At 42.5% G+C, this 68,031-nt stretch overlaps 1 protein-coding gene across 1 annotated transcript; it reads right to left on the bottom strand.

The window, feature by feature from the left end:
• Nucleotides 1–39,692: 39,692 nt before the first annotated feature.
• On the bottom strand, nt 39,693–64,054 carry LOC145402308 (U6 snRNA-associated Sm-like protein LSm8). The gene is made up of 4 exons (XM_080274447.1): nt 63,936–64,054; nt 59,038–59,078; nt 41,938–42,065; nt 39,693–40,409 (listed from the first exon to the last, which is right to left on the bottom strand). Exons 1-4 carry the CDS (start codon nt 63,964–63,966, stop codon nt 40,319–40,321), a joined length of 291 nt encoding a protein of 96 aa, XP_080130573.1. The 5' UTR covers nt 63,967–64,054; the 3' UTR covers nt 39,693–40,318.
• Between the last annotated feature and the right edge of the window lie 3,977 nt (nt 64,055–68,031).

Here is a 68,031-nt window from a genome sequence, read left to right as displayed (position 1 = left end):
GACTGGTTGCTCCCCCCTACCCGTAAACACCACTCACTGGCATGTGACTGGTTGCTCCCCCCCCCACCCTTAAACACCACTCACTGACATGTGACTGGTTACTCCCCCCCACCCTTAAACACCACTCACTGACATGTGACTGGTTGCTCCCCCCCACCCTTAAACACCACTCACTGACATGTGACTGGTTACTCCCCCCCACCCTTAAACACCACTCACTGACATGTGACTGGTTGCTCCCCCCTACCCTTAAACACCACTCACTGACATGTGACTGGTTACTCCCCCCACCCTTAAACACCACTCACTGACATGTGACTGGTTACTCCCCCCTACCCTTAAACACCACTCACTGACATGTGACTGGTTACTCCCCCCACCCTTAAACACCACTCACTGACATGTGACTGGTTACTCCCCCCACCCTTAAACACCACTCACTGACATGTGACTGGTTACTCCCCCCTCCCCGATCCTTAAATAATACAGGTATCAGATGTACTCGTATTACTGCAGGAACAAAAGACATGGAAAAGTGTCTACTCACTGTGTCAGTCCTGAAATGACACACACACACACACACACACACACACACACACACACACACACACACACACACACACACACACACACACACACACACACACACACCGCTCACTGGTGCAGTGGTAACGCTCTCGCTTGCCAACTGGTGGACGGGAGTTCGCGCCTCGCTCAGGTTGCGAAAAGTTTCACTGACGAAGTGGGTGGTTACTGTCCCCCTTGAGCAAGGGGACGGGTGTGTGCGTGTGTGAAGGTCACAGCCTTGCCCTTAGACCGGACTATGAGCTCTCAGCTCCCTTCCGGGAGGGTAAAAGCTGACGATCACGACCATCAAGTGATCCTGACCGACCCGGTGAATTACACACACACACACACACACACACATCACTATGTCAGTCCTGAAATGAGACACGCACACACACACGCACACATCACTATGTCAGTCCTGAAATGAGACACACACACACACACACACACACACACACATATATATATATATATATATATATATATATATATATATATATATTTAAGTACATACAGTATATACTGTTGGAGAGAGACACATTACACGCGTGTGTGCAAATATGATTTTAAAATTATATTTGTACACACGCGTGTAATGTCTCTCCAGCATATAAAGACTCTCGTGTTGTGTCTGGGATAGATTAAAACTGCGCTGTCACTTGCCGAGGTGGAGTGGTATCAGTGCCTGACTTCTATCTAAGAGGTCTAGGGTTCGATTCCCAGTCAGAAGCGTAGTATACTATATATATATATACCAGAGATTTGTTGGAAAAAGAACAAAGAACATGGACAATGTTTCCCTTTCCTTGTTATTCCAGCGAAAACAAGTTATAGTTGTGAGAAGGAATCCATCACAAATGTTTCAGAATCCAACCCCAGGTCTAGATGATGGTGGATAGACTTTTTTTTTGTTTGTATGTGTTCGATTCTGGGCATAGACTTGATAAACCGTTCCCTAAAACCCAGGAGTCCACGCCACACACCTTCACAACTCACCACTTCAGCACCAACACCCACCGTCAATACTGAATACATGTTAGTGCTGTCTCCTTCAGGACTGGTGCGGTGGTATAAGCGTAGGTGGGAGTGGGATCCAACTCTACCGCTGCGGGTGGTGCTGTTTGGTATTTTATTCTAACAAAAACAAAATGATTTTGTTCACCAGCGAAAAATGCTAGTAATCAATGGCTTCCTCAGTCTTTAGCATTGCTCTGCCATTTTTTTTTTTTTTTTTTTTTTTTAATAACAGAACGGAGGAAGGAAAAACAAATGGAGAAAAAAAAATAATAATTGGTTCATCTACGAATTATTTTACGCTAACACCAGACGGTTTTGCTCAGTTGAGGGGAAATATAAGCAGTTAAAAAGGGTAAAAGCTGAGAATGGAATTTCGAATTTCTTGCGAGTCTTAAATATTATAAGTAGTATTTGTAAATTGAAAGTGTGATTTAAAGATTAGAAGTACAGTAGAATTTAAAGGCTGTGAGTGGGATTTCGTGACAGAGAGGATTTTAAAGACTATACAGGATTTAGAGATTGTGAGAGATAATTAAAGACAAAGTGAGATTTTGAGATTGAGTGAAATTTAATTATCATGAGAGATTCAAAGACTGAGTTGGATTTAAAGACTCGGATTTAAATCGTGACTGGGATTCAAAGATTGTGAATGGTTTTTAAAGTCTGAGTGGGATATAGAGACGAAATGGGATTTAAAGACTGAGTGGGATTTAAAGTCTGAGAGTGAAATTTAATTACTAATTTAAAGACGAAGTGAGATCTAAGACTGGGAGGGGGACTGAAATATTAGTAGTGGGATTTTAGGATTTAAAGACGAAGTTTGACTTTGGAGATTTAAGTGAGATTGATAGATCAGAAGATTTTATGCAGAGTGGGAAGGATCTTTATTACTGAAGAGGTGTATTATGAATATATCTAACTCCTCCAGTTCAAGGTGTTCCCTGACCTGAATATAATCGTCTGGCGGCAGCAGCAATAAAATAAAACTAAAGAGGTCATCGGCTGGAAAGGGTTGAGTCGAATCTTAGACCTATGAGTGTGTGTGGGCTTAACTCCTTTCCATGACGTAAATTTCCGATTTGCTCCTGCTTCCTCCTGAAGGTTTTTCTTTATGCTTGGGAATGACCTCTCGCTCTGAAAGGGTTAATGAAGTCTACATCTTACCCCTGAAGTTTTAAAAGGTCACTTTCTTAAGCTCTTCACCCAGATGGCTTTTTTTTTCTCTCTCTCTCAAGACATGTATTAGTTAGGAAAGATCTCGTATGGTGGAAGTTAATGGGCGATATACCTAACTCCTCTGTTTTTCGTATCTCCTAAGATATACGTCTCCTAAATAAAACCTTCAAGCGTTAGCAATAAAACAGAATAAAATAATCGAAATTAAGTAATAATGGTCAAAAGAATAAATAAAAAGTACTTCATAGCAGTGGTGGAATGAAAGATTAAGAATGGGAAACAGTACATGAGGGAGGACGGTTTGGAGGAGCGAGATGGGGGGAGGAGGAGAGGAACATCGAGAAGGAGGCGCAAGAAGTAACTCCTTGACTATGATGATTTTGGTTTTCCTTGCAACCTTCAGATGATCTTCACTTTGAATTGAGGTGTACTGTGGCTGTGAAGAGGTTAATGAAGGCTGTATCTAACCCCAAGAGTCACGCCTACAAATAACACTGCCTGGTGATAGCAAGAATTAAATGCAATATGCGTCATCTGACTGAAGAGGCTAAGGAAGGGGAATATGAGGGAGGACGGCTTGAATTAATCCTTCACTGTGGCTGATGTACTTCCGTATTCTAGTCAGCCTAAGGCCAGCAGATTCTGTGTGTGTGTGTGTGTGTGTGTGTGTGTGTGTGTTCGGGAAAATTTTATCAGTCTTTACAAAGTACGGAGAGTAACGATAAATCCTTCCCTGCTGGTGTACACTGAGACATTTGGGCTGACACTAGACGATTTTGTTCAGCTGAGAAAGTGGCCTGAGAGCGTGGGATATGGGACAGACAGGCAGACAGACAGACACATATAGAAATACAGATGGGCAGGAAGGGATATAAACAGACAAGCAGACGAACAACGAATAAATTGAGGGGAGAGAGACAGAAATAGAGGAGACAAACAGTGGGAAATGGACAAACACAGGCAGAGGGACAAGGAAGGCACAAACGATTAAACAAATATATATAGACAGCCAGACAGACATAAATGAACGAGAGAGAGAGAGAGAGAGAGAGAGAGAGAGAGAGAGACAGAGAGAGACAGAGAGAGAGCAGAATGATAATGGAATTAAAATTTAATTCGTGATACATGAACGAATTTTTGAGAGAGAGAGAGGGGGGGGGGAGCGGTGAGGTAATGTTAGGTAAAGGTGTCCATATGTTACAGTTAAACCTATTAGTTAACTTTTACACTTCTATCTTCTTTGATATGCCTTTCCTCGTCACACTTTCCTTTTGTTTAGCCAACTTCTCAAAAAAAAATTACATATTTGGTGACAATTTCAATGCAGCATTATATATTATCAAAATTTCCAGGTCCTAATGTACTATCGATAATTTGGCGGGTATAATTTTGGCGGGTCGTTCATGTGTGCATATTAGCGACGCCGCGTGGGAAATTTGGCGAAGTTTAATATTTAGCGTTTCTCACAAGCATCAGGTGGGTGTGTCCGCTCCTTCCGGTTCTTCACGTACCTGTTGGATGTGGCGCGGTGAGCAGGTGAGGCAGGTGAGAGGGAGAGAGGTAGGTAGGTAGGAGGGACAGGGGGAGGCAACCGTATCACTCAGCCTTATGCAAAGGGAAGGCGGCGCACAACCACCCTCACCCAAGTCTACAGGGACACTGAGGCTCACTGGATCGATCACACCTCCTCACTGGGTGTGAGCATGCGCGGGAAGCTAACCTGATCTAACCTTACCTAGCCAACTAATCTGATCTTATCTGACTTCACCGTGCTGAACGCAAGCAAATCTCCCCTCAGTTAAGCTTATCTGACGGTAACTTAGTCTTGCTTCTCTAAATTAAAAAAAAAACAAAAAAACAAAATCTGATTTCATGTAATTTGACATGTCGACATAAGTAAAACTAACCTAGTCTAACTTAGCTTAACATTATTTAACCTGGTTTAATCAAACTTCCAACACATGAAGATCTGACAATCTAACTTAACATAATAATGTAATCTAATGTTGCCTTTCCTAACTTAGTCCTAACCTGATCTAACCTTGTCCAAGTAACTAAGCTACTATTCTCTTATCTAACTTTTCCGCACAGAGCATAGGCAAATCTGTCTACAGTTAATCTTGACTCATCTATTCTAACCCAGTCTTACGTCTCTAAACTTAACAGATCTACCCAAACTTAAGCCAAACCAACCTAGCCATATCCAATCTCAACTTACTGCAGCCTTAGGTAACTTAACCTAAGTTCACCTAAACCAGTCTAACCAAACCTAAAACTCTAATCTTACAAACCAAACCAATCATGACTTTAACCTAACAACCTAATCCAGCCCACCTAATCCAGCCATAGTGAGGTCAACCCACATCAAATTACCCAACCCAACAGAACCCAATCTGACCCAACCTAGCCTGAGCCTAACCTAAACTACCTTAACCTCAGCTAACCTAGATTATTCTAACCATTTCTACCCAAAGTTAACCCAATTCCCATGGAACCAAACTAACCAAACCTTGCCCATACCTGCCCAAAACTACTTTAAACTAACCTAGGCAAATCTGAAGTCTAATAATCTCAAATTAATCACAGACAAACTATGGACATTCATTGTAACAGAAGTAAATTAGACTCGATTCGTTTGCCGAAAGTCGAGCAGTTTTGTATGCCCGGTGGTCATTTAATTGTATGGCATATCATGCTGAACCCTGCTACTCTGGGCCTTTTCCACAGGCCTATACTGCGTATGATATGTTGCACAACGAAAGTAGCTCAGTTACTGAGATGTGCAGCACAGGTGTAGGAGGAAGAGATCTGAGTTTCTGATAATCTATAAGCTGAACCTTTATGAAGGCATAATGTGTGTATAATGTTGCACACCGAAAGGTGACCCAGTTCCTGAGATACAGCGTCCACAACCAGTGAAGTGCTGGAGAGGGTTCATGTATACAACTGGCAAGTACATTTGTTCTCAACACTCACACAGGCACGCGCTCTGCCAGGGATATGGCGTGACATTTTACAGGACCACTGAAGTGGCAAAAACATGCCCTAGGAGGATATAAGTCTATTCTCTTTCTCATAGACACATGCACACACAGACTAACAAAATGCAAAATTCTGTGCACCTGCCACCCGCATTTCACAACCTAAGCAGGAACATGTCCAAAACGCTGCAGGAGCATGTTCAAAATGCTGCAAGAGCATGTCCACAACGCTTCCTCAGAGGACATTCATATGAACCATCTTGGAATGCCAGCAGTTGCACTCCCTATTGTTGCGTTAGCAAAGTTCATTTAAGAACGCTTTGTCGTGGTTTTGAGATTTACTATACATACATACACACACTCAAAAAAGTATCGTTACACCTTCTGCGCGATACAAGCTGACACCACAAATGAAACGTTTGATAACAGCCTTCCTCCAACCCTACCGAGACAGCTGGATTGTACAGTCTGGAACTCATCGGATCCCCCTGTAATGATACTTTTTTGAGTGTGTGTACATACATACATATACAGTATATACATGCATACAAATTTAATGTCGATATCATAGTTGACGCAACCTGGCTCTGGGCAATACAGTTTATATGGGAGTTAACTTTCACCCGTTGTCTTCTCCAACGCAACGTCTTTGAGATAATATCCATCTGTAATTTTAGAAGGTCAATAAACTGGGATATCCAAGCTTCACATCACACGGTGATTTAAATATCACAATCTGTGATACCCGAATGAGGTGGGGAATGAGGGGGACCTAGAACATTTAGCTATCAATTACTAAGCTTTAATCGTTGGCCACTTGTTTGTGTAAAATTTCACAACCACCAGAACCGTAGCATCCTCCTCTTTCACATGCGATGCTATAATAGTAAAATTATATCAGTCGATCCTATTTTAACCCCTTCAGGGTTTAGGGGCCCGAGGCTAGGCTACTGTCATCCAATACATTTAAGGGGACATAACCAGTCTATTTCCCTGGGTGGCATTACATGATGAAAAGACCTCTCGTAATCTCTAAGGGATCAAACGCATGGAAGGTCGTCACTCCCAGTGGGGCGTTCTGGCCACTAAACCACCAGACTAAAACTGCAGTATGGGACTTACTACTTGACTGATACCATAGTTTATGGTTAAGTAGGAACGCTGAATTACTGGGAGAACTTGACTGAATGCTTGACTGACAGACGAAGTAACTAACTGACTGATTGACCGACTAACTGACGAATTAACTGAGTGACTGACCCACTAACTAGCTTACGTATAAACTTACTGGCCGAATGAATGACTGAATAACTAATGATTTTACTAACTAACGAATTATTACTTTGAATAAGTGATAGAGTAACAAACTATTTAACTGGCCCGTTTGCGTGCAAGCAAATGATCATCATTAACATCAGCAACTGCATCATCATCATCATCACAGTCACTGTAGTAGCAGTAGTAGTAGTAGTAGTAGTAGTAGTAGTAGTAGTAGTAGTAGTAGCAGCAGTAGTAGTAGTAGTAGCGGTGGTAATAGTAGTAGTAGAAGTAGTAGCGGTGGTGTTGGTAGTAGTAGGAGTGGGAGGAGGAGGAGTAATAGTAGTAGTAGTAGCAGTAGTAGTAGTAGTAATAATACTAATACTAATACTAATACTAATAATAATAATAATAATAAGCTGAGCAAGATTAGCGCTGGCTGACTGGCTACATAATTAAATTGTTTAATGAGGCAGAGCAGTTAGTGGATTAGACGAGAGAGAGAGAGAGAGAGAGCACAAAAACATAGGAAAGGAGAGAACTGCAATAGGTCGGTATGTTCCTGTCACTAACGATAAAACTGCGTACCTAATTGTCCTCCACCCATTTTAAAGATCTGTAATTGCCTCGTCTTCTTGAATGCTTAGCCATAATGAGAGATTTACACTAGAATATGGCGTTAGTCATGAAGACGTGCTATGGGAAGGATGTACAGACTCAGCACTGTCTTGTTCTCCCGTTGAGGTACGAGAAATGAATATAAAAGAACGAAAATCTCCGTTAAACAGTCTCCTTCGTGGTCCGAGCAACTCTGGTACTCTCTTCTATTTGCCGTTGATTTGATTTCATTTATCATATTAGCCTGACGGTGTTAAAACTGTCAGCATAGAATCAACTCCAGTGCCCAGTCTCAGATGATGCCAGACGATTTTATTTCACTGATGGGGAATCATGAAACCAGAGAGCGTTAAATCTGTCACCATTAACCTTCTCATGGTCGGGACAACTCTGGTGTTGTACTCCAGCTAGCACCAGACGATGTTACTCATCTGCGTGACAAAATTAAGTTAATGAGAACCTACAGGATATCAGAAATATCTCCCTTGCCCTTGATACCCGAAGAAGACAAATGAAAAGAAAGAAAAAAGAAAAAAGAAACATCATGCTAGGCGAAAGCTGACGTGGAAACATTAGAGCCGCGTTATTAAGAATCCAAAGCGTAAACAAGCCCACAGTTTTTCTTTTCTTTTTTTTTCGATAATTTCTGAAGCATCTTACATGACAGAATATGCCATATCTTCCTGTACCGTTGCTGGATGCGTACTGTGATATGGGATGCAGCTGAACACATATGACAAGTGTTCCTTAAATGATTCTCAAAAAATGAGTGGCCGTCTTTCATCTTCATGCATCCAGTCTTAACAGCGCGGCCATGATGAGCAAGAGAGAAACGAAATATGTGTTTTACTGGACTACATCTTGTTGGGGAAATAAGTGGAAGTCATGTGCACTCTGGTTTGGTTTGGTTTTTATCCGACTCCAGACTTAAACTCTGTCTATTACAAGGAAAATGCAAATGAACGAACTGCGTTATAAAAAAAAAAAATCATTATTTTTTTTGTATGCGGATTAACTATACCTGCCCTCACGAATCAACAGCAGGTGTTATGTTCTGATGTGTGTGTGTGTGTGTGTGTGTGTGTGTGTGTGTGTGTAAAGAATAACTGAATCAGTTTTATCCAATTTTAACCAAACTTGATGGAAGGGTGGAGGCCTGAGGGTCAGCGAATTAGTATACTTACCGGTATTCTTTTTTAGCACAATTGGTTAAAAGTCAAGGTCACAGGGCAAGGTCTAAGCCTGACCTATAAAGTCAGCCTTAAAAGATTTTATCCACTTTAGACCAAATTTGGGGAAAGGTTGAGGTGAAGGCAAGCATGAAGCTTTTCAGTTTAGGGAACAGTCACAGGAAAAGCTCGAGAACCAAGGTCTCAGGGTAAAGTCAACTTACATTATTATGATGCGATTTTAACCAAACTTGGTGGAAGGTATAAGGGTCAGGCAAAAACGAAGGACTCCACTTTTGAGAACAGTCAAAGGCCAAGGTCACAGGGAAAGGTCAGGGTTCGCCCTATGTGTCTGTGTGAACAAAAGAACCAAACAGTTTTTGTCTGATTTGGATCAGACTTGTCGGATGAGCTGAAGATCACGCAAGGAGTTTTCATTTGATGTAAACTAACTTTGTGGAAGGGTTCAAGTGAAAACAAGGACCAAGAATTTCAGTTTGGAGAACAATCAGACATAGCTCAGGGTGACAGGGAAAAGTCAAATGTAAAGGTTTGGGGGCAAAGTCAGCTCAGACAGTCATGATCAGACAAGAACCAAAGTTGGTGGAATGGTTATGGTTTGGCAATAATTAAGTACAGTAATTAGATATTGAGAGTAATCTAACGAAGGGCAAGGTCACAGGGTAAAGTCATATATTAGGCTCTTTGACTATAGTAGCCGCAGCGAGAAATGAACGCTGTGGTGGGGCAGCCGGTCATCCGGGGATTCCCCCACTGTAGCCATATCCACGTGTCACCGACCATAGAGGTAGGATGTCACCGACCATCGGCCACCGCTGCAGCCCCGCTCCATGATCCTCACCCTGTGTCTCTGGCTTTCTCTTTCTCTCTCGGTTTCTATATAAACTGGTGTATTTCCGAAACTAATTATGAAATTATTATGACTTTTGTTCCACACCACCACTGAGGTAAAAATCAAGGAGAGTTTTCTGTATAAAGGTTTCCCCCCCCCTTGTCTGAGGGCAGGTCAGTTCTGGCGAGTGTATAATTATAGGTCAGGCGGAGGTATCGGCAAGGCCGCACTCCCCCGCTCATATGCCACACTTAGGAGGGGGGGGGAAACCTTTATACAGAAAACTCTCCTTGATTTTTACCTCAGTGGTGGTGTGGAACAAAAGTCATAATAATTTCATAATTAGTTTCGGAAATACACCAGTTTATATAGAAACTGAGAGAGAAAGAGAAAGCCAGAGACACAGGGTAAGGATCATGGAGCGGGGCTGCAGCGGTGGCCGATGGTCGGTGACATGTAGATATGGCTACAGTGGGGGAATCCCCGGTCATCCTGGCTGCCCCACCACAGCGTTCATTTCTCGCTGCGGCTACTATAGTTAGTGGGCACGGGTGTTGCACTCTGTGAGTGCTTCTTATATATAGCTACATATATAAAAGAGCCGCGTTATTTGTTTGTTTGTTCGTTTGTCCTTCAATCACGGCCAAATCAAGGGCCAGAGACACTCAGATCCACATATATTCTGAATCAGGGTGACCAAAGGATGGTTTTAGGCTGGTCAAAATTCAGATCTGGGTCATCTGATGTGACTTGCAGTGTTCATCTTTCTGACCCGGGCAACAACGGTTACCCCTGCAACCCAAATTTTGGCATGGAGACTCACATGACCTCCACTTCGGACATAGGCTATGTGAGGTTGACCTCTGAGGTAATTTGAGGTCGCTGGTCGGAGGTCATTTGAGGTCACCAGTATTACACGCTCGAACGACTGGACCCAACTACCCAATTTTTGGCATGGAGACTCACATGACCTCCAGTTCGGACACAGGCATTGTGAGGTTGACCGAGGTCATTTGAGGTCACCAGTAATAATAACAAGTGCGCACAAATACTGTGCGTTAGTGTGCGAAAACTGAAATATAAAGTTCGTGGACCTCTTATAATTCCTCTTCAAAAGCATAAGAGGTACATGGTCATTCTGGAGTAGAAAGGAAGACTGAACTAGAACAAATAGGATTAGAGTGTTCGCCTTTTTGGCCCGGCAACGCCGGGTACCCCTGCTAGTATACAGTATATATATATATATATATATATAGATAGAGAGAGAGAGAGAGAGAGAGAGAGAGAGAGAGAGAGAGATAAAATCTGCAACCATAATATTCTACTGCAGGACATATGCCTCTCCCACACATTTCCACATGGTTTTGTGTGGGAGGAAAACAGCCAGTATTGCCCATTCTGGCTGGCTTATGACTCAGGATGGGGGAGCGCTTTTAGGCTGACTGTTGCTTGTAGTGTGACCGATACTAGGTCGAAGCAGCACTTAGTCCTGCTCACCATCATAAGGTAGTACTCCACGACCAGACTTGTCTCCACCCCGGAAGAACCACCACCAATTCTTCGTCTGGCGCTGGGGATAGAGGGTCTCAGGAGAGGTGGGGGTTGGGGTACTCTACTGTCCTCCTCAGCTCCCATTTCTATCTGTCTGCATAAATAGACAGATAGATATAGGTATGTATGTAGATATGTAGGTATGTGTATATGTATATCTAAATAATAAGATCAAATTGTTTTTGTGTCTGTCTGTCTGCGTTTGTTCGTTTCTTTCAAGGAAGGGTAATAGATATCCACAAATCTTTTTACATTGGTTGGGGTGATGCCCGGGAATATCAAAAAAATACAAAAGAAAATGGCGATCGTGCTCTATGCGACGGCGCGAAAGAGTCGGAAATCGCGACGCCTGAATATACGCGAAAATAATTTTGTCGATTTTTGGCCAAAATTGGTCATTGTGGGCTTTATTACGGTACTATCAAGATTCTGTTGCATGCCACAATTTAATCACTTGCTGTAATTTCAATCATGAGGCGCAGCAGAGCTGTTTCAGAATCTCACAAACTTTTGCACTGTCATTGATAGTTGGGTGTAGGTGATGGCACTCATGATCGATATAAAAAATTCCAATTGCAACATCTTCATCAGCAGCAAGGCGAGACTCCAGCAAATTTGGGAGACCTTCACTAGTGTGTGTGTGTGTGTGTGTGTGTGTGTAGATAGATAGAAATATAGATAGACTGATGTAGATATAGATATAGAAGTAGATATAGATATATATAGATGTAGATATACTGTAGGTGTATAGATATAGATGTTTATATATATATATATATATATATATATATATATATATATATATATATATATATATATATATATATATATATATATATATATATACAGATGTAGATATACTGTAGGTGTATAGATATAGATGTTTATATATATATATATATATATATATATATATATATATATACATACAGTGAGGCGTTTCTGATAGGTGGGGGGCACAGGTGACTCTTCTCTGGGTGACTAGTCATGTGCTTTCCTGTAACCCGGGATAGCATTTACGTTGCATGATAACCATACAATAAACGATGTCGAGTGATCTGGTGGGTTAAAACACTCCAACCGGATGGGGGTTTATGGTCGAGCAGTTAATGAGGTTTATTGCTCTCTATGTGGCTCACTAGCGGGAACGAAATTAGTCACCCTCGTTTTATATGTCGGAACTGAGTATCTTAGCCCCGTGCCAGATGGTTTCTTGTGGCCAAACAAGGAAATACTTTTGGGTGATACCTACAAAGTGAGGTGTTAAAGACAAATGATGCTTCTTTCGCTTCTATCACCTTTGTCATTCTGTGCGAGAAAGTTAACTAGATCTTCCGAGTCATACAGCAGAGTGTTGCTACAATAAATACGCATGTCCTAAATTCCCGAGGTTGCGCTCGACATGAAAGGAGCAAGGGGAAATGGGAATCTTGGACAGAGCTCTTTGCCCTCAGACTTACCTCGGGCTTCAGTGACATTCTGCCATCGGGCCAGGAACAGTCTCAAAATTCTTCCAGATATTAGGCTATACTATACTCTCCTTTATCTTGGTTCAGACACTTGACCATACCACTGTCGTTTTTTGTCTCTACCGTCGCCCTGGCATTTTCTAGAATCTCATGTCGCGGAGGCATACTCCTATGCCCAATGTCTATACGGCGCGTGCGTGTTGCCTTGTAGCGAGTCGGGAAAAAGATATCATGAGAAACTTTAATAAAATCACATCGTTTCACATGAAATTTTCAAAAAAATGCACATCTACTAAAGGTAAACTCGAAACCCACACATCTTACACAAACCCAGTACATTAGCGATGGACATTCCATCACCCACTTTACGACCCCATGGTTTTTTGTACGTAATATATATATATATATACAGTATATATATATATATATATATATATATATATATATATATATATATATATATATATATACAGTATATATATATATATATATATATATATATATATATAATATGTGTGTGTGTGTGTGTGTGTGTCCAGGGAGGAAAGGGCATAGCTTTAGGAAATAATAAATGAGCGAACTGTAAGTAAATAAGGCTATATCAACATGGGTACAAATCTTGAACTTTACGGAGCTACAGTTACGTCCTCATGGATGAATTACGAGGGACACCATTTTAACCTGTAAGACCATCAGTTACTGTAGCTGCGTAGCGAGTGACTGTGGACCCGTGTTCACTTAGCATTTTTTACTTAGAATATCCTCATCTATTATTTCCTAAAGGATATTCCGAGTGTACGTAGATAGATAAATAGATATAGATAAATATAGATATTAACATTGCTGCAATCGATACACTTTGCTGAACAGATACATCGCCAATATTTGCATTTTTTCGATACCGAACGGATACCGATTTTTACTGTCGATATCGGGATTTCGGATTCTGATAGAAGAAGCATTATAATGTCCTTTATTGAAAATTCCGTTAATTATTTAGCCTGATTCTACCTGAGCGGTGTTCGAGACACTAGTTTGCACCATATTAAAAAGTGGGTAGTGGGACAGGAGAAAAAAAAAAAATGATGGTCTAAAGCAGTCAGTTGAGAGTGAGGTACACTGTATAACTCGCGGTGTGTAAGTGTGGTGGCCATGTGGGTTCGTGTACTGTACGTAAATGATGTACACACGCTGTAGATATAAACGCGAACTGCCTGCAGCTATTAGTTCTTACATTCTTTATTTAATCGTAATACTTATTTTCACCGTAATCGAAATAAAGAAGTGATTTGCTGCATAATAATAATAAGAAAGAAGGCAGTAGATGGGTGAAATAAGAGGATCGTAACGCTGAGTTGAAGGGATGAACGACATTCGGCAGGATCTTTTAAGCTCAGCGTCTGCAACGAAACAACCATTTAGTTAATAGAAAAACAGAAAAACGTTACATATACAGTAGGTCTTGCCTATGCTTCTTCGTTACTGCACTATACAAGGGTTGCACTTTGATATTCTCTCTCTCTCTCTCTCTCTCTCTCTCATAATATAAATATATATATATATATATATATATATATATATATATATATATATATATATATGTAAAGGAAAAACTCGTCCTATCACATCCACACCACAACGCTCCTTTACTTCCTCATTTGTCAGTCTGTCTCTCCATGTGACTCCACAGGCTCCTCTCAAATAACTCATTTCCACTGCTCTCACTCTTGACTTGTGTCCCTCCAGCAAGGTGGTTTGGCCATGTGGAGAGGATGGAGAGCGAGAAACTGACCAGGAAAGTGTATGTGAGTGAGGTGGAGCGGGGGGGGGGGGGGAAGAGGGAGGCCAAGGATGAGATGGAGGGATGGAGTGGAGAGATATATGAGAGAGGGGGGGGGGTGAGCTGGGAGCAGGGCAGTGGAATGGCGGGGAACAGGGCAACATGGAGGTGATTTGTTTGTGGCCACTCCTTGCGGACTAAGGCATCTGGCAATAGATAGACAGATAGATAGTAAAGAAAAGACGGTAAATCGAAGAGAGTGTGAACATCTTCTGATCGTGTGCAAGTATGGGTGATAGTGAGTAATTTACAAGTGCTTCTGTGCATAAATGATGCGCTGCCTCGAGTGTAACTTCAAAACGAATATTTAGCACGGCAGGGGTCAGTGACCAAAGAGCGTTGCTTTCTTCAAACATAGAACCTTTAACGCTAAGCTGTTTGAAGTAAATAATACATTCTTGACTGAAAACAGTCTTAAAACCTAGGTAAGCATGACATTTGTGTGTACAGTATATGTGAGCCATTACAGTACAGTAAACTACTAGTGAATTAAATTCAATCTCAGGGATTAAAGCAGGTGTAATTTTACCACTATGCAGTAATTTTGTTGGCTGTGTCTGGTATGTAGTTGGCTAATGATCAGAATGTTAATTACTTTTAGGCATAAATGTTGTTTCATTTCATGGCTAGTAACCGGTCGACCATGCTTTCACGTACGGTACTTTCATGAATAAATGTTGTTATTTTGGTGACGACCAATGGACATATGTTATGTGTTTCATATATCGTTACAAAGTAAACAGAATTAGATTTGCTAATTTACATTAAATTCCTTATTTAAGTCGGAGAAACGAAGCGACAATTAAGCTGTGTATAATTTTAATTTATATGCATTTTACTGAAGAATGACGGTTAAAAGAAAAAATGAAAATAAACTGAATTTCTGCTCACAGCTCTTGCACCCTCGAAGGCGGTACCATTGATGGAACATCGAGAATGTTCGCTGCGCGTTTATGTGCAATGATCTGATCACTGTACCGTCTGACCTGCAGGTTGCTACCTGTACAGCACAGCTTCTAGACTGAAGGCTACTTATTGTTTTGGTATTCTTTTTGTATCGAGTTCCATTCCAACCACATTGCTATAGTATTATGATGTAAGTACTCTGTATGTTTTAGTTCAGGAATTTTATCATTAGAGACAGTGAATAAGATTTGAGATACGACCGTATTTTGGGAAAATAATAATTTCCACAGCCTTAGTTCGCACCTTTAAATGTGGAGAAATAAGTGCTACAAGACTTATATAAAACTAGGATCACTGAGCAGAACATTTTAATGTTTTTATCATTAGCCGATTCCGATACGAATCAGATTATCGGCTAATTTTTCCCTTCCGATACAGATACCGATACTAATATCCCATTGCTTGCCGGCTTACAGCAATATATATATATATATATATATATATATATATATATATATATATATATATATATATATATATATATATATGAGCCGCGTTGTTTGCTTGTTTCCTTGTTTGTCCTTCAATCACGCCCAAACCAAGAGCCAGACCCCCAGACCCATACATTTTCTGAATCAGGGTGACCCTAGAATTTTTTTTTTTTTCTTTTTAAGTGTCCGACTCTGGGCAAAGGCTTTACGGCATGGTTTTAGAGGGGTCAAAATTCGGATCTGGGTCATTTGAGGTCACCGGTAGACTGTTCGTCTTTCTGGCCCGGGCAATGCCGGGTACCCCTGCAGCCCAGTTTTTGGCACGGAGACTCACATGCCCTCCACTTCGGACATAGTATATGTGAGGTTGACTTCCGAGTCACTTGAGGTCACTGGTCGGAGGTCATTTGAGGTCACCGATAATACACGCTCGAACGACTGGACCCAACAGCCCAATTTTTGGCATGGAGACTCACATGACCTCCAGTTCGGACATAGGCTATGTGAGGTTGACCGAGGTCATTTGAGGTCACCGGTCGGAGGTCATTTGAGGTCACCGGTAATAGTAACAAGTGCGCACAAATCCTGTGCGTTAGTGTGCGAAAACTGAAATATAAAGTTCGTGGACCTCTTATAATTCCTCTTCAAAAGCATAAGAGGTACATGGTCATTCTGGAGTAGAAAAGAAGACTGAACTAGAACAAATAGGATTAGAGTGTTCGCGTTTATGGCCCGACAACGCGGGGTACCCCTGCTAGTATGTATATATATTATATATATATATATATATATATATATATATATATATATATATATATATATATATATATATATATATATATATATATATATATATATATATATATATATATATATATATATATATATATATATATATATATATATTCCGAATTTTCTGTATGTATGTACTTTCTGTACGTTTGTGTATGCAAAACAAGATAATCATAAAAGTTACAGATGAAGAAACGAATATATTCTCTCTCTCTCTCTCTTCTCGTGTGTGTGTGTGTGTGTGTGTGTGTGTGTGTGTGTGTGTGTGTGTGTGTGTGTGTGTGTGTGTAACATGGTGAATAAACATAAAAACACATAAGCATGACTGTGCTGCTAGTCAAACAATATAAAGCTGACTTATCAGTGAATTACTCCCCCCCCCCTCCAATAAAAAATATTATATAGACAACCAGCGTATCGATGAGTGGATGTTGGAATGATCATCGCTAATGTATTGGGTTTGTGGGCAAAATGTAAGACCTATGACGTGTGCGTTTTACTTTCTTCCTTGTGTGTGTGTGTGTGTGTGTGTGTGTGTGTGTTAGAATCGATATAATCTGGTTTGAAGTTGCCTTTGAAAAAACAGAGTTTCATTTTCCTGATGCATACAGTATAGAGATAGACGTCGAGAAAATGGGCTCGGTTTCTCTCTCTCTCTCAGCAACGTGAGGAAAACTCCACTGGATGGAGCTACATTAGGTCTGGAATCATGACCGAGGACCAGCAGAGGAACAAATGATTGAATTTTGAGCGGAAAATATATATATATATATATATATATATATATATATATATATATATATATATATATATATATATATATATATATATATATTAGTGGTCAAGGATAAAATGAGAGATGGTGTTCCCCTGGCAGAGGTATGCTGTCCCTTTAATTGCTCCTGTGTGTTCCTGTTCCCTCCTGGCGATTTTACCAAGCTTAAAATGAAATTACTCCTGGTGGATATGTAAAACTGGCCTGTCTAATAATTTACCAGGAGAGAGAGAGAGAGAGAAGAAAGGAAGGAAGGAAGGAGACGAAGAAACACTGAATGAAAAAAAGGGAAGAAAACATTAGGGGAGGGAGAAAAACTAGGGGGGGGGGGTTCAAAAGAAGTCGGGAGCTTGAACGGGATTTTAAAAGACATTAGTTAAGGAGGATTTATGTGGCAGCACAGGGAATCTGAGACGCTTACAGACGGACACACTGACAGACAGACACAGCTACTTAGATAATAATACCATACCGAATTTACGGTGTTAGAGGTGAATCGGCTTTGTTAGTAGTGCAGGGGGATTTACTGCTCGCAGGACCAAGAATAATTACAATTTTTTCTTTATTAATGAACCGATTTAAAAAAAACTTGGTGCTACTTTCTTCAGTTCATTACAGTTTATTCACAGTTATGTTTCATTTCGAAAGCAGTCTTCTTCAGCGATTAAACATAATTGAATCGGATGTTCCAAACTAGCAAATTTTCAGTGTAGCTTATATGCTGGGCATACTGCATAATCTTCAAGTGTGTGTGTGTGTGTGTGTGTGTGTGTGTGTGTGTGTGTGTGTGTGTGTGTGTGTGTGTGTGTGTGTGTGTGTGTTCTGGTGTCAACATCTTTTTCCATATGAAGTTGTAGTATCACACATTTTACATAATAATTTTTAAAGCTGTTTAGTCATAATTAACAGTGTGTAATGAAGCGTGAATGATGAACAACCAAATATCATTTCGCTGTTAGCTGTGGTATAGAGAAGAAGGTGGATGGCAGACCACAAGTGCCACCCTGTTTCAATTATGAAAAGAAGGTTAGGAGAAGTGAAAAGATATCTGAATAGTGCGTAAGTGTAAAGTCCTGGGGAACCATTTATTTTGTTGGCATATGTGAATGTACTTAATGCCATTTTATAGAGGTGTATAATGTGCTAGTAGAGTTGTCATTTATCTCTACTTTTTGCATAAGCCCAGAGTATATGTAAATGCTTGGCACCTCACTTTTAAGCTGACCTCAGCACCGCACCCTAGTCGGCTCGGTGAGTGTACAGCGTCAGAGGCCGTTTTACAGTTTTAAAGGGAGGTGGTGTCGCTCCTACATATCTCTCGGGTCGCAGTTATATTATTCTGTACCCAATAAAGAGAGATTAATCTGCTCATTTCTGTCACCTTACGCTACCACTTAATAACAGACCAGCTTCCACCTTCTCGTGGCAGAGGACCTTGGGTGGGAAGTGTCGGGCAGTGACGGCGAGTAGCTGACGTGTACTACAGACAGTGTCGTCGATCCAACACGGTGGTCTAGTTATACTATACAGCAGAACACTTAATATGTAGTCAACTGCTACTCCATAACGGCTACATTAAATTGGTGGCCAGCAGTGCGATGATACATTTTATTGGTGCTAGCGGTGGCACGATATTTAGTGCTAGCCGTGTACCGATACATTAAATTGGTGTTCGGTGCTGGGATACGATACGTGCTAAAGGGATTTATGCTGTGAACCAGTAACCCTTGCAATTGCTCGTTCCTGAAGGTGAAACAGAAAATCTTACTCTACTGTTGTAATGGGACTAATTACCAGTGAGTTAAGTGGAGCAGATAAACTGGAGTGGTAAATATTAATTCCTCCCATTATTCTGCCAGTGCGAGATTCCTATCTTAAGCACAAACTGGCAGTTATCTCGCCCTGTGGTGTGCGAGATATCTCCATCTTCAAACGCAAACTGGCAAGAATCTCGCGCTCGTGTGTGAGAGGCGAGATAAGGGGAGTTCAAGCCAGTGCGGTGAGGAGTGGATCAACTAACGACTTCTAGCAACTCCAGAAGCGCGGACGGCCGAGGCCAGTCGAGGGGAGCGGGCGTGGGCTGTGTGGTGCGACTGTGGCATCCGCCTGGCGTGGTGCAGGGCGACCAGTCGCTTGCTAACTCCCACAGCGAGCGGGCTGCTGCGTATGGTTGGAGGAGTCTGGTGGAGTGTGGAACGTGGAATGTGGAACATCATCCTGGACTTTCATATCTAGGCAGTGTCCATGCATAGTAATCCACACACACACACACTTGAATCAACACACGTTAGTTCGTTGATGAGTGGAAATAAAGGTTTCTCAGAATTCCCTTGAAATAAATATACTTTCTATGTATTTTATATGTGTCCCGTTCTCTGTCACTTACCGTAACTATCCTTTTTTTATGTCAGTTTATCTTCCTGTAACTGGGAGGGGAATATTACTGACAAGGTTAAATGGATACAGTGAAAAAGTGGGGACGTAGAATTAGGGAAATAGAGATTAACCCCACTAGACTCAGCATTTTATGAGTGGGTTGATACATCAAATAAAAGTGCTCAGACATATTAAATGAGTGAAGGACATATTGAGGATCAAGGTGATGAGGATATTTCTGAAGGACAGGATGAGGATTTGAACGTTTTGCATTTGCGTTCTGGTCATACTTATTCAACAGTCCCAGAGTAGTCAGTTAGATCCAAAATGGCCACTAGTCTTGCTAATGAGGGTAATCCTAGTGAGGAGACTGTGGAAGTTGAGACTACAACAGTACCTTTGGTCACTCAGGATATGCAAAATCCAGTCATTACTGATAGTACTACAACCACTCACATACCTGTGTATACTTCAGATGTTTTCAGTACACCACAAGGTTTTGGACAGAATTTATTTTCTGTTCCTTATTCAAATGCATGGGGTATAAACACAGATGGTATTGGCATGCAAACCCAGAATCCTAATCAATGGGGCATGAATACTAATATTGACATGCAAACCCAGAATCCTAATCAATGGGGCATGAATACTAATATTGGCATGCAAACCCAGGGCCCTTATCCAAATACCTGGGGCATGACTAACAATATGGGCGTGCAAAGTCAGACTAACCCTCCTCCTTTGTGGCAGATACCTGTACCTAATCTGGCTACTGATATAGTACAGCAGCATCCTAACTGTACTGAAAGTCAGGCTTTGGCGAAGGCAGGCATGTGCTATGCAGAAGCTAGCAAAGCCTTGCAAACTTCAGGCTGGAGAGACACAGCTACTAGATCTCCACAGCAAAGGACCAAGGCTGTTAAGCCAGAGGTGAAAAGATGGTGTGTCATACATGGGCATTGTCCTCATGAAACGGACTGTTGCCCCTTTGTCATTGAAAAGAGGAAGAAACTAGGGAACCCAGCTAGTTCGGGGGAAGCTCAGGGCCGCGCGCAAAAGTAATTAAAATAGTACAATCCACCGATGCGTGTGTTGCAGCTATTACTAAGGTGGACTTATTATCCATTCCTTGGATCATAGGGAATGGCCAGCTGTCCCTGATCGTAGATACAGGGGCATGTACAAAATTTCTAGTAAAGCGCTGGAAAGACTTAAAAGTGAAATGCCTCTAACAAACTGGACATTATCACCACCTGATGTAATGCTGACAGGTGTGACAGGGAGTAGAATGAAGATTGTAAGCCAGGTGCCGTTGACATTGAGGGCAGATAAACAATCTCCTGTGTTACGTGCTATGTTTTATGTGGTTGAGGATTTTCCTCTGCCAGCTGATGGGCTGTTAGGCTTTGAAACCATGGAGGAGTATGATATAGTAATACACCCTCAAACCCTTTAATGGGAAAGAGTTTGTAGGCCTTAATCCCTCAGCGACACGAACTGGAACTGGCATCCAATCAAGAGCCGTCCAACCAGTTGTGACCCCGACAAGTGAAGCGTCAAGGGAGTCCCCGGATGCACACGAGCGGAGGGTATGGACTGGAAGAAAGTCAGGGCTAAGTGAGTGGTAATCACCACTTACCCAGTCGAACTGTCTGTAAAATTCCTGTCCGAGTACCTGACGTGTCGGTGGGAACTGATGTAGCATGCTTAACTGAGACTGGAAAACATAAGGCATTGTCGCTGGAATCGACTCTGACTAGCGTTGGCCAAGACCAGAAGACGCCCCTCTTCATCGCAAATATGAGTGGTGGCGCAGTTAAGCTCAGAGAAGGCGACTGATGTGCTATGGTGCCCCCATAAAGGAAGTCGACGACGTGCCGGTGATCTCTCCTGTAGTTACATCTCAAGCAACGACTCAGTCGGAACCCATAAGTCTGGCTAAGGAAAAACAGCTGGAGCAATACGTGAAGGTCACGGATAATGTAGACCGTAAAACACGACTCCTAGCCCTCCTTAGAGAATTTTCCGACGTAGTAGCACTTCCACGAGAAGCACTGGGTAGGACGGATAGGGTGAAGCATCATATTGGTTTGTGCCCTGGTACAAATCCAGTTTATGTGCCCGCATATCGTCTACCGCACAGCCAAAGGGAAGCAGTGGATGAGGAAGTTGAAAGGATGCTTCGTGATGACGTTATCCAGCCTTCCTCCTCGCCTTGGAATGCACCACTCTTTCTAGTGCCTAAGAAGGACGGTGGTGTGAGACCTGTTGTGGATTTTCGGCAAGTGAACAAGGTAACAGTACCGGATCGTTACCCGATTCCGCATCTGCGAGACTTACTTCAATCATTAGGTAAGGGAAAGTGTTTACTTGTCTGGATCTAGCGTCAGGGTATTGGCAGGTGGAGCTGACCAAAGAGTCGCGTCCTGTTACTGCTTTTAGCACTCACCATGGGCACTTTGAATTTCTCCAGATGCCTTTGGACTGAGTAATGCTCCTTTAACATTTCAGCGGATGATAAACCAATTGTTTGGCGAGATGTTAGGGCAAGACGTCTTAGCGTATCTAGATGACCTATTTTCCTACACCACAGAACAAGGATCAGATAAGATCGTTCCTAGGCCTCACTGGCTTTTATAGGAGTTTTGTCCACAGGTATGCCATCATAGCATCACCTTTAACGACGCTACTTAAGAAGGACGCTGCATGGAAATGGGGACCCTTGGAAGAGAAAAGCTTCAACGAGCTCAAATAAGCCATGTCAGAAACACCCGTATTAGCGTTTCCTGATTATACTCAACCTTTCTATCTGTGCACGGACGCCTCAGGTCTGGGTCTGGGAGCGGTGTTACAGCAGAAGGATGAGCAAGGTAAGACACATACCATAGCGTATGCTAGTAGGGCACTAAGACCCCCAGAGAAGAACTATTCGATGACACATTTGGAGACATTAGCAGTCGTGTGGGCGTTAGGACATTTCCGGGATATTATCTTTGGCTACCGGATAATTGTTTTAACTGACCATGCACCCATACGCGACTTGTTTAAAGGAAAAATCTTGCACGGTAAGGTTGCGCGTTGGTTTGGCAAGGTAATGGAGTTTGATCCAGAGGTCAGCTATTTACCAGGCCGTCAAAATGTCGTAGCCGACGCGTTGAGTAGAGACATTGCTGCTACCATAGCCGAGGATGTTGCTCTTGCTGAGTATTCCTCTGACACGGTAAAAGCGGAACAACGTAATGATGCGATGTGGTCTCAAGTCATCTATGCCTTGGAGTCTGGCTACGAGACTTGTCTACCTGAACTCCCAGTACCAATGACTCACTTCCATCTTCAACAGGGTCTTTTGTATAAGCAATCCCCAGGGAAGGACACTGCATATCAGTTGGTTGTTCCTGCTACCTTACAGCAAGCCGTGCTACAGTTAGTTCATGATGTACCTCAAGCGGGTCATCCCGGTCGCGATAGATGCATACGTGAGGCGAGAAAGAAATACTATTGGCCGACCATGAGGAAGGACATAGAAGCCCACGTCAGTCAATGCATCAAATGCGCGGAAATACGAGGAACGACGGGACTTCCGACTCCCATCTTAAGAGTATCCTCTACTGGAAAAACCCTGGGATACAGTCTCCATTGATCTCTTAGCGTTGCCGAGAAGTCGTCAAGGTTCAAGTTATGTACTGGTGGCAGTGGACCATTTCTCACGATTCACTGTTTTAGCACCTTTACAGACGAAAACTTCAGAGGAGGTGGCGCACGCTTTTGTGACTTCAGTGATTTGTCCATACTCTGCACCTAAGGTATTGCTCAGCGATAATGGCAGTGAATTTCGTAACCAGGTGTTACAAGAAATCTGTCGTATGTATGGAGTAAAGCAAGTTTTTGTAACGCCTTACAGTCCTAAGAGCAATGGCCTGGTGGAGAGAACAAACAGGAAGATACTGGAAGTCTTGAGACCAGTAATAACCTAAAATCAGGAGGATAACCGGGAAGACTGGTTACCACGTAGCGGCGACCATCAACTCCTCAGAAAATTCATCAACTGGGAAGTCTCCTCATTATATCCTTTATGGAGAAGAGAAAGTGTTACCCTACGATTTGTTGGCTGGACCTCCTACTCCAGTATACAACGAAGAAGACTACGCAAAGGTACAGTTGTTGAAATTCCAACGTATACACAGTGAAGTACGGAAAAGATTAAAAGCCTCAAGAGCGGAGATGATGGCGAAACAACACAAAGGTAGTCAAGAAAAGACGTTACAGGCAGGCCAGAAGGTCATGATCCACAACCCTGAGAGAATTTCCAAGCTCAGACCTAAGTTCCGCGGACCATATACCGTTGTGGAACGAGTACGTGGAAATACTTATAGAATAAAGGATGAAGCTAATGGAACTCAGGAGGTAGTACATGCTGATAGGATCAAACTAGTAAGTCAAGAGCTAGGCCTATCGTCTGATGTGTTGTGCCCTCTGTCTTCGTCGCAGTCTATGTCGTCATCCGTACTTGTCCCTAACCAAGAGTATCGCAGCAAGCTACGATCCCACAACAAGAGTGATTAAGGGAGTATCTTCTCTTGCAGAAAAAAAAAAATGTGGCTGTGGCTCATACTCCTCGTGCGTTGCTTGGGGTGGACCTATGGAACGACATCGGACATGGACACGACTGCGTTAATGCCAGGAGCACTGAAGAGCCCACTTGGAGAAGTCGTGGTAGTGGAAGATGCAGTATGCGTCTACTCTCCAATGGAAGGCTATCTCCAAATGCCAGATATTGTCAAGGAGGTCTCCAAAGGCTTGTCGATTCTCAGACAGCAACTGTTGGAAGTGGGAAAGATGTTTAATCGAAACCCACGATTGACGAACTCTGACACTGAAGCTTTGTGAGCTTCAGACTAGGCATATAGACAGGCTCACCGACAGGCTCACTAACTTGCATGTAGCTTTACCTAACGTACACTCTGATCTTTCCAAGCATGTCCATGCACGTACTAAGAGAGGACTTGTGGATTTTCTAGGAATCCTGTCTCAACAACTCTTTGGTACGGCATTAGATAAGGATGTAGTGCAATTGGGTAGACAGATGCATGACTTGACACTGGCCGCTAAAGCCAATAATAGATTAATCATGCATGTTTATAAACAGTTAGATGAGTTCACTAACAAAGCTAACGAGATAATTAGGACTACCAACCATCTAGTAGAGTTTGTGAACAACATCCAAATTAACCTACCAACCCTAGCTAACTTGGTGTTATTCACTGAGTACTTACATGCTCTCGACGAGTCAACCACTGCTTTGGAGAAGCATGCAGCCAATATGGTGGACGGCTTAATCGATGCAAGTTTGAACAGGGTTAATGCTTTATTGCTGCCTACTAATATATTACCAAATGCAGTTGATATAGCTATGTGGAAGCATGGACTTATGCCACTCTTTGATCTGAGTCAACTGGAATATTATTACCCATTGTTAGAGGCCCAGTTGACCCATGAAGGCATCCTGATATTGGTACCTATGAGGAATGCTGTAACATACCAGGCATGGCGGTTCATTTCCTTCCCTTTTGTTACTGCTAATAATACACTTGTTGTTATTGAAGAGGGTCCAGAGGTGCTAGTTGTCTCAGATGACAAGAAATATGTAGCAGAAACGACTGTGGATGAATTTGAGAAGTGTAAGGCCTCATTTCTTGATCTCCATGTATGTCCTGCTTTCCATTTTGTCTTCGTACCATTAAAGGTAGAGGAGTGTAAGAGGTCCTTGTTGGACACAAATACTTCCTCTGCTCTGCAACGTTGCACCTTCCAACCCATTCAGTTGAAGTCAGTTTTCCATGCTCATATTCATGCGAAACAGTACTTTTACTTTCCTGAGACAGAGGATGTAACTGTGATTTGTGCCTCACAGAATCAATTCCTTACAGTAAAGGGGTACTATATTGCACCTGATTTTTGTGAGTTACACAGTAAAGAGATAGCAGTTCTGCCTAGCAAGCATCATCTAGCTTTGTCAGTGAACTTCTCATCCCAGTTACGACCCTTTTTACCTTCATTCAGTGTTACTTCCTTGAATGTGAACAGGCTGTCTCATGTATTAAAGGAGCTTACCTTCCTCTCCCACCTGAACAGGACTGATTTAGAGCCTTATGTACTGTCCTATCTTCCTTCATACCTTTCTCCTTCCTATTTTGGTCCTGGCGTTGGTCTTCTACTTATTGTGGTCTTGTCCTGTGTTTGTGGTTTAGGCTACTATTTAAGGCGCCAATAAGGAACCCACTGATACCACGTGTCCGTACTCGCGGATTGCAAGTGGATGTTCCTGAATAGTTAGCTACCCTACACTCTGGTTAGGCTACACGGTAGTTAGGACAACAATGTCAACGAGGACGTCAATGGTGTGGCCGAGCGATGTTCTGGTGTCAACATCTTTTTCCATATGAAGTTGTAGTATCACACATTTTACATAATAATTTTTAAAGCTGTTTAGTCATAACAGTGTGTAATGAAGTGTGAATGATGAACAACCAAATATCATTTCGCTGTTAGCTGTGGTATAGAGAAGAAGGTGGATGGCAGACCACAAGTGCCACCCTGTTTCAATTATGAAAAGAAGGTTAGGAGAAGTGAAAAGATATCTGAATAGTGCGTAAGTGTAAAGTCCTGGGGAACCATTTATTTTGTTGGCATATGTGAATGTACTTTATGCCATTTTATAGAGGTGTATAATGTGCTAGTAGAGTTGTCATTTATCTCTACTTTTTGCATAAGCCCAGAGTATATGTAAATGCTTGGCACCTCACTTTTTAGCTGACCTCAGCACCGCGCCCTAGTCGGCTCGGTGAGTGTACAGCGTCAGAGGCCGTTTTACAGTTTTAAAGGGAGGTGGTGTCGCTCCTACATATCTCTCGGGTCGCAGTTATATTATTCTGTACCCAATAAAGAGAGATTAATCTGCTCATTTCTGTCACCTTACGCTACCACTTAATAACAGACCAGCTTCCACCTTCTCGTGGCAGAGGACCTTGGGTGGGAAGTGTCGGGCAGTGACGGCGAGTAGCTGACGTGTACTACAGACAGTGTCGTCGATCCAACACGGTGGTCTAGTTATACTATACAGCAGAACACTTAATATGTAGTCAACTGCTACTCCATAACGGCTACATTAAATTGGTGGCCAGCAGTGCGACGATACATTTTATTGGTGCTAGCGGTGGCACGATATTTAGTGCTAGCCGTGTACCGATACATGTGTGTGTTTTAGCTCTTCAAGTATGCAATTTTTTTTTTTTTTTTCATATTTTTCTTTTAAGGTGGCCCCAACGCCAACGAAAAAATATCGGAAAATATAGAGAATTAAAAACTGTAATTCGATTCGAGTTTGGCATAATCAGTCAGTGCGCTTTATTAACTAAAGCCTCGTACACACCAAGATACAAAGTCGCGCAACATTGTCTCTGGACTGTCTCGCATCTGTCTCAGAAAAATCTAAATTTGTCTCGCAACAGTCGCTAGACACTGTCTCTGGGTCACGTACACACCAAGATACTTTATCCAGCAAAAGTCGCGCGACAATGTCACTAGACTGTTGCGCGACTGTCTCAGGAAAATCTAAATATGTCGCTGGACAGTCGCGCGACAGTCCAGAGACAAGAGTTCGGCTGTATCTTGCCTCCCACTAGATATGGGAGACAAGATACAAGTTGCTCGGTGAGGAGGGATTTGGCAACGGATGATGGAGTTTTTTTTTTTTTTTTTCCTTTTTTTAAAGTTCGCATTTAAAAATGCACGGCTCCTGCTATGAGGCGTCAGTATTCACATATTTTAACATTATTTATGCATTACAGTTGTACATACATTGAATAATTATATGTATATGGTTCAATCCTAAATAATTACAGAGTGTATTTATGTACTCTAATTTTACACAAAAGTTATACATCATGTCATCATCGTTGAAAGATTATACAGTATGTATACGGGTCTGTCCTAATAATAATTATGGTATATTTACACGTTTTACATACATCGTTGAAAAATTATGGGTACGTACTGTATATGGTTCAGTCATGACAGTTCTTAGGTTTAGTGATTCCACTGTTGGTTTTGGTAATTATTCACACACACGCACACACACACACACACACACACACACACACACACACACACACACACACATATATATATATATATATATATATATATATATATATATATATATACGTAGTTGCGGGCGCTCACCATCCACTGAATCGATGTAGTGCTGCTCTCGGGTGTCTGCCCTTTCCTCTCCTCCATTCTTCTTTCCTTCCATCCTCTTCTGTGTTTCTTTCCTTCATTCTTTCGTCGTCCTTCTGCCTAAGGGTGACTTTACACTCCCTCTTCTGTCTTTCCTTCCTTCATTCTTTCCTCTTCCTTCTGCCTGTGGGTGACTCTACACTGAGTGACAAGACAAATGGTTTCCTGTACACCAGGAAACCATTTTCTACGCTGGGTGGTAACCATATAACCAAATTTTGGCGCCTGATGGTTTAGTGGGTAATTACGGCGCTCCAATCGGATTGAGCTGGTGAAGGTTTATATCCAAGGGATAGTTGGGGTTTATTGCTCACATAATGTCACTCAGGGATGAGTGAGGCTGGTCACTCTCATCTTAAATATCAGGACCAACTTGCCTAGCCCCGAGCTCCTACGCTCCTCATGGGGCAATGTAGGATTGGGTGATGAATGAATGAAATGAAATATATATACCGGTATATACGGTGCACACACACACACATATATATATATATATATATATATATATATATATATATATATATATATATATATATATATATATATATATATATACGAGTATATATATATATATCTTCGTCCATATATGTATATCGTCACATGTACATTTTGCCTGTAACTGGAATATCACTTCTTGAGTTTAATATGACAAATGTTGGTTGTAAACTGATATTTCAAAATTCACGTGGTGGATAATTCAATCACGGACGCGCTGCAAAGTCGCTAGACTGTCTCTGGACTATCTAGCAACAGTCAGCGAGAAAGTAACAGAAATGTCTAGCGACCGTCTCGCAACAGTCTCTAGACAATCCAGAGACAAAGTTGCCTTGTCTCCAGTGTGTCTCTGGACTGTCGCCCGTCTGTATCTGGATTGTCTCGCAACAGTCGAGATACATAGTCGCTCGACTCTCTCTAGACTTTGTATCTCGGTGTGTACAAGGCTAATAAAAGCATACTCGGCTCCGCTCAGAGAGAGAGAGAGAGAGAGAGAGAGAGAGATCGGGTGGTTGAATGGGACTTTAAAAGGATTTAGGAGAGTTAAAGAGGATTTATGGAGAAGTTAAGGGAATCTGAGGAACGGACAGACAGATAGCAAGTCAGAACTACTTGCATAATTAAGTAACGCATTTGTAAGACATTGATGAGGTCTAATTATAGGTGGGAAAAGACATCTGAATAATGATGATATATAGGTACGCTTGCTGTTAATTATGTTAGGTACTTCTCCAAATACCTTTAACCCCTTCAGGCAGCGGACGTGTTTTATATTTTCATCGTGCGATCCTCAGACGTTATTATTCTGTTTCAGCGAGGTTTTTCGAACTGAAGGGGTTAAATATAGCCCTTACCACCTTTCAGTAAGAGGAATGAACCGTATTTTCTTGCTTTTGTTTATCTTCCACTGCATTGATTAGACTACCTTTCCTGAAATACCCTCCCCTACTGTTTATCAGTAATTAAATTATTCTATAGTAAGACTCGCGTAAATTTGCGGCTGTGGTGTGGCCCGCACCTGTGTACAGTGTTGCCACGTTTTTTTTACCATTCTCTCTCTCTCTCTCTCCTGGCGGGAGATGTGAGCCACCCTGAGTACTTTTGATTCTTTTATAAGTTATTTATAATTGTGCTTTCATTTGTTAATTTGGTTTTGTTATATTTAGTGATATCATTTTTTGTATACGGCGACAGATGACCCGTTATTGCGGTACCATGATTGATTTTCATTCATTCATTCTCTTTCCCCTTCCTCCATCTCTCTCAGCCTGACAATGCCTCCACCACCACCACCCCCCGTCATGCCGACAATTCATTTAACCTTGCCCCTCTCCTGCCTGTCTCTCTCTCTCTCTCTCTCTCTCTCTCATTGCAAGAGACATTTTGGATATTTTATTTTACATCATATTGTATATATTGTAAATATGACATCATTTCCACACCACCCTTGAGGTCAAGGCCACCGACTGGGTGTGGAAGTGTTGCCGCTCGCGTTTTTTTTTTTTTTTTTTTTTTTTTTTACTTCGGTATTGGCATATGCCTACTATTTTGTCCTACATATTAGCTTATGATTATAAATGTGATTATTCCTCGCCCTTAAAATTAATGGTAAAAGCCAGTAAATGTGAGCATTTTTCCCTAGCAACACCTGTACAAGCTCTGCTTGGGTCTATGGAGGGGTACGTACTTTACCTTAGGCCAGACTGGGTGTGTCAGTGTTGCCACTCACAAGAATTATATGAATTATTTCTTTTACTGTGGATATTGGCATTTCTTTTTTTTTTTTTTCAGGCTCATAATCTTATATCCATAACTGTGATATTATTACCCACCCTAAAACTACGCTGAAAATAATTAAAAGTGACTACAATTTCCATTAGCAACACTGTATAATATGCATGCCATGTTTCTGTGTTACTGTATAAATATTTTATGCATAATAAGATTACTGTTGATTCATCCATCAAAATACACAAGTGTAAGTTTTATTCATCTGAATTTATCGTATTTGTGATGCCTTGTACATAAATAGCTTCCGTTTCACATCGCAAGTTGGGGAAACGTGGCACCATTGTACACAGGTGCGGGCCACACCACAGCCGCAAATTTACGCGAGTCCTACTATAGGAATAGCTGGGAGGGCCTCTAGGGGACACTGGGTGAACTACAGAGCCAGACAGCAAGGCGCCACCAGACTATTCCCACTCAAATGGGCGAAAATGTTCGCACGGCCATAATTTCCATCCGGATGCATTTCATCTGGATAAAATGGAAAAATGTACATATAATGGTTTAATACAGCCAGATCACAGCGCCTGAGCTCTGGATCGGTCGGATAATGGATGTCCAGATAAATGGGGGATTATTGTATACTGTACAAATCAGTTCCTGCCATGACAACACAACTGCAAGTGATTGTTTACTGACTATGGTCCATCTATTTTATGAAGAGCGTTTGGGCGTTGTCCCTCTTGGGGAGTCCCCGTCCCACAGTGTTGCCATACTTTGTACTGGGCAACTTAATCGGATTAGAAACAAAGCGCTAATGACAACTCTCCCTCCCAGCACACCACTCTCTCTCTCTCTGCATATAGAAATTACATTTTTTATAGATTTATTTCTATAAAAAGTCTATACACTTTTGAATTTTTAGAATTTGAGGAAAAGCCTCCAGACTGACTGTCTGTTTGTCTTGTTGCACTCTTATTCCCTTCCTCCATGACCTTTCCCCCTACTCCCTGTTTCTGTCTGTCTGTCTCTCTCTCTCTAACATTATTTTTTATTACGACTGTGATTTTCTCTTTAAAGTGTGAGCTTTATTTGTGGTTTATAATTTTCCACACCACCTCTAAGGTTGAGGAAAAGCCTCCTGCCTGTCTTGTTGCGCTCCTATTCAATATCCACCATATTCCCTCCCTCCCTCCCTCTGTCTTGCCTTTTCTCCCTTATCTCCGGCCTCTCCACCCTCCCTCCCTCGCTGTCTGCCTATCCCCCTTATCTCCATTCCCTTTCCCTCCTCTCTCTCTCTCTCTCTCTGTTACTGTCAACATTATATTTTTCTTATGAATGTCATACTTTCCATAAAGCATGATGTTTTATTTCTCTATAATTTCGACTTTTTTTCCACACCATCTTTGAGGTAAAAGTCAAGGCGGTTTTTTTTTTTTTTTTTTTTTCTACAGAGGTTTTCCCCAGGAGGCCTAATCAACAGTTTTTGAGGGAACAATTATAGGACCTCTGTTTGCCTTCTCTTCTAAAAAATACTTATTTACGTTGTAAATAAGTTCTTTTTCTCTACTGTGGAGCACACGCGAGCGAGTAGCAGGAGTAAGAGCATCCATCTCAGGTGGCGGCCAGAGTGGAAATGACCTGGATTAACACGGTCACTCTACCCTTACAAGCGTGGCAACGTTGGAAAGCAACGTTGCCGAGTGTTGTGGTATTTATAAAAAGTAATTGTTATTAAAAGAAAAAAGGAGGAATTTATAACACTATATAGCCTTATTAAAGAATTATATATATATATATATATATATATATATATATATATATATATATATATACTGTAAATAAACTTCATTTAGAAGTGGTAAATAGCTGACATGAGACAGAGAGGAGTACGCATTTGGCAGCGAGGCGGCCTAGGAAATTCCCAAGAGGGACAACGCCCAAACGCGCTTCATAAAATAGACGGACCATAGTGGCGATAAGTTGACTGGTGACTTGTGGAGGTATGAAGGGTGACTGAATTAGAAGAGGGAAGAGAGGGGGGAGGACAGCTGGGAAGCGAATCAACTAGGAAAATGACTGGATATGCCTTCACATCACCTGGCCCTACCTTACCCAGTCTCATGTGACACCTGACTATCCCATGCAGGGGCAGGCATAGTGGCAAATACAGTTATATTTTAATTTATATATATATATATATATATATATATATATATATATATGAGTCCGTGAATTTTCTCAGTTGTCTGATAATCCCGGTTGCCTGGATATCAGATAACTGGGACTGTACTGCATGCTGTTTCTACAGTGATCCCTTAGTGGTATGTGTTGGTGACCATCATCCACTCACATAGTGTTGCCTACTTCTTCTTTCACCTTTATCATTTTTTTCTGTGTCTGCTCTCCTCTCTTCCTACTTCTCCCTTTCCTTCTTACCACTTTGTAATACTCTTCTTTCCACTTCAGGTAGATCTACACTGAGTGAAAAGTCTACTGGTTTCCTATAGCCCAAGAAACCATTTACAACACTGGGTGGTACCCACATAACCAGATCACAGGGTGAAGTGGAACCTTCTATGGTGACCCTGTTAACTGGGTGGATAGAAGCAAATGTGGCATCTATCCAGGAACCTAACCTCCACACTTTTCTGCACATCTTGCTTTGGCAAGGCTCTGTCGACCACAAGGGAACATCAGTTTGCTGCACAGACGACCCTGAAGGGAAAGTTGCTTGCTTATGGGTGATGGGTCTGCTTTGCCAGAGCTGCTTCCTTGTGGTTGATGGGTCTGCTTAGCCAGACAGATGCTTGCTTCTGGTTGATAGGTCAGCTTGGCCAGACAGACTGGGGTATTCAACAACAACAGTAATCCCTTCACTATGAAAGGTCCTTCCTAGGATAATTAAAATAATACATTGTGTGTGTGTGTGTGTGTGTATGTGTGTGTGAGGGAGGTCTACCACGCACCACACAGTCAGTTTGAATCCGATGGTCGAACCGTGCGTGACTCGCAAATTGTTATTTGTGGCTTATTTTTCTGCCTTCCAGTGATTGCATGCCTTGTTTGCCAACATGGCGCCTAAGCGTAGTGCAAGTGGTGCATGTGGTAACACACCAAAACGGACTCGTAAAGTGATGTCGCTGACAGAGAAAGTTAAAGTGTTGGACAAACTTAGGGAAGGAATGTCGGCAACAATTTGACGTCAGGACGATTCCCCGTCATTTATTTACATACCAGTTTAGCAAGTACAGTACACTACTTTTTTACTTATGTACGTTATAAAATCCCCCTGAAAATTAGTTATTAAAGTATTAATTAATCAATAATAAATATATTTACAGAATGACGGGGAATCGTCCAGGGTGTGAATTGTCCTGACGGGGAATCGTCCATGTTTTGACAGTGAATTGACTTGATGGTGAATTGTCTTGGAAACGTATGTTTGAGGTGAATGAGTCAACTGTTCGTACAATAAAGAAGGCAGAATGTAGCATACAGGAGGCAGTTGAGGGCTGGCCCATCAGACTGCTAAAGTGTCTCCACCTACGCCTGTGTTTGTTAGCTTTCAGTGTTAAATTTCTTACATTTTTGTTGTGTTTCATATGCTTGTTTATAAGATGTAGTGCATAAACAGTATTATTCAGATGTAATACACTTAATACACATGCGTAATTACGTGCACACATGGGCAAAATGTATACGCGAATTTACCACATACACGAAGGGTCTGGGAACATAACCCTCGCGTGAATTAAGGGATTACTGTGTGTGTGTGTGTACATATATATATATATATACACTATCTGTCTATTACCAGACGTCTTAATCCCGTAAGGGGTGGCCACAAACAAATTGCCTCCATGTCGCCCTGTCCCCCGCCATTTCATTGCTCTGCTCCCAGCTAATGCCCTCCTCTCTCATATACCTCTCCACTCCATCCCTCCATCTCATCCTTGGCCTCCCCCTCCCTCTCCCCCCCTCCATCTCACTCACATTCACTATCCTCGTCAGTCTCTCGCTCTCCATCCTCTCCACATGGCCAAACCACCTCAATGTGTTTCTCCTAAAACTTCATATCACATCCACATCCACACCACAACTCTCCTTCAATTTATCATTTGTCAGTCTGTCTCTCCAAATGACTCCACAAGCTCCTCTCAAGTAACTCATTTCCACTGCTCTCACTCGACTTCTGTCCCTCCAACAAGGTCCAAGCTTCACTTCCATACGTTAGAGTTGGTATCACAATACTGTCATGTAGTAGCTTCTTCACTGCCATGCTCACTTCCCTGTTTCTTATCACTGCTTTCAAGGAACCAGCAACCTTTCTTCCCTGCTGCACCCTTTCAAGCACTTCACCCTCTAAACTTCCATCCTTACTCATCACACTACTCAAGTACTTAAATGCACTCACATATTCCATTTCCTCCTCATCCAACCTCACTGTACATTCACTGTCTTCGCTTCTCTTGAAGACCATCACTTTCCTCTTCCCTACATTCACATTTAGATTCCGTTTCTTACACACTCTCCCAAACTCATCCACCAAGCCTTGCAGCTCCCCTTCGTCTTCACTTAACAACACAGTATCATCTGCAAACAACAGTACAGGGAGTTTCCAAACACTGCCCTCTCTCCTTAGAGCTGCTCCAGCATTCACTGCCCTACCTTGTACTGTATCTCTTTTATAACCCATCCGTATACAGATTGAACAACCATGGAGACATGACACATCCTTGTTTCAATCCAACCTTCAAATAGAAAAATTCACACAATTCACTATTCACCTGTACTGCAGCCTTAGCACTCTCATACATACTCATCACAGCCTTCAACAACTCCCCATCTACTCCATATATTCTTAATACTTTCCACAATCCTTGTCTATCCACCCTGTCATATCCTCTCCAAATCAATGAAAGCCACATATAACTTTTTTCCCTTCTCTAGAAACTTTTCCACTAAAGATCTAAGAATGAATGTCTGATCTACATAACCTCTACCCTTCCTAAAACCTCCCTGTTCTTCTCCAACTAATTCCTCTGTTCTTTCCCTAACACTGTCAATAAGTATCCTGCCATATACTTTTTCCTTTTAAACTAACAAGACAAATGCCCCTATGATTACCACACACTTCTTTTTTCCTTTTTCCTTTGTATAGGGGAATAATTATACCTGACTTCCAATCCTCCAGGACTCTTACCTTCCTCCCAGGCCAATCTGCACATCTTCCACATCTATTCTTCTACTATCTCTCCTCCATGTTTCAGCATTTCACCACACTCCATCAATTCCTGGGGCTTTCCCCATTTTTAACTTCATTGCTTCCATAACTTCCATCCTACTGATTTCTTCCTCTCCTCATGTCCCTCCTTCTCCCAGCCACGTATACTTGCATTAATTTCATTCTCTACGTTCAACAATTCATTGAAGTGTTCTCTCCATCTGCTCACTTTGTCTCCCTTCTCCACTAGTAATCTACCATTTTTATCATTCACTCCCCAGCTAACTTCTTTGGCACCCTGTCTAACTTTCTTTACCTCTTTCCAGAACATTTTCTTACATTCCCTCCAATTTACACTCAAATTCCTTCCAAATTCCTCATCCACTCTCTTCTTACTCCCTCTTACTAATCTTTTCACCTCTCTCTTCCTCTCTACATATAACTCTGTCTTTCGTCTCCCAACTTCTTCCACACCTCTGTTTCTCATCCACGCACTATATGCTTTCTTCTTTTGTGCCACAGCCTGTCTCACCTCTTCATTCATTCCACCATGCTGTTCCCTGCACCCCCTTTCATCTTCTCTTCACCCCACACACCACCTCACATGCTGCACAGATATACATATATATATATATATATATATATATATATATATATATATATATATATGTATATATATATATATACATATATATATATATCTATTGCCAGACGCCTCAATCCCGTTTGGGGTGGCCACAAACAAATCGCCTCCAAGTCGCCCTGTCCCCCGCCATTTCACTCCCCTGCTCCCAACTCACACACCCCTCTCTCATATACCTCTCCACCCCATCTCTCCATCTCATCCTCGGCCTCCCCCTCCCTCTTTCCCCCTCCACCTCACTCACATACACTCTCTTCGTCAGTCTTTCACCCTCCATCCTCTCCACATGGCCAAACCACCTCAGTGTGTTCCTCATAACGCTTCCTATCACATCCACATCAACACCACAACGCTCCTTTATATCCTCATTCGTCAGCCTGTCTCTCCATGTGACTCCACAGGCTCCTCTTAAATAACTCATTTCCACGGCTCTCACTCTTGACTTGTGTCCTTCCAACAACGTCCAAGCTTCACTTCCGTACATTAGAGTTGGTATCACAATACTGTCATGTAGTAACTTTTTCACTTCCATGCTCACTTCCCTGTTTCTTATCACTGCTTTCAAAGAACCAGCAACCTTTCTTCCCTGCTGTACCCTTTCAAGCACTTCACCCTCCAAACCTCCATCCTTACTCATCACACTACCCAAGTACTTAAACGTACTCACATTTTCCAATTCCTCACCATCCAACCTCGCTGTACATTCACTGACTTCACCTCTCTCAAAGACCATCACTTTACTCTTTCCTACATTCACCTTTAGATTCCGTTTCTTACACACTCTCTCAAACTCATCCACCAAGCCTTGCAGCTCCCCTTCGTTTTCACTCAACAACACAGTATCATCTGCAAACAACAGTACAGGGAGTTTCCAAACACTATCCTCTCTCACCAGGGCCACTCCAACATCCACTACCCTACCTTGTACCTCTTTTATTACCCCATCCATGTACAGATTGAACAACCATGGAGACATGACACATCCCTGTTTCAACCCAACTTTCAAAGAGAAAAATTCACTTAGTTCACCATCCACACGCACTGCAGCCTTCGCACCATCGTACATACTCTTCACAGCATTCAACAACTTCCCATCTACTCCATATATTCTTAACACTTTCCACAATCCTAGTCTATCCACCCTGTCATATGCTTTCTCCAAATCCATGAAAGCCGCATACAGCTTCTTTCCCTTCTCTAGAAACTTTTCCACTAAAGATCTGAGAATGAATATCTGATCTACACAACCTCTTCCCTTCCTAAAGACTCCATGCTCTTCTCCAACTAATTTCTCTGTTCTTTCTCTAACTCTGTCAATAAGTATCCTACCATACACTTTTCCTATTATACTAAGAAGACATCGTCCACATCCATTCTACTACTATCTCTCCCCCATGCTTCAGCATTTCACCACACACTCCATCAATTCCTGGGGCTTTCCCTGATTTAACTTTCTTCATTGCTTCCACAACTTCTATCCTACTGATTTCTTCCTGTCTTCTCACCTCCCTCCTTCTCCCAGCCATTCCCCAGCCACTTATATTCGCATTACTTCCATCCTCCACGTTCAACAATTCCTTAAAGTGTTCTCTCCATCTGCTCACTTTTTCTCCCTTCTCCACTAGTAATCTACCATTTTTATCTTTCACTCCCCTGCTAACTTCACTTCCACCCTGTCTTACTCTTTTCACCTCTTTCCAGAATATTTTCTTACAGTCCCTCCACTTTACACTCAAATTCCTTACAAATTCCTCATCCACTCTCTTCTTACTCTCTCTTACTACTCTTTTCACCTCTCTCTTTCTTTCTACATATAACTCTCTCTTCCGCCTCTCAACTTCTTCCACGCCCCTATTTCTCATCCATTCATTGTATGCTTTCTTCTTTTGTGCCACAGCCCATTTCACCTCTTCAGTCCACCACGCTGTTCCTTGCACCCCCCTCCGTCTTCTCTTCCTTCCACACACCACATCCCATGCTGCACATATTTCTTCTGTAAATATTCTACACACACCTTCCACGTCCCCCATCTGCTCCAATTCATATTTGCCCAATCGTTCCTCCACTTCTCTCTTATACTCTGCCTTTTTCTCATCCTCTTGTAACCTTTCCACTCTCCTTGCAACTACTCCTTCCTCTCGTCTTTCCCTTCTTCTATTCCTCCATCTTACTTGAACTTTAATTCTGGCCACCACCAAGTAGTGGTCAGAAAGTCCACTCCCCCAACCTCTATAAACTCTTGCATCCAATATACATCTTCGCATCCTTTCATCCACACACACATAATCAATCATTGCCTTCCTTTCACTCAGTTCACCACCCACCCTTCTCATCACTCGCCATGTATACCTGTGGATCATTTTATGCCTGAAGAGGGTATTAGCTATCACCAACCCCCTCCCAGCACAAATGTCCACTAACGCACTCCCATTCTCATCTACCTCAGCAGGCACACCCCACTCACTAACTATTCCATCCACCTTCACATTCCCAACTTTACCATTCATATCACCAATCAAAAACACTCTCTCATTCCTTCCAAACTTTTCCATGCACACTTCTACATTTGTCCAGAACTCTTCTCTCACTCTTCTAGCACGATCTTGCGTTGGCGCATACACACACACAATCGCCCACATTTGTATATATATATATATATATTCATCATCTAATCCTATGTTGCCCCATGAGGAGCGCAGGAGCCCAGGGTTAGGCAAGTTAGTCCTGGCATTATACAGTATCGATAACAAGAAGCTGGCAGTCCATTTTTACACATACAGAAATTCATAAAACAGCAATACAACTAAATGATAACAAAGCTGTGATATGGTTATGTACCAGTCTCGCACAAATACACAACAGTAAGTCAACATTAAACCAATGATATATGATGGTGATGTGATATCAAACACTGTGTAACACTCTTAAATTAGGCCAAAACATAAGGTGGTAAGTCGCTGCATGACAGTACTGTACTGTGATACCAACTCTAACATAAGGAAGTGAAGCTAGGGAACTGTTAGAAGGACACAAGTCAAGAGTGAGAGCAGTGGGAATGAGTTATTTAAGAGAAGCACGTGGAGTTACATGGAGAGAGAGACTGACAAATGAGGAAGCGAAGAAGCATTGGAGTGTGGATGTGGATGTGATAAAAAAAAGTGTTACCAGGAATACACTGAGGTGGTTTGGCCATGTGAGGAGGATGGAGTCCGAGAGACTAATGAGGAGAGTGTATGTGAGTGAGGTGGAGGGGGTGGAGAGGGAGGAGGAGGCCAAAGATGAGATGAAGGGATTGAGTGAAGAGGTATATGAGTGTGGGTGGTGTGAGCTGGGAGGAGGACATTGAAATGACAAGGGACAGGGCAACATGGAGATGATTATTTTGTTTGTGGCTGCCCTTTACAGAATTAAGGCAACTGGCAATAGATAGATAGTTACTGATTTGCCAGTTTCATGCAGTTTACAGTACCAGTTATATATTAACAGTTGTAATATTCTGGAAACCACTCCCAATATAACAGGGCCTGCCTTAAAATATACAAGTGTAAAATCAATACTGTACCTACATATGTCAGGCTAGTCTGGATATAGTACTCTACAAACATATGACAATAAAACAAGAACCCATAATATGATGATGTATGTACGAATAAAACAGTATGCAGCATCAACATACAAGAATATGCACTGACCCATAAAAACTCATTCTGAGTGAATGATATTTAAGATAACATAACTTCCTAAATTTTTCTACACAACAATTAACCACTGTGAAGTGGGAAAAAACTGGCAAATTAGCATTATACATAGCAATAAAACTGTAGCTTTATACCTACCAATATAACTCAAGTAAGCACAATTCTGTAATTTGCGAAGAACTTAACTGGAAAACTGGCCATCAAAAGAGGTTACTTGTATTGATGACTTACTGTATGGTGGTGAACTGTTGTTATGTACTGGTTCAATACTACATATTACAAACTAATAGCAATAAAGGAATAACTTACAATGTACAGATGATGCAGTATTATGTACTTTATAAACATATGAAATAAAATTATTGGCAAAGGATGCAGTGACGTGATGTTACGTTTTACACTCATTGAGTGGCTCAGCACGAATGTTTTCCAAATCCAGCCTGGAGTCAAGATCCTCATCAACCTCACCGATGAGTGCCCTGCAACATACATCAAGAGCCATACTTATTAACTCTCCTTCGCTTAAGATGTGTATCGGATTACTTGTATATTTCTTCACTTATAGTTATGAACACTTCACAAGTTATAGTGAATCCTCACTAAATCAAACCAACTGGGGACAGAGGTTGATGAAATATCAGTTAGTTCAACAAAGATACCATTCAGCAGGGCTGGCTATAATGAACCAAGGTTTGATGCCTGTTTTGGCTAAATCTTGATCAGTAGCTAACTATCAGAATTATGCATGTTCACAGTTTTATTTCAATTTTGTATGAGTTAAACTGTGTACCTTTATATTAAACAGATAAATATTATGTATTTTCAATCAGTAATGATTAATACCCCCACAATCGTCCACAAATGCGTATCGCCCACCACCACTATAAAACTACAACAGTAATCTTTGCTAAAATACAGTTGTTGCAAATGAAATATGGGGCCTTATTAGGAAGGGTGTTGTCCAAGTACAAACTAAGTTTCAGCCTAATATCCCAGGCTGTTCCTCAGGTACAGTATGCCAAACATACGTGTTTTTGTAGCACAGAGGCATAAAGTACAGGATATAGCAAAATGTGGTCTGACTAAAGTCCTCTGGCAATCAGAAGCATATCAATGCAGCTTAACCAAAATCTGATCAGTTCAAGCAACACAGCCCTGGATACTGCCCACAAAGTTTGGATACAATATGCGGTGCCCATTTGATTTTGAGATATTTTGGTAAAACACAAACACACACACACACACACACACTGAAAGTGATTACGTTATTGCCTTGCTATGTTGGCGATAATAAATAATAAAACAGAAAAAAAAAAATCCTTTCATTCAGTCTGGCAGCTGTGTCCCCTTGTTATATCAACCCTAGATTTGATATGTAATAAAAGTGTTTGGTGGTGTCATGGTGGTCAACACAGCTGAAGTTCATTTAATGAGGCCTGATACAGAGAGGGTTTACTGTACATTGAATATTAATCCCAAAAATCCAGGTGACATCTTTTCTAGTTTAAGATGGTTCAAACATGTGGGAAGAATGGAAAAGGTCAACTGTGTGAGGAGGATTATGGATATGATTGCTCAAAACAGACTGCCAAGAGGCAAGCCTACACAGACATGGGGCAAAATCTTATCTCAGGGTAAAGGATTACCCAGAAATGCTACCAAGATCATGCAGCCTGGAAAGCAGCCACTAGGTGACCAGGCGAAATGCCAGCGTAACCAAAATCTTTTTAAAAAATGCCATAAAAGCATGATAATTATGGTATTGTCTATAAAATGGCTGAGAAAGCTTAAAAGACGACAGGTTCAAGTAAGACTGTGGATGATCTGATCTGATCTGATCTGATCTATTCTGATCTGATCTGATCTGATCTATTCTGATCTGATCTGATCTGACCTGATACTCACACACAGTCACCCCTGACCACAAAGACCTGGTATAACCTTCTCAACCTTTGATAAGAACTGCAAACCCACTTGTCACCTGACCTGACCTAACATGATACTCACACATTGTCACCCCTGACCACATACAGGCCCAGTATGACTTGCTCGACCCCCCGGTGAGAGCTGTAGACTCGTTCATGACACTCGTCCATAATTAGGTTCACTGTCTGGTCAAATCCCTTCAGGGTCCCCTGTCAAGTGGAAGGTCAGTTATGGATTTAAAGTTTAGCAATTAGTTTGTATAAGATGCCTTATACAGTTTTCTATTAAAATGTCTTATACAGTTTACTATTATATATGGTACAGTCAGTAATTTTTTTTCGCATCTTGGGATCTGATATTGCAAAAGAAACTCCAAATCTCTTGTTTATTCTTGGTTAGATTATGGAGACCAAATGAGATCTGACAAAAAAAAAAAAAAAAAAAAAAAGTACAACAGCTGACCTTAACTGCACCATGTATTATGTCACAGAGTATTAAAAAAAAAAAAAAAAAATCCTTAAAAACATAAGCTGTACTATATACAGTAAAACCTCACTATAACAGACTAATTGGGGCCTCTGTCATTCCAAAAAAAGCGAAATTCCGATGCGACATCCGGATTTCTCCCTGATAACCCGGACTTTTTCCGATATATCAGACATTAGCCCGGATCGGACCAACAGTTTTTAACCCCTAAAGACCACAAATCTCCCAGCCCGCCTATCCTGACAACTGCAAAAAGGATCCCATTTTTGAACTTTCACCATGGTAAAATTTTTTATTACAGGTTTCATGTAAGCCAAGAAACCATTTACAACGCTGGGTGGTAACCATATAACCAGAACATACGTGCTCCCTACGTGTCAGCAAGTGGGTTGGTGGAGGGTTAGTGCCCCTCCCCGTAAAACAAATAACTCAAAGTCAAATGACCACCCCTTACGGGATTATGGCGTCTGGCAATAGATAGATAGATAGTTTCAAGAGCTTTTATTTACACACCTGAAAACATATGTTTCACTCTCATATGACTTACAGTTACTGCAACATCAACCATCAAAGAAAGTCAGAAATAAAAATTGTTACCCATTGTGCATAAATAAAAAAAAAAATTGCACCAAAGTACATTTTGGTCTTACGTGGTGGTGACCATCATCCACTCACTTGATGTAATGCTGCCTACTTCTTCCTTAGCCTTTATCATTCTTATTCTGTGCCTGCCCTCCTCTCTTCCTATTTCTCCCATCTTTCCTGTCACTTCGTATTGCTTTTCTTTCCTTTACAGGTGGCTTTACATTGAGTGACAAGTCAAATGGTTTCCTGTAAGCCAAGAAACCATTTACAACTCTGGGTGATAACCATATAACCAAACCATACGTGCTCCCTACGTGTCAACAAGTGGGTTGGTGGAGGGTTAGTGCCCCTCCCCGTAAAACAAATAACTCAAAGTCAAATGGCCACTCCTTACAGGATTATGGCATCTGGCAAATAGATAGATAGATAGATTTGAAGAGCTTGATTTTACACACTAGAAAATGTATATTTCACTCTCATATGTCTAATAGTTACTGCACAATCGACCGTCTTCACTATGAGCGAGAAAGGGATGTCCTTGAGAAATACGCGGGAATAGGGAGGTGGAGGGAGTGTGGTAATGGGATGGAATGTGTCTGCAACACACACCCAATATGGTCTAGAGGGGGTATGGGGGGTAGTTTGGGTGGAAGGAGACACAGAAGGCAGGATCCAATAGAGCAAAGGGAGGTGGAAAGATGGCCTGGGGAGAAGGGGAGGGGGTCCCCACACCAAGGGAGGAGGCCAGATCATGCCTCCCACCACCTGATCTCTTGGTTCCCATTGGCCAGGTCCCATATACAGTACATTATAAAAGAAGCGATGCTACCTACCGCCAGTTTTGGGTAGCCTCCGTGCCATCGACAGCCACAGGACTTTATGTGACATTTTCAGTAACTGTCGTTCGACAGCCATACGTCTTTAGGAGTTAAACTGCTTTCACTACCATTGCAGTACTGTACTGTATTATACATTCACTACAATAATCAAATGGTATAATGTCTATAATAATACCGGTACTGTACTGTACACTGATAATCACGTCTACCTTATTGTGGTGGACACGGCTGAAGTGGTCAGGCAGTCCGGACTGCTTCTGGTTTTATTGGACTTTTTCCGATATATAAGAATTTAGTCCGGCAGCTCCTCAATTCAGATAAAAAATTCAGTCGGTCTATTGAAGTCCATTATATCGAGGTTTTACTGTACTCTCTATCTACCAATCTTTGATACAAACCAATAATAACTGTCTATATTACAAACACTATGAAGTGTTCAGGAACTATCCGACTTCATTTACTTTCTCAACAACCAGCTGGAGGACAGGGGCAGGGTTCTGTGTTGCGCAGTGCAAGACCTTTGTGCATATGCATGATTAATGCCAGCTGCCACTAGTGACTCAGTGGCTGTCAGTCAGCTTGTGTTCATGGTGGTGCACCTTACACTTGTCCCATTCCCTCGTTTGTCATGCTGGAGTGTGCAAATCGTGATCTAAGCTTTCTGAAGACTTATCACTAGAGATGAGACTTGGGTGTATGGGTACAACCCAGAAAGCAAAGTACAGTCATCCCAGTGGAAGAATGCAGGGTTGCCTTGGCAAAAAAAAAAAAAAAAGCACAACAGGTCTGCTGCATGGTAAGATGAATGCTGACTTTTTTTTTTTTTTCCAACTAGGAACACACACCAGAAGGTCAGACCATCAACAAACATTACTACCCCAATGTTATCTGTTGTCTTTGTGACACAGTTCGGCAGAAGAGACCAGACTGTTGGAAAGTGGCAAGTTGAAAGCCGCACCTGCCCATTCTTGTCAACTGATTCAGAAATTTTTGGCCATCTCACAGGTCCGGCAGACTCCCTACTCACCAGACATGGCTCCATGTGACTTTTGGTTATTCCCCAAGCTCAAAACTCCACTGAAGAGTTCCCAATTTGAGACGTGATAAAAGATCACAACAAATGCAATGAAGCACCTGCAGATACCAAAAACCGGTTTTGAAAAATGTTTCGGGCAGTGGAGAGAGCGCTCGGTTATGTGTGTCATGTCAGAAGGGGCCTACTTTGAGGGGAATTAGTGTCCAAGCTCAACAAGTTAGCTGCTTATTTTTTTTTAGCCAAAGGTAGGATACTTTCTGAACATACCTCGTAAATTACAGCTCAACAACATGTGCATTCCCAATGACAACTCACAATACATATATATCCCACACCAGGCACATTGCTCCCCCTCCTCTTTGGACATCACATTCTGTTCAGACACACTTTCACTCACCATCACCTGGCATATGGAACCTGAACTTGCCTCAGATCACCTCCCTATCATTATCACCGCAGGAATATACTCCAAACTAGAGTGATCACACACCATTAACACCCACCTGATATAATGCTACCTACAGTACTTCTTCCTTCCCCTTTCTCATTCTATCTCTGTGTCTGCCCTCCACTCTTCCTTCTCTCTTACCTTACTTTACACTTGAATGACAAGCCTAATGGTTTCCTGTGACCCCAAAAAAACATTTACAACACTGGGTGGTAACTGCATAACCAAATTCCAGGGTGAAGTGGAACCTACTATGGAACCCATTTACTGGGTGGATACAAAAGCGGCATCCACCCAGGAACCAAACCTCCACTCTTTTCCCATGCCTCGCTATGGCAAGGCACTGTTAGCCACAAGGGAACATCAGTTCACTGCACAGGACAACCCTGCAGGGGAAGTTGCGTGCCTGAAGTTGATGGGTCTCCTCAGCCAGACTGCGGTTGATCAACAACAAGAAAGCAAACTGGACTAAATTCGCTGAAGAAACAGAACAACACTTCAGCAGACTAAAACAAACCCTTCAGCAACAATGACAAGCACATTAATAAATTTAGAAAAACCATACTTAATGCACCATATTCCATGATGCAACAGAAAACACTACAACCCAAGCTTTCCACCAGAGACAGCTAGTCTCGTAAAACAACACAATTCACAGAAACAAAACTCACCTCTCCCACATACACCATCCATCCATCCATCCATTGTCCAATCCTATGTTGCCCCAAAAGAAGCATAGGAGTCCAGGGCTAGGCAATTTGGTCCTGATGTTTAAGATGAGAGTACCAGCCTCACTCATCCCTGAGTGGCATTTCGTGAGCAGTAAACCTCAACCATCCCTTGTATATAAACCTACATAGGCTCAATGCGATTGGAGCACTTTAATTACCTACTAAACCACCAGGCGTCATAATTTCGTCATATGGTTACCACCCAGCATAATAAATGGTTTCCTGGTGTACAGGAAACCATTTGGCTTGTCACTCAGTGTAGAGTCACCCACAGGCAGAAGGAAGAGGAAAGAATGAAAGAAAGAAAGACAGAAGAGGATGGAAGGAAGAGAGGAAAGGGCAGACAACCAAGAGCAGCACTACATCAGGTGAGTGGATGGTGAGCACCCCCACCTACCATACACGGCACCATCATAAGGCTCCACCAATTAAACAATGAAATTAACACTTAAATTGGCATAAAGAAAACATCACTCAGCCACTTCACAGTCTCCTCTGGGCTCTATACAAGTATAACAGCATCCCTAAATCACAAACAAGCACCTCCAACACCAAAGACACCCCTTCTTACAATGAACAAGCAAGACATGCATGTAAACCACAATGCAAACACAGACCACCTTACACAAACATGTACTGAGTCAGAAAATCAACCTTCTCTGCATATGCAGTCCTTTCCACTTGGCCACAGTGGAACCCCTTCATTCTAGAACAGATATGTAACATTATCAAGGAAGAGAACACTACATGCACATGGATGGATGGCATCAGCAACCTCCATCTGGAACAGTTAAGACCATACAGCACCCAGGTCCTCACAAACATCAGCAACTACGGCACTCATATGCACATTGAACCATTCCCAACAACTGGAATATGGAATGCCATTATATTTAAACCACACAAGGACCCAACACATCCTTCTTCATACAGACCTACAACATACTTTAGCACACCATCAAAGATAACTAAATGCCTGATTCTTGACAGCCACACCTTTCCCCCATGCTCCTTCACAACACAGCTTTACAGTACCGTACTACACTCCACAAATACCTTACTAAACCTTACACAATATGTATCTGATGGCATCAACCTGCAAGACCCACACAACATCCACTTCTTACAAAAACAAAGATCAGTAAATCCTTTTACGACATCCACCAGTGCAAACTATTCACTAAGATATACAACACAAACAAGGAGAAAAACAACAAATACTGGACTATCAACTGCTTGTCTGATAAACAAGCACTTGTTACATCCCAGGGCAAGTCATCACATTCATAAGTTTCCCTACCAGAGTTCCACAAGGCTCCATTTCTCATCCACACTCTTCATGCTTTACATGCAGGATATTCCTACACCCCAGCCACCCACAAACATTGCCTCATATGCACATGACATTACTGTAACAACCATTCACCAGACTGCAAATGCAGCCTGCACCTTGCAACAAGCCTATCTTAAACACACTGCAGACGGGTCAGGAACAACAGGATGATGTGCACCCCAGCCAAAACCACCACCACATTTCTCACCAGCAGTAAACATGAACACAGATAGTACCCTTACATCACACTTAATCCGTGGATTGCGAGCCACAGCTCAGGCTGGGTAGCATCACATTGCGAGCCACAGCTCAGGCTGTGCTGGCCGTGCATCACCGTTAACTACTCCACCCCAACACAAACTTACACATGGCGCTACACAAAAACGGAGAGAGATATTTGTTTTTTTTCACATGATGCCCTGGATGTTTACCTTCATGTTTATAATAAACAAAACAAAAAAATAATAATAATAATTTTTCACTACTCCACTACGTAAACTTATGCACGCCCCTATGCAAAGATGGCGAGAGAACAATTTTTTTTTTCACCAGATCATGCCCTGGATATTCATATTCAAGTTATAATAATAAAAGAAAAAAAAAAAAAAATTCATTTTTTGCACACCACGGGGTGGGATACAAAAGGGTAATAGCACAATCCACAGGTTAATAATGTACAGTACATGTCCCACATGCCCCCCTGCACTAAGATCCTTGGAGTGACATATGACACTGGACTCACTGGACATCCATGGGACGTCCACTGCTTCATGACATCCACCCATTGGGGGTGTAATGAAACAGCTATTATCAAGTTCATCTTGCTAGATTTAAAGCAAGACATCACCCAACACTCCTCAGCTACCAGCTTAGATTTGGCCTGGGTGGAATCACAGATGACACATCCCCAGTTTGTAGAATAGGCCCAAACAACATAACACACAATGGAGCACTGCACAGCACATGCTACACTAAGATGCAGATACATCACAAACAAATGTAGGGAACTTATGGAACAACCCCATAGCAGCAGCTGCTTACCTGCAGACAACAGGTCAGCCAGAACAGACAGACCAGAGCTGAGCAACAACAACAGAACAATGGTCTATGCATCATCACTGGATGCACCGATACCACTCCCACACCTCATCTATATTAAATCCTCTCCCTTGGAGAATACCTTGATAAGAGGGGCACATAATTCTACATGGCAGCCAGCACTGACACAACACCTGTCATTATATGATACAACCACATAACTATGCACATAAAACAATCACCACACAAAGATTACCAGACCCTCTTTGACAACATCCGATCTCCAGACATTTTAACACTTGCAATGAAGAAACACTTACAGTACATACTCTTTTCACCTGCAAGGCTATACAACCCCTTAATCAGAACACTAATCCATGGGATAATCCCACAGGGCCACACAGACTGGGGCTGAGCAACACGAAAAACAACAAATAATCCAGTAACAAAATATTAAATACAAAAATTACAACACAACAAATATATGTAACAGTACTCAGATACATCACTACTCCAGCTATTATAAACAATTCCACCTAACAATGTTTTCCTTGACCCCCCACCAGAAGCTGCCCTACCCATACACTTATGTTCATAGTGCTAGATTATAATGTGGCCAGTGGCCCAGCACCCTTTTCTGCTACAGTACAAACAAAATATACCAAGCAAACAATCCATTCCACTCACTCTGTTTGTCAGCCTTCACATCATAACACTTTAACTTACTTCATGGACCCTCATTACACTACTGGCAACTAACCTTCACCAAAAGTTCAACAAAAAATACAGTAAAAGCTCGATTAACCGGAATGCATGGACACTCCGGATATGGAATTTTCTGGATATCAGAATGTTACTCTTAGAAATTTTCCGGGAGGTCAAACAAATGAAATACAGTAATCCCTGTACTATCCAGACGCCCACTTTCTGGACTCCCCACTTACAGGACATTGTGGGCCTGGACCTCTGAAACCCAAAAATGGCCAAAAAGAGAAAAAAATACCCCCAAAATCTGAATTTTTTCCCACGCGTAATTTGAAATTGCCACGTGGCGCCGAACAGCCCTTTACACCATGGCCCCTTCACCCCTTCGTTCCTCCCCCCTCCCCAGAGGGTTGCCATTTGGTATTTTTCATTACCAAATGTGGGCCAATTTGGTACTGAAAAGTTCATTTGGTAGTGAATCAGCATGATCCATTACCAAACAGATTTTTCACATGTATGAAGATATACAGAATGGAGATGGTGGACTGTCTCCTCTCTTTGATTAATCTGCTAGCATACATAGCGTAAAAATAAACATGCTGCTGATTATAAGGAGGGTGATTATTTCCATTTGTACATATAATTAGTGAAGAATAAATGCTTCCTTTAAGAATCTGGTAATGAAAATTGTGGAGTTTGGTAATGTGGCCGAGCTCAGATCTGGCAACCCTGTCCCCAATTACTGCCTAACCATCGTCCAGGGTAGACATTCATCGCAATGGATGCCGCACGTGCTCGTTTTTGTGAATAAACAGTGAATAAACTGCAATACCTCACCACTAGACCACATGGGAATTTACAGTGCTGTGCAGTGTTAAGAAATTTGAATTTAGAGTGCAAAGGATTAAGCGTGGAGTGCAAAGTGGTGGTTGAAACTGACGGTTGAAACTGGCGTGATGCAACTGAGAACAGAATGTGCTGTGTTAAACAATTATAACTCACAGTGCAAAGAATTAAGTGTAGCACAACACTGGCTTACTGTACATGCTTCAAGAGCATTTTCACAACTACCAGAGCTTTAGAGGCGGCGGCCACAGATGTGCTGTAAGTACCCTGTACACTGCTAAGTACTGTATTTTCCATACTCACTTCTAATTCCTCATTCTCTGGTTCCTTTTCATTTATTTCATAATTTATGTCCATTATTGGTGTGAATAGGGTCTTAAATAGGTTTAAATAAGTGCCATGCATGTCCGGCAGGGAGTTATTTAGGTAGCTTTCAAAGTCAGGCTGGGTTAGGGTCATAAGTACCAGTCCAGCAGCAGAGGCCCAGTTTCCGGACGGGACCACTTTCCGGACATGCCTTTGGCTCTTTTACATCGGATAGTGGAGGGATTACTTACCAAACTTGGGACTTTATTTCATAAAGCACATTATTCAGTATTAGATACAGTACAGGTAAGATGCAGTGCAGGTACATTCATGCTCACTAATATCTTTTTTTTTTTTTTTTTTTTTTTTTAAATGCGAGGAAGAAGGAACCAAAGGCCATGAGCCCGCAGTAACAGTTCCCTCCAAGAGAAAAACAAAATACAATAGAGAGCCAAATTCAAGATCTGATCATTTTGAGATGCCTGGACACACTGCGTTTGAAAGACTGGAGATCATAGGCAGCAGGAAATACAGACAGAGGGAGACAGTTCCAGAGCTGACCATTTGCATAAATGAAAGACTGGGAGTAACGGTTAACTCTTGCATTAGAGAGTTGGACAGAAAAGGGATGAGAGTTTGCTGCCAGACGGGTGCTACGCGCCCGTCGTAGAGGTGGAGGAATGCAAGCAGACAGTTCAGAGGAGCAGTGACCATTAAAGTAGTGATAGAAAAGAGATAAAGATGCAACAGAGTGGCGAAGAGACAGAGGTTGAAGGGAGTCAGTAAGAGGAGGAGAGTTAATGAGACGAAAAGCCTTTGACTCCACCCTATTGAGAAGAGCTGTATGTGGGGAGCCTCCCCACACATGAGAGTTGTACTCCACACAGGGGCGGATAAAACCCCTGTATAGAGTCAACAATTGTGCAGGGGTAAAGAAAGAGTGGAGTCGGCTTAGCACACCCAATCTCTTGGAAGCAGATTTTACAAGAGATGTAATATGATTTTTCCAAGATAAGTCCCGAGTAAATGAAACCCCAAGCACGTTCAAGGATGATGCAGGATTAAGCTTAATATTATTAAACATTAGTGGGTATACCTGTGGAAGATTTTGTTGGGTTGATAGGTGTAAGAACTGAGTCTTAGATGCATTAAAGACAACCATATTATTTTTACCCCAGTCAGAGATACGAGCCAAGTCAGACATTAGGTGTGCCATAGCCTCATCCCTTGTTTGTTGAAGTAACTGTTGAGATGGGCGTTGCGGGAACCGAATGGAAAGGTGAAGGGTGGAGTCATCAGCGTATGAGTGGATAGGGTTAGATGTACAGCTTAGAAGATCATTGATGAATAAAAGGAAGAGAGTTGGTGATAGGACAGAGCCCTGAGGAACACCACTGTTGATAGATCTAGGAGAAGAACGATGGCCGTCTACAACAGCGACTATAGAACGACCAGAAAGGAAACTAGCGATGAAGGCACAGATAGAAGGATAGAAACCGTAGGAGGGCAGTTTGGAAATTAAAGATTTATGCCAGACTCGATTGAAAGCCTTTGAGATGTCAAGTGCAATGGCAAAGCTTTTGCCAAAGTCCCGAAAGGAGGATGACCAGGAGTTTGAAAGGTAGGTGAGAAGATCGCCAGTGGAGCGTCCCTGACGGAACCCATACTGACGATTGGAAAGAAGGTTGTGATAGGAAAGATGCATTAAAATTTTTCTATTAAGAATTGACTCAAAAACTTTTGAAATACAGGACGTTAAAGCAATTGGACGATAGTTGGAGGGTTGGGAGTGGTCACCCTTCTTTGGGACTGGCTGAATGAGAGCAAACTTCCAGCAAGAAGGAAAGGTACAAGTTGACAGACAAAGTCGAAAGAGTTTGCCTAGGCAGGGTGTAAGCACAGAAGCACAGTTCTTGAGAACAACAGGAGGGACCCCATCAGGCCCATATGCCTTGTTAGTACTGAGGCCAGTGATGGCAGAAAATACATCAACTGAAGAAATTTTAATGTCAGCCATGAGGAAGTCAGAGGGGGGAAGTGATGGAGGAACAGCACCGGAATCGTCTAAGGTGGAATTGGAGGAGAAAGTCTGTGCGAAGAGATCTGCTTTATCAGTAGAAGAAATAGCTACAGAACCATCAGAGTAGAAAAGAGGAGGGAAGGATGATGAGGTAAAGTTGTTAGAAAGATTTTTGGCAAGGTGCCAGAATGAGCGGGAAGAATTCGAGTTGGAGAGTTGAGAGCATTTAGTATGGATGAAATTATTTTTAGTAGAGCGAAGAACAGACTTAGCACGATTCCGGGCAGAAACGTAAAGACGATGTGATTCAGGGGTGGGTTGGCTACGGTACCTTTTGTAGGCCTTCTCCTTGTTGCAGACAGCATTAGAACAAGCGTGATTAAACCAAGGCTTTCTTGCGTTAGTCAAAGGATATGAGAAAGGAATGTATGCTTCCATGCCCGAGAGAATAACCTCTGTAATGCACAAGGCACAATCAGATAGCTCACGGCCATGGAAGCAATAATCATTCCAGGGAAAATCAAAGAAGTACTGCCTGAGGGCCTCCCAGTCCGCGGCTCCAAAATGCCACAGACGACGTTTCCCTGGAGGGTCCACAGGCCGTACCGGAGTGATAGGACAGGTTAAGGTAATAAGGTTGTGATCGGAGGAGCCCAACGGAGAGAAAAGATTAACAGAGTAAGCAGAAGGATTAGTTGTGAGGAAGAGGTCAAGTATGTTGGAGCTCTCTCCAAGGCGGTCAGGGATACGGGTAGGGTGCTGTACAAGCTGCTCTAGGTCATTAAGGATAGAAAAGATGTAGGCTTGTTCACCAGGTGGAGCACAGGGGTGCCCTCTTCCTACCTCAGAATACCCAGGGAAGAGGGGAGGGAGGGACGAAACGAGCTCCACCTGCCACTACCCCAGCTCCCGACCATCCCCCACACCCCTACCCAACCCCCCACCCCACCCGTCATTCTTAATTAGCAGTTACATCTCAAGCTGATTTCATGCTTAACACTCTTGGTCCCACTACTAATACAAACAAAGAACATTAGGATATGTTAATGGAATATAACTATCAACATGTTGCAGCAAGAAATTAATGCATTATGACATTGGCAGTGAAACAAAAAGGTTACCAACACCTACCTCAGGCCTCCTGTGTTGGGTGCAATGCTTTGCAAACACACACACACACACACACACACACACACACACACACACACACACACACTGAAAAACACAGATATAAACACATCCAAACACGCAGGCACAGACACAGACGCATGCAAACACCCAACGCATGAGGCCTGGGATGGCCGTTGTTAACGTTTTTGTTTTACTGTCATTATAATGCATTAACTTCTTGTTGCAGTGTGTTCATAGTCATATTATATACTTTTTCCATATCCTAGTGTTTTATATTTGTGTAATAGTAATGTGACTTAGTGGTAGGTGGTGGCGACCATCATCCATTCACTTGATGTAGTGCTGCCTACTTCTTCCTTAGCCTTTATCATTATTTTTCTGTGCCTGCCCTCCTCTCTTCCTATTTCTACCATGTTTCCTGTCACTTCTTATTGCTTTTCTTTCCTTTACAGGTGACTTTACAATGAGTGACAAGCCAAATGGTTTCCTGTAAGCCAAGAAACCATTTACAACGCTGGGTGGCAACAATATAACCAAACCATACGTGCTCCCTACGTGTCAGGAAGTGGGTTGGTGGAGGGTTAGTGCCCCTCCCCATAAAACAAATAACTCAAATAAAAATGGCCACCCCTTACAAGATTATGGTGTCTGGCAAGAGACAGATAGACAGATAGTAATGTGACTATGAGTGTAAAGTATGAGGTTAGCTTGAGATGTAGCTCGAGCTCCCAGTTAAGAATGACAAGTGGGGGGCTGGGAGGGGTAGGGGTATGGGGGAGGGTCGGGAGCTGGGGTAGAGGCAGGTGGAGCTCGTTTCGTACCCCCCTCCTGTCTTCCCTGGGTATATAGGGGTATGAAGGGGGCACCCCTGAGCAGAAATTAGTGATCGTGAGTGTACACTACAATACACACAAAAAGACAGCACGAGAAACTGTACAGGAATGAACACAAACCAGCACACATCCAAAAATTACTTAAAGAAAAATTTAGCAGGCCAAATAACTTTGAAAACTTAGCTGCGTACACTGCTTTATCCTGCACTGTACAGAACTAATCAAGAACTGTAGGAGGACGGCCGGTATCCGGAATATTTTCAACCCCATACCGGATCGAATTTGCATTCCAGTTATATGGATGTGCTGATGCATCGGATGCCGGTTAATCGAGCTTTTACTGTAACTGAGAGTGCCTGACTGGTGGTGATATTTCTGCATATCATCAGATTCCTGTCCAGTTAACACCATCTTGGGGATGTTCTTTTTATTTTAGTCTCGCTATCTTAAGATGAGTTTATTCTGGTTAGGAGATACATTTCAAACTTTGTACAGTACCCTCGCATCCAACACGCGTTAGTCCAGCACGATTCAGGTCCAGCACGGAGAGCAAATAATTAGTATTATTTAATACGATTTAATTACTGAAACACGAGTATGTTAGCATAACATACACAAAGCTCCGAGAAGTGGGCAAAATCTGCAGAGTTCAACTCTAGCACGATCACCCCCGGTCCAACACGGTCATACTGGACATTCCCATGATGATGATAGCCAATGAAAACTTCTGATCGAGTAACCTTCCCCGCCTGCTATCGTGACGTGATTGTGATGCCGCCCAATTAAAAACGCTTCTGGTGTCACGTGATGTTTTGTTTAAATTTCTCCAGCCACAGTGCCACTCAGTCGCATAATTGCATTGGAAGGTGCTTTTTTTTTGCTGCATTTTCTGCCCTTGTTACTGCATTTTACCCTGCTCACGATGCCTAGGAAGCCTTCTGAGAACCCCAAGAAGCGTCGGCACCTCCCTCAGGCCACCAAGCTAGAAAGCATCGAGAGGAAGAAGAAAGGGAAGAGGAAAGCTGACATTGCCAAGGCCTACGACATGAATGAAGCCAACGTGAGCACCATAATATAAAACCAAGACAAGATCCTGGCAGCCGAAGGCTATCACACGGCACTTCATACCAGGTTTGCTGAGGATACGATGGTAAATCGGAATGCTAACTTGGTAAAATTGCAGACGATACCACGGGCATTTGGAATTCATCTGGATGGATTCCTGCCGAGGATACGACGGGCAAAACAGTGTGACCAAAACCCAGGCGACTCGACAGAGAATGTATCGTACTACAGCATTGAACATTTAGCCTGACACTGAATACGTATTAATATTTTAGAATAAATATTAATCGTTTTGAAACCCTTCTCATCGGCGTGTGTACCAGTTTATAAACAAAGTTGCTTCTCCTTATTCTCTACCGAGTCAGCGACAGCGATCACTTTCCACAGTCACGAGACAGGCCTCTGGCAACAGTGTGAGAAGCATGCCGTTTGCCGAGGATTACAGAGTGCTAGGACAGGCAGAAGCAGGATCTTCCATGGCTGTGGACGAAGATAGTGATTCTGAGTGTGATTTCGAAGGATTTATGAGGGAGGTTGAGGAGGAGCAACAGCCATTACCCGCTAGTGACGCCAGCAGCCATCCTCCGGGGACCCAGTAGGACTACCTACAGCCTTGGATACCACCTTCCATTCCCAGCAAGCCCACCAACACTATCCTAAAAGGTTAGTTATCATTCATAGCACAGTACCATTTATTATAATTACAATAGTACCAATATATGTATAGGTATATGGTAGGTATTTAGGGTGACTTTTCCTAGGGTTGCTGACATAATTCATTTTTCCCCATCAGCTCTGTTGTTAGTCCAACACGTGACCCATGCATGACAATATTACCGTGTTGGACGCGAGGGTACTGTATAACTGCCTGTCGGTCAACTTGGACCTGTCCTTCTTGCTGGAAGTTTGCCCATCCCAAAGACAGGGGACAGATCCCAAACTTCTGTCACCTAACTGCTTTAACATCTTGTACAGATACCTGTATTTCTAAATTCTTTCAATCTATCCTTAACATGAAGATTTTGAAGTACATATCTTCTTTTTGACTGTCAGCAAGTGTTCTGCCAGGTACAATTCACTGGCAATCTTCTTGTCTTCCTTTCTGACTCTTAGTCATCCTCCTTTCAGGTCTCTGATGAAACCTCTGCCACTGCACATCCCAAAGGCTTTTGACTGAGTTTGGAACAACCCTCCAATTTTCAAACTGCCCTCTTATGGTTTCTGCCCTTTCATCTATGTCTTCATCTCTAGCTTCCTTTCTGGTCATTCTATAGCTGTTATTGTATTAGCCACTGTTTGCCTATTCCTATCAATAGTGATGTTCCTCAGGGTTCTGTCCTAGCACCAACCTGTTTCCTTCATTTTTTCAGTTAATCAAAGCTCCACATATAGTCCGATCCATGTATATACTGATGACTCTACCCTTCACCTTTCCAACCAGTGTTTACACTATCCATCACAGCAGCTGCAGTAAGTAATCTAGAGATAAATCTATGGCACACCCATTTTTCTGACTTGGCTATTAATTCTGATCTTGTGGTAAAAGACAATGCTGTTTTAAATGCACCAAGAAATCAACTCAATTTTTCAACCAGCCAAACCCTTCCACAGGAATGTCCCTTCATATTCAAGGATATACAACTCTCTCTCTCTCTCTCTCTCTCTCTCTCTCTAAATACCCTTTGGTATTTCTTCTCAGGACCCAGCATGGAAAGATCATATTACCTCCCTTGCAACATCTGCTTTGAAGAGACTGGGTGGCTAGTTCTTTCTTTAGCCCTGCACAGCAGCTGATTTTATACAAGGGTGTTATGCACCTATGTAGAGTACAGTACAGTATAGCTCTCATGTATGTGGGGTTCACAACATACAGCTACTCTAAGCAGGGTGAGGTCAAAGGTTTTTCATCTCATCAGCTCCTCTCCTCTCCTCTTTTGGACCCCTTTCAAACCTTCTCTCTTCTTTAACGTGTTGCAGCTTTATCCCTCTGTTACTGCTATTTCAATGATCACTGCTCTTCTGAATTATCTGTTTGCATCCATCCTCCATTACAGTGGACATATAACTGTAAGCGAACAGATACTTGTTGCTTATCCATCACAGGTTTGACAAAGGTGGTATTCATGAGTTGGCAGAGGCCACCTGACTTCTTACCAACTCTGCTGAAGAGATAGTTCTATGTGTGAACAGTGTAGTCGTGACACTGGGCAACACACACAAAGGAAGCTCTCTACCTGTATCCTGAAAGACTGTATGAGAGTCATGGGTGTAAAATCTAAGCTCCCAGTAAAGCATCCAGTAGTAACATGGAGTTTTTAAGACCAACGGGGACATGACAGCTCAGTGGTAGAATGCCTTACTCGAGACCGAAGTCGTGAATTGGCACCGTGCCTGGGTAAGCTGCCTTGCCAGGAGAGGTAACACTCTCCTGTCAACCAACTGGTTGCAACAGCCGTGTCTCAGTGAGTTAGAGCGCTCTGACTGAAGGGTCAGAGGTTAGAGCCCATCAAGGGTCATTGGTTGACATCAGGAAGGGCATCCGGTCATAAGGTGCTACACACTCCAAAACCAGAGTCCTCTACTCACGGGCAACACCTTAGCCCTTATCAAAAAAAGGAGACACGGCATTAAGAAATAATAATAGATAGATTAAATCCTGCTGGTAAATCAATCGGACCACAACTGTACAAGTACTGTACATAACAAACTCTCACCTCTTTTCTGTCCAACTCACTAATGCAGAATAATCTTTCATGTATGCAACAATGCCCCTTTGCCTCTGATCTCCAGTCCTTTAAATGTAATGTGTCTGGGCATCTCAAAATGAACTGATCTCGAATGCGGATCTCTTTTATGTACGGTAGTTTTTCCTAGACAGAAAAATGTGCAGGCTTCCACCTTTTAACCTTCTTCCTTACATTAAATACATACCAGTATAGCCTACAGCACAGCCTTCATTAACTCCACACTACAAGAGGTTCTTCTCAATCTGTATAAAATTATCTGGTGACAGCAGGAATAAAATTTAAAAAATACATCACCAAAACGAAGGGATTAACACTTTGGCCCGCCCAGTGTGCTCAGCCCGTGCCACCCCAGAATCGGCCAGGTTTTGCCAGGCCACGCGTAGTTACTCGCACATGTTTATACTCTTTTCTTATTTCTGATCTTATTTTTCACTCTATATTATTCAATTTGGTCTTACATTGTTTGCAATAGATTTTTCTATAAGGATACATGCATATACAGTTAAAGAGAATATCAGCGTTACGAATATTGTAAGAGAAAGTACAATGACACATATAAAAGCAATGGCAGCTAACATAAATGTTTTATCCATCATGAATACGATTTACAGTGGATGTACAGGCAGTAAGACACTGAACATGATGAAAAATCCACAGAAAAGTGCAGGTAAACAGACGCAGCAGTAAGCAGGGTCTGACCACAAACAGAGATGGCAGGTTACTGACGTTTTCTTTGGCGTGGGTGGTTGTGTGGCAGCCTGGGGCAGTCATTGATTCAAAGAGAAGGGGAAGATATAGGCGCTCATTTTAAACCATATCTCACGAAAATTGAACAATAAATGGATTTTTGGCAAATATTTTACTTCGATGAAGAGAATATCGTCATCAGCAGGCCTATGGGAGTTTTTTGAATGACAAGAATATTGTCAACGGCGTGCCAAAGTGTTAAGCCTATTTTACAACACTACTTATAATATTACAAAGTAAAGCAAGTTGGTAATGAGGTACAGGTACACTGTATTGCATCCTTACCACAATGTTCCTTCCATCTGCTGTAATCACAGACACAAGATCTGATATCTAGTTAAGGAATGTATCACACACAAGCATAAAAACTAAATGCAGTGATGATACCCAGGCTTATTATATGAACTGCCTTCTCTGTTTTCTTTATGTAATTCCAGAAGCCCAGGAAAGTGAATCTAAGAATAAATTTGAGTCATTAAACTGAATTCTGGCTTTCAGTGTTACCCTGTTCCACTCCGTCCTGTGCACCTTCACACAGCCCTTTATAATAACTCCATAATTAACATCATAAGGTACAATATGGAAAAACTGCAGTCAGAATATGATATTCAGTTACAGTCATTAACCCCTACGCACCAGCATATTTTAGGCACAACTGCCCTCTCAGTACGGCAATATTTCCCAAAATATCCTTATTTCACGCCTCTATATCTGGGGAAGTATAGCAGTTAAGGAAACAAATTAAAGATTATATTACTCACCAACACTTCTTATTGCACATGAAAGCATCCCCAAGTGTGCAGGTGGTCAAATCGATGAGTAAGAATGTGAAGGAGATGAGCAACTTTTGGCACTCAAAGCAGGATGCCTTCGTGCGTCTGCGCACCACCCCGACTTCAGTTTCGCTCTCAACATGATAACTTCTCCACTGCTAGATAAACTAAACACATTGGCATCCAAGGCATGCCCTATGGCACTGTCACTGTGCCCTTTTGTGGTATCCTTGGAAAGAGACTTGGCAGGGATGGATGAGGCAAGGGCTCCGCTGAGGGGGAAATGGAATCGGACAAGAAGTCTCAGAAAACATCATTCAGCACCTGGCTAAGTTATGAAGACTGAGGTGGCAGGAGTCTCTCCCAACCCTTTGGTGATGAGATCAAGTGGTGGCCACTTCAGTGTAGTGGGAGTACATTTGCGGCTCCTACCGACACCCAGCAGACTCTCTCAACCTATTTTGCATCAGTCCTGACCAACGCCCGGCAGGTAGGGGTTAAGCAAATTATATGACATTTGTAATTATCTAGCACACATAAAACTTAAACCCAACTATAAAAACATGGTACTCACTATTGCCAACTTCTTCTCATACTACAATGAATGCATTTTGAAGAGGTGATGTGAAGCCTGCTATGGTACCTTAAAAAAAAAAAAAAAAAAAAAAAAAAAAAAAAAAGCCACCTCAGAGGCTGAAATTACTAAGAGGTATCTGTTCAAGGAAAAATCACAGGACTGGAGGTGAAACTGCAGGAGAGCTCCCATGCATAAAATTTACAAGTGTCGTTTATCATGGTACTTGAAGCCCGTGGGAGATTTTGTAGGCTGATGATTTGGTGTTGGTTGCAGAGAATGAAAGGGAGGTGGATGAAAGATTTAGGAAGTGGAGAGATGGTATGGGGCACAAGGGCTAAAGGGTACATGCAGGTAAAACAAAAGTGATGGTATGTATGGCTGAGGGTGGTACTGTCAAAGAAGAGGGATTTGTCACAAGGATGTGGGAAGTAATTCCATCTTGTGCAGTGTTCGTGATAAGTGGGTGCATAAGAGATGTAGTGGTATTAGACGCAGACTGCGAGATAATGTTGATTACATGTGTGGTGTGTGTCAGGGAGAGCATTTAGGTATTGCCAGACATGAAAGAATTGAACTTGCTGGTGAGTCTCTTGAGTGTGTGGAAGAGTTTTGTTATTTGGGAGACATGTTATGCTGGAGGTGGAGCAGGAACCAGCTCTGTGGCTAGTGTGAGGAATGGCTAGAAGAAGTTCAGGGAGCTGTTGCCTCTCCTGACATTGAGAGGGCGCTCCCTCCGTGCTAAGTGATCTTTGTATGCAGCATGTGTTAGGAGTGTACCTAATGCTGTATGGTAGTGAGACCTGGGCAGTAAAGGAAGAGGATATTCGCAGGCTCAAATGTACAGAAATGGCAATGATTAGGTGGATGTGCAGTGCATCCTTGAGTGCAAGGCCTGGGGGGGCTGGGTTTAAGATGGAAGAGTCGAGAGGTAGGATGGGACTGGAATGTATTGGTGTTGTGATGAGGAGAGGTACATTGAGATGGTTTGGACTTGTGGAGAGGATGGGGGATGATAACTGGGTGCGGAATGTGAGAAGTTAATGTTGGGGGTAGGGGTAGTGAGACGTACTGTAGACTGAAAAAGACCTAGGATGAGGTCATTGAGTGTAATCTCAGGGTTAAGGGCCTAAATATGAATGCTGCCAGAGATCGAGCAGCATGGAGAGCTGCCATTATGTGACCAAGGCCGATGCATGCAAGCATGTTGGAGCCTTCAAAAATGAAACAAAAAGAAACAAAATGAATATAATCACGTCCCTTCTAACTGGCTGAAACCAAAGAAAGGCGGGGAGGAGCGCACGCCCAGAAAGTCGGGTGTAAATGGACATAAGAACACACGCATACGATGCTCAGGTGAACAGAGGTAGGCTTTTAGGTACTGTATTAATGTCTCAGTTAGTATGCATTTGCAATTGGTAATGTATTTAAAGAAAAATTTATCTTAATTGATGGCCTATCTGTCTATGTCCCTTATTTAACAGGGTTCCATAATTGTGTACTTGTAAAGTAAAACCAAACTCATTTTTCCCCAAATTCTTCAGGTTAGTTAGGTTACAATACATGAAGTTAGGTTGGTTTTGGTTTGGTTAGATTGTTATACAGTAGTAAGTTAGATCAGATCATACTGTATTAGGTTAGCTGGGACAAACATCAAGTGGTAGATTGACTTTGAAGCCAAAGCAACCTAAAAGTCCGAAATGATGAGTTGCCACTTGCCACGGTTTGTGGGTAACCTGGTGGTTTTATAGTTGATATCTACAAAATTTTGCACATTCTGCAACTTTTTAAAGCCATCAAAATATTAATTACATTATAGTTTACTGAGAACAAAATTGTTTCGTTTTCGTTTTTGAAGGCTCCAACATGCTTGCATGCATCGGCCTTGGTCACCTAATGGCGGCCCTCCATGCTGCTCGATCTCTGGCAGCTTCCCTGTTTAGTCCCTTGACCCTGAGACCAAACTCGATGACCTCATCCCAGGTCTTTTTCAGTCTACCTCTTACTACCTACCCCCAACATTAACACTTCTCACTTTCTGCACCCAGTTATCATCCCCCATCCTCTCCACATGTCCAAACCATCTCAATCTACCTCTCCTCATATCACACCATTACACTCCAGTCCCATCCTACCTCTCAACTCTTCCATTGTAAACCTAGTCCCCCCAGGCCTTGCACTCAAGGATGCACTACACATCCACCTAATCACTGCCATTTCTGTACATTTGAGCCTGTGAATATCCTCTTCTTTTACTACCCAGGTCTCGCTACCATACAGCATTAGCTACACTCCTAACACATGCTGCATACAAAAATCCCTTAGCATGAAGGAAGAGCCCTCTCAATGTCAGCAGAGGCAATGGTTTCCTCAACTTCTTCCAACCACTCCTCACTCTATCCACAGAGCTAGCTCCCGCCCCACCTCCAGCACATAACAAGTCTCCCAGTAACAATATTCTTCCACACACTCAAGAGACTTACCAGCAAGTTCAATCCTTTCAAGCCTGGCAATATTCACATGCTCTCCCCGACACACCGCACACAGGAAATCAGCATTACCTTGCAGTCTACCTCTAATACCACTACATCTCTTATGCACCCACTTATCACAAGAGGATTTGATTATATTAGCCAAAGAAACTGAACTGCGCTCCTACGGTGGCTAATGCAAAGGGGTTCAAAATCAGTTTGAAAATGGCCACTGCTGAGGATGGATGTGTGCCATTTGTGAACCCTGAGAACCCTATGATAAATACTCAGATGATCGAGCGTTTGTGGCATGATGTAAAGGAGTGGTCCAAGCATCCAGGAATAAAAACAGAGTACTTTGGACGGTACTTTGCTCGGTACCTGTTTCTCAAGAACCATCATACACACACGCTACATCACTTCTTCATTGCCGCTGCTACATTGTACTGTACCAATCTCGCTCAGTATAAAGTGAGTAACAGTGTGATGTTATGTTTGGTTAGGTTAATGTAGCTTGTTAGTGTGATGTTAGATTAGGTTAGGTTAGTGTAGCTTGTTAATGTGATGTTAGGTTAGGTTAATGTAGCCTGTTTGTGTAATGTTAGTTTAGGTTAGGTTAAGTTAGTATAGCTTCTTGGGCAACAATTTTTTCTGGTGTGTTTTAGATTATTTTACCTTCAATTTTGTCGGATTTGCTACATTCATGGGGGGTAATGAGCACAAGGATGCATTTCTGACAAAAATGAATGTCATAATCATTCAAAACACTTAAGAAAAAATTGCTGCCTAACAATTGGGGTGTATAGTATACTTGTAAAATTTTACCATGTTTCAGATCCAAATCAATCCACTGCCCTCTGTATACCACCGCTGACATTAACAAACCCAACTCCGTGCTCGAGTAAAATGTTATTTTCACATAATTTGGGTGTCAGAAATGACAATCTTTGGTAACACTGGTATTTCTGTAGAATCTAGATGTCGTAACTGAATTTATGGTTATGAGAGATAATACCTCTCAAAACTTCATTAGTTGTTAATGGGAGCTTTCCTAAAGTTTGTTCTGACAGGAGACAGTGCTTTTACACACCCAGGCAAGTAAATACAATGTAGGTAGCATAAGCCACCTTGTCAAGTGGTGGATGTCCCAAGTAAACCTCTGCCACTTCGAGGCTACCAGCCACGTTATGAATTATCATTTTGAAAAAATGGGCTAATACCTGGACATACTGGAATGATCCTATCTACAAAAGATGGTAAACAGGGGTAATGATAATGAGACTTTGCGATTTACTTTGCGGTAAAACCTTACCCATTTAGTGCGAAGTCACACTAAGTTATCTAAGCCACTTTAAAAAAGGATACGGTTGACGTAGCTTTCCAAGGTGTTGGTCATACTGACGGCTCAGGGATATAAGTCACCAAAGAATAGCATAAAATACACCAAAAAAGCACGTCCCTGATGACCGACGCGGCGATTGTTTTGAAACGTTTGAGGAAATCGCGAAACAGGTATGTCTTCCGACAGGGACTGTTTCACACTCGAAATGTATTATCTTAATTATAGTCATCAGCAATGCAACAGTAAATCTGTTTATTACCATCATGATTATACAACTGATGCTTTCATGAATGTGAAAAGTTATTTGCCATAAAACCAAGCACATTCGTCAACCACGTTTCCCGCGTCAATGGGGAAACCATACTGTTATCATTGTTAATTTGTTATCCTAGGTGTTTTTAGGTAGACTTCTCGTCCCAAGAGCTACTGAGCGGGGTCCTCTTTCGAGACCGGAACTAGAACACACTACAAGAGGAATAGGGCATAAAAACTCACCAGACCAACCATACACCTATATTGCCTTAATTACAATCCTTTACAATATACAGCAATAATATACAGGTACAGGTAAATATGGACACTGTCAAGCTTGTCTCGGGCTGCTGGGGCCTGGGCTAGTTACAAGTGGCGCCTGGGCGTGGGAGGTAACTCGTCAGGCGCGGAACTTCTTCCATGGGTGATGTCGTCCGGATGGGGCTGTTGGTTGGCGTACAGGGAGGCCCTTTCCTGGTGGGGCCTCGACCTGGGAGGTGGCCCTCTGGACTGGGGCCAACAGGCGTGCCTGCCTTTGCCTGTTCCTGGCGGAGGGTCGTCTGCAGGTAGAACTCGGGAGGCCCCACCCCGGGGTCCTGGGGGTGTCCCTGGGTGACAGGGCTTCAGTCTCCACAGGGTTGGACTGCCATCAGGAGCTGCCTGTAGTGTCCCTTCCTTGTGACATTCATTAGCGGCGGGCATCGTCCAGGGGCGGCCTGTAGGGTGTGGATCCCCGGGCTGAGGATATGTCCTCGCCACCACTTCTCGAACTGCAACTCCTCTGGGGGGCTGCACCTGTGAGGAGAAAGAGAGAGAGAGAGAGACGTCCCACTTGATCTCCGGATGGGTGGCGGGCCAAGCCAGGGACTTGCTCCGAAGGGGTAGTCTCAGGGACTGCGGATGAAGGGCGTACAGTGGCCATCCCTTACCTGTGCATAGAGTGGCCGTCACCGCGGTGCTGTTCCCTAAGGAGGAGGCAGACGAAGGGCGTATAGTGGCCGTCACCGCGGTTCTGCCTCTGCCTGGTTTGACAGCCAACGTGTGTACAGTGGCCGTCACATCCTGCCCAGAGCGTACGGTGGCCGTCACCGCGGGGCTGGTTCCAGGGGTGGCTGCAACCAATGTGCGTACAGTGGCCATCACCGCGGGGCTGCAGGGGATAACAGCTGAAGGGCATACAGTGGCCATCCCTTCCCCGGGGCATACACTGGCCGTCACCTCGATCCTGGCGAGGGCTGGCCTGGCTAAGATGTAGTTGGCTGGGACTGTTCTGCTGGTGGATGTGTTGAGGGGAAGAGGGGCACAGGGCCGTGGGACACCTAGGCCCCTCTCACTTGGGCCCAGCGCTCTCTCTACACGAGAGTATTATATACCATACTCTCATGGAGATCTAATAAGTTTTAATTCCCATTCTTTCAGTTCAGGGAAATCAGACTGCATCTCCCTCCACAGGGAAGAAAGATGAGTTTGCACAAGGTGCACCAACTCTAGTTTTCCAGTGCCTTTACTTTTATCAAGTGCCTCTCTGAAGTGTTCTATCTATCTGTCTATTGCCAGATGCCGTAATCCCAGAAGGGGTGGCCACAAACAAATCGCCTCCATGTCGCTCTGTCCCCCACCATTTCACTGCCCTGCTTCGAGCTCACACCCCCTCTCTCATATACCTCTCCATTCCATCCCTCCATCTCATCCTTGGCCTCCCCCTCCCTCTCTCCCCCTCCACCTCACTAACATACACTCTCCTTGTCAGTCTCTCACTCCATCCTCTCCACATGGCCAAACCACCTCAGTGTGTTTCTCCTAACGCTTCCTATCACATCCACATCCACACCACAACACTCCTTCACTTCCTCATTTGTCAGCCTGCCTCTTCATGTGACTCCACAAACTCCTCTCAAATAACTCATTTCCACTGCTGTCACTCTTGACTTCTGTCCCTCCAACAAGGTCCAAGCTTCACTTCCATACGTTAGAGTTGGTATCAATACCGTCATGTACCGGTAGTAGCTTTTTCGCTTCCATGCTCACTTCCCTGTTTCTTATCACTGCTTTCAAGGAACCAGCAACCCTTCTTCCCTGCTGCACCCTTTCAAGCACTTCACCCTCTAAACTTCCATCCTTACTCATCACACTACCCAAGTACTTAAACGCACTCACATTCTCCATTTCCTCCCCATCGAATCTCACTGTACATTCACTGACTTCGCTTCTCTCGAAGACCATCACTTTACTCTTCCCTACATTCATGTTTAGATTCCAAACTCATCCACCAAGCCTTGCAGCTCCCCTTTGTCTTCACTTAACAACAGTATCATCTGCAAACAACAGTACAGGGAGTTTCCAAACACTGCCCTCTCTCCTTAGGGCTGCTCCAACATCCACTGCCCTACCTTGTATCTCTTTTATAACCCCATCAACATACTGATTGAACAACCATGGAGACATGACACATCCTAGTTTCAATCCAACCTTCAAATAGAAAAATTCACTCAGTTCACTATCCCCATGCACTGCAGCCTTAACACTTTCATACATACTCTTCACCGCCTTCAACATCTTCCCATCTACTCCATATAGTCTTAATCCTTTCCACAGTCCTTGTCTATCCACCCTGTCATATGCTTTCTCCAAATCCATAAAGGCTGCATACAACTTTCCCTTCTCTAGAAACTTTTTCACTAAAGATAAGAATGAATATCTGATCTACACAACCTCTTCCCTTCCTAAAACCTCCCTGTTCTTCTCCAACTAATTCCTATGTTTTTTCCCTAACTCTGTCAATAAGTATCCTACCATATACTTTTCCTATTACACTACAGAAGGCAAATGCACCTATGATTACCACACACCTCTTTTTCCCCTTTTCCTTTGTACAGGGGAATAATTATACTTGACTTCCAATCCGCCGGGACTCTACCTTCCTCCCAGGCCAATCTGCACATTTTCCACATCCATTCTATTACTATCTCTCCCCCATGCTTCAGCATTTCACCATACACCCCGTCAATTCCTGGGGCTTTCCCCATTTTAAATTTCTTCATTGCTTCCACAACTTCTATCCTGCTGATTTCTTCCTCTCTTCTCACAACCCTCCATCTTCCAGCCATTCCCCAGCCACTTATACTTGCATTACTTTCATTCTCTATGTTCAACAATTCATTAAAGTGTTCTCTCCATCTGCTCACTTTTTCTCCCTTCTCCACTAGTAATCTACCATTTTGATCTTTCACTCCCCGACTAACTTCTTTGGTACCCTGTCTAACTCTCTTTACCTCTTTCCAGAACATTTTCTTACATTCCCTCCACTTTACACTCAAATTCCTTCCCAATTCCTCATCCACTCTATTCTTATTCTCTCTTATTAAAGTGTTCCAATATGCTAAAATTTTTGTCTTTGACCTTCCTTCCCACAGCTCCAGCTTCATGTTTAATGATCTTAGTTTGTCCATGAAATCAGTCACAGTGGTAAAGCAGCCTTGGAGGAATTTTTTTTTTTTTAATTAAGAAAGGAAGGAACCAAAGGCTAGTAGCCTGCAAATTGCTCTTCCTAAGAAAATTAAAACAAGATAATGAGAGCCAAATTCACGATCTGTTCATTTTGAGATGCCTAGACACCCTGTGTTTAAAAGGCTGGAAGTCATAGGCAGTAGGAAATACAAACGGAGGAAGAAAGTTCCAGAGTTGACCTGTTGCATACATGAAGGACTGAGAGTAACAGTAAACTCTTGCATTAGAGAGTTGGACAGAAAAAAGATGAGAGTTTGATGATAGACGGGTGCTACATGCCCGCCATAGTGGTGGAGGGATTGAAGCAGACAGTTCGGAGGAAGAGTGACCATTGAAGTTGCAATAGAAAAAAGATAAAGA

The sequence above is a fragment of the Coenobita brevimanus genome, chromosome 57 (assembly GCF_032717465.1).
Source record: "Coenobita brevimanus isolate Jiangsu-jjx chromosome 57, ASM3271746v2, whole genome shotgun sequence".
Lineage (NCBI taxonomy): Eukaryota > Metazoa > Arthropoda > Malacostraca > Decapoda > Coenobitidae > Coenobita > Coenobita brevimanus.
The sequence above is the reverse complement of the archived record's forward strand: the minus strand, read 5'-3'. Positions and strand labels throughout refer to the sequence as shown.

Coding starts and splice junctions, on each gene's coding strand:
- LOC145402308 (XM_080274447.1), bottom strand. CDS start 63,966: ATGACCAACACCTTGGAAAGCTACGTCAACC. Junction 59,079..63,935: donor CTTGGAAAGCTACGTCAACC/GTATCCTTTTTT, acceptor ACTAGATATCAG/ATCTTGTGTCTGTGATTACA. Junction 40,410..41,937: donor GTGGTCAGGGGTGACAATGT/GTGAGTATCATG, acceptor TGTATGTTGCAG/GGCACTCATCGGTGAGGTTG.